Below are 66,079 nucleotides of genomic sequence, written 5' to 3' on the forward strand. Positions count from 1 at the left end.
AAAATCGATGTCAGTGTACACATATATATTTTATTGATCAAGTTAAAGTTTTGAGTTATGTACTTATCAAGGAAATAATGATTCCGAATGAACAAGTTGCACAAATCTAATGAAATTTCCTTATGTGAGCTTGTACAAGTTCAACGTGACTAAAAGTCATTTGACAGATTGAACATTCATGTTGTTTCTCTCTTGCGTGGGTCTTTTGGTGTCTCTTCAAAATACCTCCTGTATTAAAATATTTGTCACATATCGGACACTGATATGGCTTTTCCCCTGTATGTATCCTCATGTGGGTAGTAAGATAATATGACTGCACAAAGCCCTAGCCACATTCTTGGCATTTGAATGGCCTCTCCCCGGTATGATAGAGATTGTGTACCTTCTGTTCAGATACCGATCTGAAACTCTTGCCACACTCGTTGTACAAGTTCGATCATGGAGCCTCAGAGCAGATGCGTAACTGAAGGTTTTCGGACACTTGTGGCATTTGAAAGGGAGCTCGCCTATGTGGCCCCTCTCATGCCTAAATAGACCTCTGAGGTTCGTGTAAGTTCATTCACACAAAGTGCAGGAAAAAGGTCCCCTGAAATCATGCACTTCGACATAGGAAGAACCCACCCACCTTACCTCCCCTTACCATTCTCAACAGCACAGTGTCTACTGTGGACTCCTTTAAGTTCCTGGGAACTACAATCTCCCGGGATCTCAAGTGGAAGTCCCACATAGACCTCATCAGGAAAAAGGCCCAGCAGAGGTTGTTTTTTCTGCGACAGCTGAAGAAGTTCAACCTGCCTCAGGAGCTGCTGACCATCTTTTACACCTCCATCGTCCAGTCTGTTCTCTGCACTTCCATCACTGTCTGGTTTGGATCGGCCACCAAACAGGACAGAAACAGACTGCAACGGACAATCAGGTCTGCCGAAAAAATCATGGGGGCCGACCTGCCCTCCATCCAGGACTTATACCAGTCCAGGGTCAAAAAACGGGCAGGAAGCATCACTGCAGACCCCTCACACCCTGCACACAAACTGTTCGATCTGCTTCCCTCTGGTAGGCGTTACAGAGCTCTGTATGCCAAGACTACCAGACACAAAAACAGTTTCTTTCCCCAGGCTGTCTCCCTGATCTCCCCGTAAACCACCTGCCATTGTGTGAACCATCACACTGTTTGCACTACATGTATATATATATATATTTCCCTTTCTTGTAAATACTTTATTCTTCATTTTTATTATTATTATTGCTATTTTGTATTTGTATGGTGCACAGGACAGAGAAAAATTCGGAGTCAAATTCCTTGTATGGTCACACATACTTGGCGAATAAAGCTGATTCTGATTCTGATTCTGATTCTGATAGTGATGGCTGAGCTCTATGAAACCTTTGAAACTCTTGTCACACTTAATACACGGACGAAGCTTGTGTCTAAGATAATGCATTTCAAGTCTTGCTGTGTCTGGAAATGACCTGTTGCAAACCTCACAATTCAGTGAAGTATCAGTGCATTTGTTCTTATGTGTCTTTGTAGAATTAGAAACCGGTAAGTTGTTGACCCTCTGAGGTCCCTGGCTTTTGTCCTTCATGTGTCCTGATGGGGCTTGGTTGATGAATGGCTGGAGATATTGCACAGTCTAAAAAGATAAAGAAGACTCTATCCAAAATCCAGCAGTCCACAACTTTCTGTTGGACAGTTTCCCAGATTGCTGCAGAGATCAGGCGAAGTGGTGGGACCAGAAGGTGCAGACAGGACAAGGACAGACGAGGATATAGATGTGAAGAGATTAATTAAATAAAAAACAAACTCTGGTAATAGGCAAACAGGAAAATAAACTGGTATTATGAAAGAAAGCTGAAGCAGGAAGTAATCGATATTTATGAAAACAGTCTTTTAGATGGAAACAATGTTGCCAAATACCAATCAATATTGTTACATTTTGATAATTTGATAATTTTAAAGAGAGTTTGGCTATGTTTGGTTTGGCAGATATGTCACGAACATAATGGAAGAAAATTATTAATTAAGTGATTAAATTATTAAATTATAAATTAAGTGAACTTATCACAAAATAGGTCATATTCACTGCGTTGTGTATGTGCCGAATTCTGTCGTCATTGTAGAAAGTACTTGACTTTTATTTCAAGGAGAGTGTATTTCTAGTGAAACATTACTGCTGTGAAACATTACTGCTACCAGTCCTTTCAGAAAAGTGATGCATATTTAGGCTTGGAGACGTTCTCTTTTTAGCAATAGAAATGGTATTAAACCACGAAGTTGTAATTAAAGCCAATCAGCGGACAATCTAGATTTAGATTATCCCAGGGACACATTTAGCGGTAACTCAGGAAGTGCAAACTTTGCGGATCTGACGTCTTGTTGTCATAATGGGCAGAGACCACATAGGTGCAGGACTGTGAAGGCATTTGTACAATGGATTCACGAGATTAAGATGGCGAGTAAATAGCAGCTGGCTTTCTTTAATCCACCGCACCCCTCAGGTTTGTTTGTTTGTTGTTTTGGAACCGGAGACATGAGCTGGCGTGTTGGTTTACAATTGGCTATCATTACCTTCTTTATGATCATCTAATATTAACTACGTCTCATTGGCACCCACTGGCCAGTCTGTTCGCTTCTTCAAGACTTGAGCTACTCAGAGTTGTTTTGCATTATGTGTCATCTACAGCTGAGGACATTGATTTTTGTAGCCTGGGTGCTGGGCTACATCGCCTTTCTGCTTTCCATCAGGAGGATGTGGAGCGGGAAGTACGTCCGTAGTCCACTCGTTCGTTCGCTGTTTGCGAACATGCTGAGCGAGAGCGAATCGGCAGCGATGGAGACACAGGAGGTATGTTTTATTAATCCTGGGAACTTGAATGTGGTGCAGTTTTGGTAGACTAGCTACAGACACTGCATATGTGAAGACTAGGCACATGTGTGCACTTTTTTCCAACAAGGAAGCATCGACGTTAGATTTGTCACGTTTTAAAATGGAATTTGGCGGAAGTAAGGGGCAGATTAAAAAAGGGAGGAATTAACCGTGCTACCCTTAACTTATTTTTTAAAAAAACCTTCAAGTACTCGTCTGTATGAACTGTTCTGAGAGTTTGTCTCTAATTTTGAAGTATTCCAGTATCACCTTTTTGTTTTGTTGATTGGATTTTGGACTGTCTGGCAGACATCTCCTGGTGTCAGTTTTTGTGCTGAGTACCACTTACTGTGAAAATACAGTAGAGGAGTATCTGCAAACTGGAACTGGAGCTCTCTTAAGGTCTTATTAATTCTGTTAGTATTTATTAATATGAATAGACGAGTTAATTCCAAAGTCTTACAAAACCATTCAATCAAACAAAACCACATAAAAAATCCACTGAAATATGAACACATTTGTTCAAAGATGGGTAGATTTACTAGATACTAAGACCAAACAAGGTTGAAAAGATACAAAAAAATAGATAGATAGATACTTTATTGATCCCGGGGGAAATTCAAGCATCCAGTAGCCCATTACAGCAGTGTAGGTTAGTCAAAAGTAAGCAAACAAACGACCAAACAAGGCCTAACTCTTAGTGGAAGAAATAGACTAAGCACACTAAATAAACTAACATATGCTACATAAATTCAAGTCAAGTCAAGTGAAGTGAAACATCAGGTCAAGTGAAACACCATAGCTCGTATGTGTCAGACGCTCAAAGAAACATCCATACAGTTCTAAGATGAGCCTACAAGAAAGGCTGGATTCTCATTAAAGGCATGAAGGTAAATCGTGTTGAAGAAGTAAATCCAATCCAAGTCTCCAAGTTCCCCCACTGTAAAGGCTTTTTCAATTATCTCTGTCTCTTAAAACTGAATCGTTCTTCTGTTTTTCCTTTGTCCTGTGGCTCTAGTGGTACCGGTGCTCTCCTGATCTGCTCGGAGAATCGGTGCAGCCCCTGTTTGTCCAGAGCCACCTGGACTCAGGCACCAAGGCTTTTCTGAAACGTAGCGTGGAGAAGTCTGGTTGGCTGTTCACCCAGCTCTACCACTCTCTTGCATCAACAATCCTCAGCCCTCTGGTTTCCCGCACTTCTATCAATGGGTGAGTAATGCAGAAACACATCTGTCTTTGTTCCGCCTGTAGCGTAACTTCCTCTTACATGCTATACGCTGTCCCAGGTTTCTGGGTCGTGGCTCCATGTTTGTGTTTTCTGCGGAGCAGTTCCAGCGGCTGCTCCGGATCAGCCCAGAGTGGAAGGCAGAGAGGCTCCTGGACCTGGGAGCTGGGGATGGAGGCGTCACAGAGGTGATGGGAGGCCATTTCACAGAGGTCTATGCAACTGAAGTGTCATTACCCATGAAGTGGCATCTTCAGAGGAGGAATTACAAGTGAGTGGTCAGTGACAGGACTGTTTACATTTAACTGAAGACTCCATCTTTACCTATTGTTTTAATAATTTCAGTGTGATATCGGGCAGCCATTAAAGATTACTTTAGTTATCGACTATTCTGCAGGTTATTTTCATGGTTAATCGCTTAATCTATAAAATATAAGACTCTTCATTTACTATCATAAATGACAAAGAAAAGTAGAAAATTCTTACATTTAAGATGTTGGAACTAGCAAATGTTTGACACTTTTGAAAAATGATATGATGAAACAATCAACTATCAGAATTGTTGGCAACTGATTTATCGGTTAATGAACTAACCTGGCAGCTCCAGTAGTCTTGTGAACTTGCATCAGTACAAGAGATTATTCTCACACTCATCATTGTTTTGAGTTGAGCTTCTACAAAAGTATTGTTTTTTTCACTAATTCAGTTCACTAATTAATTTAAGTCACTTCCACTTATTCTCTCAGATTCTGATAAGCTACCATCAATGAAACTCAATTACTCCTTCGCTATACATTTCATATATAAAAAACTTCCAGTGCCTCCAGGGTTGTAATGTGATCAGTTCAATGATTTTAATTAGCTTAAACGTGCCGTTCACCCTAAAATCAAAATGACACATTTTTCCTTATATCTGTAGTGTCTTTATCTTGATTGTTTTGGTGTGACTTGCCCAGTTCTGGAGATATTGGATGTAGAGAAGTTTCCCTTCTCTAGAATATAATGGGATTACGTGGCATTTTACTTGTGGTGCTCAGAGCACCAAAAAAGGGAAACTCAACAGCAGTGTCTGTTTCCACTTTACAGAAATCATTTTCAAATCAAAGAAGCGTGCATCTACTCATGAACAAGACGCTAGCTAACTAAGCTAAATAAAATAGCTTAAATTACAGCTCAGCTTAGAGGACACTGTTAATGTTTAATGTGACCTGCACAGTGCAGGATGATCAGGCAGACGTCTCTGTGACTGATATCTCCAAAAGTGGGCAGCAAATCAATCAAGATAAAGTCACTAAAACAATTGAGATGGATTAATAGCACTACAGGTAATAGGAAAAAATATGTTCTGTTGATTTTAGGGGGAATTGTCCTTTATAACACTGATTTGAATTTTAAAAAAACTGTGTAGTAAAAGCAAATTAGCAAACGAAAACAGTTCAGAGAAACTTGTTGCAACAAACTATGTCATACTGATGGAAATACATTATGCTGAATTGACCATGGTATCATGTATTGCACAGATAAGGTAAGAATTTTTGTTATGCATCGTACAAAACTGCTAATTTTAATTGGTTACACCTTTCAAAGTAACACATCACCATCTGAAAGTCCTGTTTTCTTTCATGCTCAGAGTTCTGGGCATAGATGAGTGGCAGCAGACTGGTTTCCAGTATGATGTTGTCAGCTGTCTGAACCTGCTGGACCGCTGCGATGATCCTCTGCTTCTCCTGCGGGACATCAGGCGATCACTAGTTCCCAACACGGGGAGACTCATCCTGGCTGCAGTGCTTCCTTTCCAGCCTTATGTGGAAGTTGGTCAGTTGAGAATCAGTGCAGCCTGCCTCATATGTATATGATGTCATATACTTCCTCCAGTGTTCCAACTAAAAACATTTTGTCCATATGTGCTCTTAGGAGGAAGATGGCAGCGCCCTAAAGAACGCCTAAAAGTAAAGGGGAAAACATGGGAAGAGCAAGTAACCGAACTGACGAATGAGGTTTTCCGAACGGTGGGGTTCGAGGTGGAGGTTGTGACACGGTTGCCATATCTATGTGAAGGGGACATGTATAATGATTACTATGTTCTTGACGATGCAGTTTTTGTTCTCAAGGCCTCAGAGGATGGTTCAGAGTCTGCTCATTGAATACCAAATATACTGTGTGACTGTCAAAACTGTTGGGCTAACTTCATCCAGTTAGTTCACTCCTGGATGGATTTCAGTGCAATTCTTATAAGTTTCATTCATAAAACACACTATTTCCATCTTGGTTAGAAATGGTGAGTCAGGTGTGAAGCTCAGGTACTGTAGTTCCAGCATTTACCAGCCATCTTGTGTGACGGTGATACCTCTAATTTTGAAATGGAAAAGATAACTGAAGGGCAGTGCCCATATTAAAATGCCACTGCAGATCAAATCTAAGACATATCGCCATGGTGTAGGTGTTTGTCCTTTAAAGTCTGTTATACATGCGAAATGTTTACTGTTCGTGTTCCACGATTCTGTAATATCAGTAGTTATAATCATGGTTGAATCTTTGTTGAATTTGTGTTTTGATTTTTCTTTTCTGTGCCTAATGCAAAAGACCAGTGTGTGTTAACATGCTTGATTTAATAATTGGGCATCTTGTATTTTAATCCTACTTTTTTAAAAACTTTTTATGGGTGATAACAAAAGTGATACAAGTTCTTCTTGAAGCAAGTCTGTGTAACTTAGGTGAAACAGCAGCTGCAGTGGCCATAAGTGACTATTATTGAACTATGTTTAAAGCTGCCTTTATTGATTTTTTTTTCCTCCACTAGGGGGTGGCACAGCAAGCTGAAAACAAAACACTGACATATAGTTGCAATAAAGTTGTTATAGCACACTTGTTACAAATTTATACATATTTACACACACAGAAACAGGAGCAGCATTAGAATATATTTGGAATTGTGTTTCTGGCCACCAGCTCCTGAGAAAAATAGCTCTCCTTAGTTGCTAATATTCTGCACTGCATTCATTAGCTAGTTGCTAATATTACTCTCAGTGACTATTAAATGTAGTTGTTTTACCCATTGTTATATGAAAAATGCTGATTAGGGCAACATTAATGCTAAAACAATGCAATCAAATGCAAAAAGCCATAAATCTGCCGGAAGTGATCCAGTAATGTCAGTTATACAGCAGTGTCTACCATATGTTTGCTAACATTAGCTACCACATGATACAGATCATATCAGAGTACATTTGAAATAGCACCCTCCCCACAGCAAGTGTGTGTTTTATTGCTTTTGAATTCAACGTTTTACTTGTCAGAGAAAGACTGTGTTAGTTGTACTTTCAAAGTTACATGGTCTTGTTTTACATCAGTGTTGTGCAAGGATGTTATTGTACTCAAGACTATCTGTGTGCCACAATTAATGCAATATTTGTACTGAAAGAGTATAATCTGGATTCCAGAATAAAAATTACATTTTTTTTCAACCTTTTTTTTTTTTAAACATGTCACTAAATGAGTGTAATGTGTAATTGAGATGATATTGTATAACTGTCTGGATTACAATCATTTCATAGCACTGGTTCCAAGAGCTCAAAGGACCCTATGGGGAGGTACAGAGCCCGCAGCCAAATGTAATTTGGTTTATCCTGACTCATCTTCACTTTCATTCACTTCAGTTTTGCACGGGGATGGAACGTTTCACTTAGATTGTGAACTACACCCTACTTGCAACTGAAAAAATGATACGGATTGCGTTTTCTGCTGCTTCGTATTTATTACACATTTGCATTTTCAAGATCAGTCACAAACATCAGTTCTGTCTAAATTCACATGTTCACATGACTGAAGTATTTTCTTCACACGGCTGGGATGAATTTCCTCGTACATGTCAACTAGGAGCTGAAAGGAAGTCGGATTTACTATTTTTTTCATCATACCTGGACGCAGCATTTGCATAGCATAATTTATGAAAATTAAGCATGTTTTTGTTCTGATTGGTTGAGCGCACGAGCGTTTCCCGTCTTGCATTGGGTGCTGTTGTCTTGGCCACGTCCCCAAGCCACGTCGCGCTTTGCTCGCCATTTTCCTATCTTCTGAACCTAGATTCAGTCTTTCTAGTGTCACGGTGTCATTCAACTCTGTCAGGTTATAAATTAATCTTACCAGAGACGAACTGACCTCTTTATAGAGTCTTAAATCGTTTTACTCCTGCTGGTGCTCCCTTAAACATGAACATTTTCAGGCTAACCGGCGATCTCTCCCACCTAGCAGCCATCATCATCCTGCTGCTAAAAATATGGAAAACCAGATCTTGTGCCGGTGAGTAGTCCTGCATCTTTGATTACCCTTTACATGACCCTTAGTCTTGCACAGAATTGTCCTGTCATTAAGATTTAACGGTACAGTTTAACCTGACGGAAAGGGGTGTCTTCTGTCTAAGTTAACTTCTATACTTTCTAGCTCATTAGCTAGTTCTCAGCTAGCTGACGCTAGCTGGCTAGTAACATCAGTTAGTCATTTCTGAGACTCTCTCACTTACAGTTTAAAACATGGGTAGGTATGAATGAAACTTGATAGAAGCCAGATGAAGGACCTGTAACGTCCAGCTAGCAACAATTGTGTTTCCAGGTATCGAGACAAAGGGCCCCATAACAACATGAGGTAACAGTTGGCTGGGGACATGGGGACCAGAGGGCCACAGTATTTGTTAGTTTTACGTGTTGGGCCTTGTCTTGTCAATTGCTGGGGGAAACTGCTAGCTTCACGTCTCACACTACCGCCTGATATTCCCATATGTTGGGTTACTTATGCCAGCCGGTGTGACCTTTCTGACGTGGCACGAGTACTCACATGTTGTCAGCTGGAGATGCAAAGTCAATGACAAGATGTATGCATTTGCCTGAAGTAACAGTTGTTTTCTGCATGTTGCATTGTCATGATGAAATTTTGTTGTGCTTTCCTGCTATTGCAGTGGTCAAAGGTTGTAGCTATATCACTGCAAGACAGGCACTCATCAGTTGTGTCATTACTGTTGTTTGCTTGAGATCAAATCAGACTACTCTGCATGCAAGCTTCAGTCTTCTAAACAGTTGCACAAGTGTCAATAACAGAATTTGACAATCTATGGCTGTATATCTGATAAATTATACCTGACAGCGCTAGTTTATATGTGGCTAAAGTAACTGAGGGATCACCGATCGTAGCCCCCCGTCTGACAGTGGGTGTGACAGAGGGGGACTCGTTGTCTCTTGCCAGCACACCAGATAAACAGAGAGGAGTTCTGCTAATGCATGTGAAAATAAAAAAAGTGGAGTTGTAATAAGCAAACATTCTTAAACCTACACTGCCAAGTGCTTATTGGAGAGCTACATTGTATTTTAATATAAAATGTAAAAATAGTCACAATTAAGTTGCAATTTGAACTGTCTAATTTCTGTATTCCACACTTTGTTTTCTTGGCTCTGGTATCTTGCATGTATTGGCAGCACACAGGCTGGTAGCAGGAAATGAAAATTGCAGAATGAGTAAAAGTTGAGTTCCTCCTGCAGAGATAAAGTGAATGAACATATGTTGTGGAGAGCTGTGAAGCAGTGTGTGAGCATTGTGGTTTCCAGGCAGTAACGTCACTATTTGCTTTAAAATGATATTCCCTGAAGTTTGAGCGCAACAAAATAATGTAACCAGGGGAGATGAGCCATATGAGCCATAGCTGTTATCTTAAAACATAAGCGTGGATCGACTGTCCCTGAGAGAAGTGCACATTCTGTGAACTGTGCCTTTCAATGTCAAGAATTTTGATACAGACCTGCTGTGTTTCTGGGATGGAAAATATTTGAATGTCCTCTGCTGTCTCCTCACAGGTATTTCTGGGAAGAGTCAGGTCCTGTTTGCCTTAGTGTTCACCACTCGTTACCTGGACCTGCTCACCTCCTTCATTTCTCTCTACAACACCACCATGAAGGTAAAACACATTGCTCCTCATTCTGACATCCTGTAGCATATTTTTTGTCCCCCACAAGCACTATACACACAATGTTAAGGCTTAACTAGTGCACCACGTCGACACGCCTGTGTTTGCTAAAGGATGACGTTGCCCAGTGAGATCTAAGAGGCTTGTGTCACCGCTACTTAATTGTATTCGTGACAGATCGGTACACACAGTGCACGGTGAATATTCATCTCTCCTCCTTTGAACTTTGACGTCTGTGTGTTTCAGATCATCTACATTGGATGTTCGTATGCCACTGTGTACCTGATCTACCTGAAGTTCAAGGCGACTTACGATGGGAACCATGACACGTTCAGAGTGGAGTTCCTGGTCGTCCCCGTTGGTGGACTGGCTTTCCTGGTTAACCATGACTTCTCTCCCCTAGAGGTCAGAAGTAATGTCCTTCTATGCAGCAGAGAGTTTTATGTTGCTGAATGTGTATTTAACCTCAATTTAGCTCAGTGTTTGGTTGTCACTGTCTACAGAGACTATGCACATTTATATGATGTTATTAGCAAATGAGCTGGTTTAACTTCTCTCTTCTAATTATATGCACACGTCATTCTGTCTTTCTCTCCCCTGTGTGTCTGTTGTTTTTTTTTTTTTTTTAATGGTTATCACAAATGGTTCCAACAAATGTTCAAGCCCAGACAAATGCTTAACGTTATTAAGGCTAATGGTGCATTTCATTCGTTTGCTTGTCACTATAACTTCCAATAGAGTCAGAGAGTGAGGAAGGAAGTCAAGAAACATGACTAAACAACTTCAGTCACTTCACATAGATTTTAATCAGCTATGGTGGTTGTTTAACAATTAAGACAAGAAATCCTATGATCCCACATTAGTTATTTTAGTTCACGTCATTATTAAACAGCATTTTGATCAAGTGTCAGGACAAATATCATCATCACATTGCATTTCACCTCCACAAGCTCCAGTTGTTTTGTTAGTCGCTTCAGTCAGCTCTGCATCACTTACACATTGGCAATGAGTAGGTGTCAATATTTACTAACAAATCTCTGCACAAGTAGTAGTTTGGGTGTTTATGCAAAACCTTTGCATTTAAAACAAGACTAAGATTGGATTTGCTGACTTGCTGGTGCACACATATCTTTAAGATTTAACCTAACTGTATCGCCGCATTTGACACTCAAATCCGACCTGATGGCGTTTTTTTTTTTTTAAGATAAGAAGATGCGCTTGCTTTGAACATATAATAAGTCTTTCTCCCAAAGAAAGAATAACTCACCTGGGATTGACCTAATGAATATTGGTTTCCCTCAAGCTCTATACAAGCACCTTCTAATCACTAATAATCCATTTCTGTTAGTTTAAAGAGTTTAGTGGTAATAACCCGTGACAAATGGCAGCCAGCTATCTGCACACAACACAAGCATATCTTACTGATATGAACTGGAAAATGAAATGAAGTGCAGTTTAAACAGCTGTAATGCCGAGCGTTCTGTGGATCCATTATTCTTACAACACGCAGGCTACGCTCGGCACCTCTCTTTCTTTTTTAAAATGCGCTGGGCTGTGTATGTCCTACTTACAACACAAGACGCATTCAGATGTAAACCATTGGTGCACCCAAGACAGAGGGTTTAGGCAGTAAACCTTTGGTTGTGCTCCAGTAGGATACTTGACATAACCGCATTTTTCAGTTGGAGATGATAAAATGTATTTGAACTAAACCCTTTTCCTTCTCAAGACATTCTTATCCAATTATTTTTCCACCAATACTTTGTCTTCCCCTTTGTGTGGCCCAGATTCTGTGGACGTTCTCGATTTACTTGGAGTCTGTGGCCATCCTGCCACAGCTTTTCATGATCAGCAAGACCGGTGAGGCTGAGACCATCACCACCCACTACCTGTTCTTCCTGGGACTCTACAGAGCCCTGTATCTCATCAACTGGATATGGAGGTTCTACTTTGAGGGATTCTTCGACATGATCGCCATTGTTGCTGGGGTGGTGCAGACCATCCTCTACTGCGACTTCTTCTATTTGTATGTAACAAAAGGTGAGTGCTGCTGTATTTTCTTTTCCTTTTTATAAAACACAGTAAAAAGATGAGTGTGTGTTTGTCTTGGGTATCAGAAATGCTGCTACATTCAGTAGAATGGTTGGACATCAATCAACATGCCAGTTTTTACTGTGGAAAAATCTTTATCAGATTGGACAGAGAAAATGCAGGCAGTCACATCCATATGCAGGTTAATATTTGAATTCTTAGCACACTGCTGTGCATGTCAAGAAATCATACTTTTTGGAGGCTTCAAAACAAGTCACTATTATGCCCATAGTTGAATTGCAGACATCTAATCAGTATGGAAACAAGCAGCTCTTTGCTGGTAGACATCATAAATATAAAACAAAATTCAAAAGAGTTCTGTGAACGTTTGATTTACTATTACGTTTCTTATTCTGCTATTTAATTCAAACACTTAAACATTTTGTTGTTGTTGCTCAGGTGGTTTGTCCTTATCATTTTTGGACAGTATTTGAAAAATCCTGTGCTGGCTCCAGCATGAGTGAAACAAAATGTCTCTGTTTTCTCGGTGTTATGAATGCCGTCAGTCTCTGACATGGACTGTATTAAACATGAAGCCGTCCTGTCTTTTTTCAGTACTGAAAGGAAAGAAGCTGAGTCTGCCAGCTTAAGTGCCAAAGAGGAGCATTTTGGCAGACTTGTAGAGGGGGGATCGGAGGGAAGGAGGAGTGATAGTGGACACCTCTGAAACCCCCCCCACCCCACCCTCCACCATCGCCACTTCCTCCTCTTCCCCTCCTGCCAGTGTAAGATGCCTGAGACAGAGAGCAAGTGGGAGCTGCTGGCTTTCTTCTGACCCAGAATCAGTGGAATCAGAACCCCCGCAGAGGCTGGTCCATGGCCTTCGGATTTCTGTTTGATGCATCTTGCCTTAACTTTTTTTTTTAATACTCTGTATAAAGGAAGAAAAAAAAAAAGCGAGAAAAGTTTTCTACAGAAAAATGTGTACTCTGAAGATTTGACACATTGGTGAATAAGAGCTGAAGATGTAAAATTGCCTCTGATTTGGCATTGTATGATACTGAAGTGGACTTCTTGTGGTGGGATATTATTGACTCAAACATTTGTAATAGTATTTGCAATCAGAATAAATATGTATTGTTTTTCCTGAACCAATTGGGAGAGGAATTTGTTGAATCCTCAGAACTATGGTGGTCAGATTATTCATGTTTTGCTCTTCTATTTTTGACCACTATGCATTCCCACTGTCTGTTTTGGTTTCCCTTGGTAGAATATAAATTCAGTAGAGATGCCATAGTTTAACAGTCTCCTTCCAAAAAAGGAACTCTGTAACTCAAATTCAGTTTTTGTTAAAAAGGTGACGGGTATGAGTTGTTTCTTGTTGTTATTTAAGATTGAGCAGAATGCTCATCTGGGGGGAAAAAAAACACACAATGAAAGTAAAAGGTTGAAAGGATACCAAGGAACTCTCATCACTGTAAATGGCTTCTTCATTTGAATCCCTCATTTATTACCCTATAAGGATAGTATGTCACCTGTAAGTATACATCATTTCCCACCCAGTCATTTCAGGTGGCCCCTGTAAATGTTTGAGACGGGTGAATTTACTACAAATATGCTGTATATGAATTATCACAACAGAAGACTTTTGTTTTCTCTTTTAGGTGCCAATGTATTTATTTTTTAGCTTCCTGGTTTCCAGCAAACAGTGCGTAGAATTGTCCTCCTGTTGTGCACAATTTCAATAGCAGGTTTTACACGTCTCTGTCAAACACGAGCACAATCCTACGAACGCTGTTACGCTGAATCCTGAATTCCTCCTTGAAGTTTGGTTTTCATGCAGATCAGTCCAACACTCCTTTTAATTTCTTAGCAGAGCTTTTGCATGATGTTGCAACCACAAATAAAGACTAGATGGGAAACATTTGTCTCAAGCTGTGGTTACAACAAGTTTAAAAGCGTAATCTGCCAATTTAACCAATTTAGCATTACAATCCTATGGCACTGTTGGACTCAACAACAAAGAAAAGGAAAGAAATAATCAGGATATTGTCTTTATTCCACACATTCTACTTGCTAATCATAACTCGTAAATACATTACCTGATGTGCAACTCAAGTTATTTAATGCCACAACTCCGGTTTTGGGTTTTTGTTTTTTGTTTTTTTTTCAGACTTGTATTCAGCCTAGACTCAAGGCTGACTCAAGTGACATCACTTGAGGACATTTATCAGTCAGCTCCTTCTGGAGACACTAAAGGCTTTACAGAGTTCCAAGTTAAGGAGATTGTTCCAGTTGTAAAAATGCATTTTTGAACAATCCTTTAGTGTTTACATAGCAGCTTTAATGACAACTTAGTTTTACATTTTGTAAGAGAGAGATGCAGCTTGACATGCTCCGTTTTTAAAAGAGTTCAGAGTTGCACAACCGTTGAAGATGAGGTATGGTATAGAAGTATCAAAGGTGTAATCTCTGGAGTAACAAATAAGCAGGCTTGTTTTCTGCCTTTCGGGAGAGTTTCTTGGTTTTTGAGTTGGACCATGGGGTATTGGCTTGATATACATATGACTTTGCAGGGGAATCTGAAGAATGACATGCTGTGTTTGTATTTGTGGAATACACATTTGCAATTAAAACACATTAAAGATTTTAAAATGTAATTTTTGTTCCTTTATCTATTTGGAACTCTGTCTGGATTGTTTTAAGAACAGACTAACTTTGAAAAAGATACAACGACTTTGCACATTGCCAGCCCAAGTGTGGTGGAGAGAGAAACTATTCATGGAGGATGTTTCCACACAAGTGGACCCTGGTCCACACATTTAAATAGTAACAACATTACACAAATCACTTTAGTCATATGCACAGTAAACATTTCCTCAGTGACTGTTATATTAATGAGCTTGAAGCTGGAGATATACGAGTATAATATTGACATTCATTCTAGTTAGGTTGTATTTACTTGTGGATCGTGCATTATGCATTAGTTGCTTTTCAGACTAATTTCTTTTGACACAAGTGCCCATATATATATTTATTTAAAAACAAAATCATTATGAAATAACTAACCAAGCTGATGAGGTAATACCCAAGGAAACGAAAGACTAACCCGTTTTGTGATGAACACAGCGATACAGCAGCTAAGAAAGGTGAGGTTTTTACTTCCACATTTGACTTTTATTGTGAAAAACCCCGGGGCAGAATTGGTTTCGTTGTCTTTAGTCATTCTTGTGAGAGGGGCATAACTGCCTATGTTCTAGCGGACCACACTTCACCATCTGACTCACCTACCTAACTAACCGACACACCTCCTGAGAGCTTCGTCATACATTTCGCCGGCGTGTCATGATGTGGGAGTGTCCTGTAGCTACTGTGTGTCCACTGTTCGCTGATAGGCCGACTTGGTTCGTGTACCTCTCAGCCAATCACAAATGTAAGTGGAGGATTACGCCGCACCCACTGATCTACAGGCCACAGTCGGACCTTTTACGATAAGAACAGAATGTGAACATATACTGCCACCCTTTCAGAAAATGTAAAATAGTTACGTGCAGTGGATAAACATGATGGAACATTATACTTCAGAGGGGAACTGTGAGTGGCTTTTCACCAAATACTGCTGTAGAACTTATTGCTAGCTAGCTAGCTAGCTAGCTGTTTAACCATTTCACGTATTCTTACACAGGGGTGATTGTAGTTCGTTTCTGAGCATATTCATACAGAAGAAACATCTTTAGCCAGTGTTACAAAATTGATAAACCATTTCTTGACTTGTTTACTGTCACCACACTGGGGAAGCAGGCAATAAAGGGCTTTGATTGGAGCATCTTCACATATATACCTATGGAATTTACAATCTCCAGAAGCAGTGATGACTGTGAGACAGGAGGTTGTTGTCACCGTCACTCTCTATAAGGTTTTCTTACTAACACACCCTCTGACTTCTGGTGATCAGCTGATCATTTGTTTGGTAATGCTGCTGAGGATCTGGTATCTGTTAAAATTCTATAACTAGATATCTATAACTATAACTAGACTATAACTTGATGTTAAGATAATCAGAATCAGAATTCCTTTATTTATCCCAGAGGGGAAATTCTTTAAAACTAAAATAATGTGCTTGTGTTACCATTCAGGTACCCCTCTTCCTCCCTCTGCTCTGCGACTCCTGGTCCCCCCAGTTCAGTTGGTCTCAGCAGTGATCTGGCAGACCGTACAACAGAAAGCTGTGGCTGATTATGGGATGCTTGAGGAGTTTGTTTCCACTGTTACAGACATTGTTCCAGAGCTTCTCAGCACCCACCAGAGGGCCCAACTTCTCCTGGGGCTCAGAGCACGGGTGAGGAGCAGTAGTCCAGTATTAACCACTAGTGATTAATATATAATAAGTGCTATGGCTGAGTTTATTGATACAACCACTGGGGAATACGCAGTGATTATAATTATGATACCCCTGAGGCTGCTTTGGTGTCTGAATCAGAATTTTCTAATTTTCCAATTTTTTAATACATTTAAGAAAATTGAATTTCAAGAATAGAAGTGTCCATTTTACAGTCACCAAAAGTATGACACTGGTTTAGTAAAAGATATGAATATTTGTAAAGTTCAGCTTGGCCAAAGTTGTGCCAAGTTTAAAGGAAGTGTTTTGTGCAAGTATTGTTCTGAAGATTTGCTGCTTTGTTGTTTTAGCTGATTCTGGACTTGTGTAAGTTTGAAGCTACTGCTGACTGTGAGCTTGTTCGGCCGCACCTGGACAGAGTGCAAATGCTCATTGAGGCGTGGGTAATGGAGGTGAGTCGAAAGTGCTTTTACTTGAAATCAATGAAGAAAAAGCACTATGTGAGAAATAAAGATCTCTTTAAAGATTAACATACACTTGACAATAATGGTTGTACTCTGCTTATTTCTTTGTAATACTCGATGTTAAGCAGGCTGGGGCTGCAGATGTGGAGGTGCCAGCCTCAGAATTTGTGGATCTAGTTAAAAACTTGCTGGAATATCCTGATGAAAGGGAGCACTTCTTTCAGGTCAGTGTTATTGTTGCATCTTGAATTAGTTCTGTTTATAGCAGATCCGTACATGAACTTGATGGGACTACTGTTTACCAAATGTTAGTCTAACTGTATTTTGTGTCTCACTGTTCTAAGGTCAGACTACTTCCCTCACATCTGTGTCTTTATATGAAACTGAAACTTTCAGAACGTTTTCCCTGAAGAGTTTGGTCCCACATATGATGAAACACTTTGTACCTTGATGTGGATCTTTCTGTCCAGACTTGAAAAGTTATTTCCTCTTCAGACCTTCCAACAGGTACATAGAGTGAACATAAAATGTGACAAGAAGTTAAGGTCATTTTGATGTCCTATGAAGGTTGGTCTGAATTTTGCTGTATTTATCGACCTATATTTTTGTTTTTCTTCAGGTTGCGTCCATGTTTGGTGAGGTGTACCCAGTTCTCGAGGAGTGTATGGACTCTGTGTCTCGACGTGAGGAGTTCAAACGCCTGCTGAAACATCAGAAACACCATAGCCAGCTGAATCACAATGGCAAGCCTCCATAGTTACTACTTCCTATGAAAGTGTCATATTAATCTTGTCTTTTTATCACTATTATACTTTTGGTGACAAAATCGCCACTCTTGAATACATATGTGGGTGGCAAGATGGTGCAGTGGTTAGCACTGTCACTTCACAACAAGAGGGTTCCAAGTTTGAGTCCCGTTCTGGGCCCTTCTGTCTGGAGTTTGCATGTTCTCCCTGTGCCTGCAATACCAAAAAGGGAATACAATATGTGATAGACTGGAGTACTGCAGGCACATTACAGCTGAGTGTCTGTATGAATGTTATAATACTATGGATTATTATGGACAAAAGAAATGATCTTCATTGTATTAAACAGTAACATAGACTTGTTTCTGAGTTGAGTCTGTGGAAAATTTTAAACATGCCTTTCAAATCCGAGGGCATAGATTGGAGATTTGTGCACACATTAAAAGAAAAACTTGCTTGGCTTTGGCAAGTATGTTCGGTGTTCATGAGGAGTGTAACAACATCATGACACAACATGTTGAGCTATAAGAGTATATTCATGGAGTGAGTGAAACAATCTAACATTAGGTAAATCTGTACTTGGATCTGTCTGTTCACCTTCGCCTGGCTCTTCCATTGACATTGCATTAATGTAGACTTAGCTATTTTGTATATAATAATCACTTTATCATATTCAAATAAATAACAGTATTTAACACTGTTTGTAACATGTTATTTGAATAATGAATAACAATTTCAAACAACCATTTGATGATGACGTTTGTTCTCTTTTCAGATGTTTCTTTGGATGGTGCCTGCATTATTTCAGCCCTCAAACTTCCTTCTGTGGAAAAAACTGAGACAGATAAAACACAAGCCATCATCTTGAATAATGTGCCATCAAGTACATCAGATTTGGACAATGAATCTTTAACATTGCCAATACCTATTGTCTCAGAAGATCAGACAGGTGAAATAAAGGTTGGTGAAACTGACTGGAGTCATGAAGAAAGCGGAACAGCTGTGCTTTTGGGTGATGTAACAAAACAGAATGAAAATATGGGTCCTCATCCTGAAAGTCAAGTGCAGGATGTTTCTCACTGTCTAAAACAATGCCATGTTCAGCTAAAAAGACTGGACATGCCGTTGTCTTTTCAGCGTCGACCCGTGAGACCAAACAGAGGCCTGAGGATGAAAAAGATTCTGTTGGAAGAGAAAAGCCAACTTTGTTTAGAGGCCCTCCCTGCCTTCAGATCAGCTTCTATGAAAGCAAAACCCTCCAGCAGGACTGTTTCAGAGATCTCTGATAATAAGGATTCAAGCAGCTTCTTCAAAGACTCATATATGGCTCCTATCACTGAATGCAGTGACGATGACTCGTGGTCTTACTACTCAGATGATGACTCTCATAAGACTAATAGTAGTAGTCCTAGTACGCCTGGTTCCTGGTCTAACTACTCAGATGATGAGTGCTCCGTAGTGACTCGAGCCAGGAGTTGTACCGAAGACGATTTGTCGTCTAGCTGCTCGAATGAGGAGTTCGTTAGTCCTAAAAGTGTATCGGAAACCAGCAGAAAGCCGGGCATCTCCAACGTCAAAGCTAGTTCTCCAAAAAAGACTCGGAAATTCCTGTGCTTTATCTGCAAGGAGCACGGGAGTAGCAGCTTGAGAACTCACATGAAAACCCACTTCCCCACTGGTGATTACGCCTGCCCACGATGTGACAGCAGGTTTAAGCTCTATTCGTCGTTCAAGCAGCACATGACTCGGACCTGCTTTGAATCCATTCAGCAGCAGGTGGATCTGGAGAGGCTGGACGAAACTAAGAACCTTTACAAATGTGACAAATGCGAAGAGGCATTCAGGTACAAAGTTACTCTGGGAAGGCACAAACTGACCCATAATGAACTCTACTGTCAGGTGTGTAGGAAGGTGTTAAGAGACGCAGCAACTCTGGCAAGGCACAAGGCCTCTCACACCCTCTTTCAGTGTAACCGCTGTGAGGAGTCCTTCACTCTTTTCAAGCCTTTGCTCAGACATTACCAAAACATCCATAAAATCAGCAGGCCATTTCGGTGCAACCGTTGTCCGAAAATTTTAGCCAAGCTGCGCGTTTTAATTGCACACGAGTGGAAACATACGGGTCATCTGCCATTCCAGTGCACTCAGTGTGGCTTGAGGTTCAGATCTGATGCAGATCTCATTTCCCATGAAAGAGTCCACACGAGAGAGAAACCCTACCTGTGTGCAGAGTGTGGCAAAACTTTCTCCCACAGGTCCAACCTGTTGCGACACTTGAATTTCATCCACAGTGAGTCTAGAAGTGAGAAAAAGTATTCTTGCTCTCAGTGTGAGAAGTCCTTCAAAGAGAAAGGATCCCTGAAAAACCACCAGAGGAGCAAACATTTAAATGAATTTTTCCGTCACCCATGTCCATACTGTGGAAAGATGTTCTCTGCATCAAGCATAGCTAGACATAAATTAATCCATACAGGAGAGAGACCTTTCAAATGCACTGTACCTGAATGCGACAGGTACTTCAGGTCAACGTCTGAAGTGAAAAGGCATGTCCTTTTACACCATACTACAGAGAGGCCATATAAATGTGACATTTGTGGAAAGGGCTTTATAAAAATGTATTTTCTTAGTGTACATGCCAAAGTACACTCAGGAGAGAAGCCATTTGTCTGCCCTATCTGTGGTAAGGCTTTCCCCAAGATCTACAGCATGCAGAGGCACAAAAAACTCGTACATACATTTGTAACGCACTAACCTCACTTGCTAGGAATGTTAAGCCTAACAGCCAAAATGACAAACAGGACAAACACTCGTTTGAGGTGGCACCAATGACATTCCTGTTACATTTGTTATGCTCAAAGATTGACAGTTTTGGAAATAAATGGTCAGAATTGTTATCCTTAGCTCTGTCTTTTTCTTAAATTTCCTTCTTTCTTGTCAAAACTCATTGCCCATTTTACACTTCAAAGTGTCCAGGTGTTTGGAACTACAACAGCGATACTGTAAAAAGCTGAATACTGCAAATTTGAAATATATATACATTTATTTTTATATATTTTAACTTAACTCAAAATATGCATTTCTAAAGTATAAATTGTTTATGTTTTGTGTTATACATGTTTTATATTTGTATATTTATGTTTTACATGTTTTTGAGAAGGAAGTTTCAAAGTGAATATCTGAATGAATGTTTTTTTGCTTTATTTGTGATATTAGTAACTCGGTGACTAGGTGCTTTAGCGGAGCAGAACAAAATTAAGACTGTGTGTCTTGATAAATTACCAAATACACAAAGGGTGTGATAGAATTGTGCTAATAAGTAAAATAAATAAAACACTTAAATAAATAAATGTGAATGAAAGAAAAACTAGATTTTTTAAAAGAAATTTTATATTAAATTTATATGTATCTGATATGTGTTGTCTGGGGTAAAGAGAAAAGAGGAACATAAAGACCGAAGATGCGGAACTTGTAAAAGCTTGCTACCTTCCGTCGGATTGTTAATCCGGACGGAACGGAAAGGAACCGTTGACGCAGATGCACAAAGATCGTCTGAGTGATTTGGGTCTCTTGGAAACAACTATCGTGAAATATTTTATGTGACTTCGGTCGAGCGACGAACATAATTTCCTTTTACTGTAATGTGACTGCAGTAAATCCACAGGATGGACGGGGGTATTTCGGACTTACCTGGTGAGTATAAACGGTTAGAGACAGATTTGTTTGGCTAGGCCGCAACGCAGCCCGCGCGCGGGAATGCCATTGCTAACTTTGTCAGGAAATGGCAACATTTTTAAAGATTTACAATTCAAAACTTTTAAATTGAACTTAGACTTCCGTTGCTATCCCACTGTTTAGTTTACCATGGAAGTCATTGGGTGCATTAATGACATTACATTCAAGAAGTGTCAGTTTCGGGATACAGGCTAACGCTAGGCTATACGTTGTATGCGCTGTGCTATCCCAGCTAACGCTAACGTTAGCTAAACTGGCATCAGTAAACTCAGATTTATTCTTTGCTAATTTCTTTCTGTCACAGCCCAACAAATAACTTGTCTTAACAAATGTATTTGCATGCTGCTGGTTGTTTGTAAACACACCAATAAAGTATTTGCACCACTGTTTATGGTGTGTTCACATATCGACAAGTTAATCCTAACATCACGTCAATCTTATATCACGGAAATGAATGTATATACATCCGCCTCAAACAAGAGCTTGGTATATAAGACTTTCCCTGTATTTGTAAACGATATGTAATATTACGTTACATCAGATGTCTGTGATTACAATGGGTACAATATCTTTTGTTGGTATAAACTCTTGGTAAACTGTTTCTGCTTTTGATCATACAGTATAACTGCAGTTAATGTTTGAATTGTAGATTTGTATGTGCTTCCTTCTTTAAGAACACACAGTATATATCGGGCCAGCGGTGCATTTATATTGTCAGCTATTTAGCCGCTAAATGAAGCTAGTATTATGAAGGCAGATCGCTAAAATTTATTTTCTTGTTTGCAGGTTCCTCCGTTCCTCTCTCTGCTTTGCGCCTCTTGGTCCCACCGATTCGGTTGATCTCTGCGGCAATCTGGCAGACGGTGGAGCAGAAAATTGTGTCAGATTATGGGCTGCTTGAAGAATTTGTATTTATGGTTACGGAGATTGTGCCACAGCTTCTCTCTGCGAGGCAGCGGGCCGAACTCATTTTGGGTCTCAGAGCACGGGTGAGGAAGAGCTGATTTTCTTGTTTCTCCAACACCACACAAAAATAAACCAAATAAGATTAAGTAGAATTTTTGTGCTGACAGGATGTAAACATCACTGAACTAACAAAACAGCACGAAAATTGACCAGAAAGCATTTTAAGATCAAAGACACAGACATATTCGTATTTATGCACAATTTTCATTGCGCTAGTTAATCAGCTGCTGATCATCAGAGAAAGTCCCAGTTAGGGTTGGGTGCTAGGTAGCTTATAATATATGGAACGACCTAATTTTTAAGCCAGCGTGTTTCAACTTGTGGTCGTCTGACGTAACAGTGCAGCTGTTTCATATACTACTAATGAAGTTTTTTGCCTCAATAGACAAATCTCAGGCAGCATGACTTGCATTAAACTCATACAGACAATGTTGTCTTACAGTATAAAGGTGCCTTAAGGCTGATACTATAAAAAAAATGAAATAAAACAGGTTTATTCCTTCTTGCATAGTGAAAAAACATCTTGTCTTTTTTGTTGTTAAAATGGTGCAAATGTCTTTTCTAAATATTCTTCCCACTGTAATATGATCATTACACTCAATTTTCAATGTGTTTGTTTTTGCATTGCTTTGGTGGGACTGTATGGATTATCACTCCTTCACAGTGACTTAACAGCCTCCGCTGTCTTGTGTGGTACTGTACTGTAAAAGGAGTACACGTATGTCTTTAAATGTGTCGGGGATGTGACTGACGTATTTTTGGAAATCCTGTACACTGGGACTGTATATAACTGAAATATTCAGATGTTACATGCAAAACTCTTCTGGTCAATAACAGAGGTTCATTAATCAGAGAAATGTCACCAGATGTTTGGTACTCTGGACTGCAGTTTGCCCTCAGAATCACTTGTTCATTATTACTGCTGCTCTGATTATAGCTGATCCTGGAGATGTGTCGCTCTGAAGAGACTGCTGACCTCCACATTATTCAGCCACATCTTGACCGAATGCAGAGTCTTAGATCTCTGTGGAACATGGAGGTGAGTCTAAACCTGAAGTCAGTTTGAATTATTGGGAGTTTTTTCTTTTTATTTATTTATTTATTTTTTTAACATTTGTTCACATCACTGTTTGTCAACAGTGCCATCCTCAGTGTTAAATAGTGAGGTTTTTCTGAAGAGAAGCACTGTGAAGTGTACAAGGAGGGTGATAAACTCAGTCCTTTTTTTGTTCTTCATCAGCCAGTTTCTCCTCTGTGAGCTTTCTGTCAGCTGACGTTGAGCTTGGCACAAAGTGGGATGTTAACATTGGAATAGCCCCCCTGCAGTGACATACTCACACCCCATCCCCCTATGGGATACCCTCCCCCATACACACGTTCACTCACTTTTTCTCACACACACTCGCATCACACAGCATTCCATAGACTGGGATTGGCACTAAGCTGCACTTTATTTACTTTGTGTTTTATATTTTTCATAAGTGTTCTTTTCTTTAAGTTATTTAGATGTGTGCCTTTAAGCCGGGGGGCTATTATGTTCGCATAATGACAATTAAAAACCGTCATATTTCAGAAATACTTCGATGCATACAGTATCCAGCAATGAGGTTGGAACTTTAATGCTTAATTTTGCAAGATGTGTATGATGGGGCTGTCACAATATCAAATTTTCTCTACATTATAATTGTAGCCAAAAGAATTCACAATTAACAATATCTATAAAGTTGTTTAAAGTAATTTGAAAAAAAGCACTGTGATAACATTACTGTAGAGTTTGAGGGGAAGTAAACACAAACATTTCATAAAGACATACACCACACTGCATTGCACAAGTAGAGAATTATTATTCTGAAATAGTGAAACATCACAAATTTCAGGGCTAAGCTTTTTGCATAATAATATTCTAAAATGACTTCTGTAATTTTACACCATCTTTTGTTGCAGACTGATAATACAGAACAAGGAGCATCGGACTCACATTTCATGGGCCTTGTCCAAAATCTGCTGCGAGATCCTGAAGAGAGAAATAATTTTTTCCAGGTACAGTTTGGTAGTATATGAGATTGGTAGATGAGGTTGATTGTTCAAAACTCATTACCTAAGTTAATATTTACTGGGAATTCTTTGTTTTCTGATGCAGCCCTGTTTTTCCTGTACTTGAGAATTCATGTTTTGTATGGACAGCTCACATATTTGACATTTATCTGTGTTTTAGGATGTTTTCCCAGGAGACTTTGGCCCCACATATGACAAAGCAATCCAGACACTGATGTGGTTGTTTCTGTCCAGACTTGAGAAGCTTCTTCCTACCCAAACTCTCCAACAGGTAGACTTTGGTACCAGTTTAAAAATAGGTTACTCCTATACTAAAGACATTTTGCTGACAGTTTATCCAGGTAGTATTTAGAATGTCACTTCATAAGGTTTATTCCTTTGGTTTTTGTATCTTTTTGTCACAGGCACTCTCGGTCAAACTCCATGTCTGCATTACTTATAACACAGGGTTTCATTGCAGTGTTGTAAAACTCAGATGTTTTTCTTCTGTTTCATATGCATTTATAGTATATAAACACATATATATATAGTATAGTAAATTTCATTTTGTCTTTTACAGATTGCATCTCTGCTCGGCGACGCCTCGTCTGTTCTCAATGAATGCATGGAGACTTTCTCTCAACCTCAGGATCTCAAAACTGTGCTAGGAGCTCAGAAAGATCTCAGCCAGTTAGAGGACATAGGTGAGCTTCTCAGAATTTCAATAACCAATTCACAGAATGTCATGAATCAATGCTTTGTTTGATGTGGAACCAATACACTTTTGCACAGTAACATCCATCAGATCAGTCCTGAACATGATATATAGAACCTGTTTAATGCGAGTTTGTATTTCTCAAATTAACAGTTTATGTGATCACTCTTTTCAGAATCTTACATTGTTGACAGTGGCATCTTGTCAGCTCTGTGTCTCCCTCCTGTGGAAAGAGTTGTGATTGTCAATGAGCAAGCAGAAACGGATGCCGAGAGCGGACTCGTGTACACCGTCTGCACAGAGATGGAGGTGGAATCTGAGAACAAAGAGGCGTATGTGGAGGCAAGTGGGACCTCCGAAGCATGTGTGCAAAGCCAGTGGTTTGGTGTCGGCAGTGAGGTGAAAGCAGAAATGGACAATGTGATGGTTAGAGATCCTGTTGAAGGCACCGAGGCCTGTGAGAGTGAAATCGCAGACGACCACCATGACAGCCAGTCGGGAACACTGATCATCGGGGAGGACGGCCAGGTGTCGGTGCTTGGCGTGGAGAAGAAGCCAAACAGGCGTGGAAGGAAAAAGAAACGTCCTGCAGATGAAGACTTTGAATTGCAAAGCAGACCGAGGGGCAAACAAGAAGATCCAGATTATGTTGTGTGGGAAAGGCCAGTACGAAAGAACCGTGGGCTCAAGATGAAACGGTATCTGTCGCAGTGGAGGAAATCTGGAAAGACACAGAGCAGTAATACTGCTAACAGTGGCCCGAAAAAGTTTGCCGGATCCCAGGGTTCAAGCAAAAGCAATGACTTGGATGAGAGAACATGCAAAGTGTGTGGCAAGGTGGTGAGTCGTGCCAAGTTCTTAGAACGTCACATGAATCGACACTCAGAGGAGATGCCCTATTCTTGTCCTGCGTGTAAAAGGTTTTATAAGAGCTTGCGTTACTTGCAACAACACAGATGTCCAAATCTAACAAAAGCAAAACCTGGCAGGAAAGCAAAGGAACCAGAGACCGCCACTGATGAGGGCGAACAATCATCCAGCGGGGTTCCTTGCGAAGCTACCAGTGAAGAGCAGCCATCGGACAACACCGGCGAGGACCTCGATTACTTGCCCACTGCAGACCAATCTTCCAAAGAATCCGGACAGAAAAGCCCAGAAGGAAACAAAAGTGTGATAGAAGGCCCATTCTACTGTCCTCACTGCAGTGTTGAGTTTAAGTGCAAACAAACTTTTAGGTTCCATTTGAGAAACATTTGCTACAATGAGCAACAGGTGGATCCTGAGAAACCTGAAGATGTTAAACACTGTTTCAGGTGTGATGAATGTGACAAGGCATTCAGGTACAAATCAACATTGGATTCCCACAAACAAACTCACAACCCCCTCTACTGCGAGGTGTGTATGAAACTGGTGCGTGACTCAGAGGCACTAGCGATGCACAAAGAATCCCACACTCCATTTCAGTGCAACCAGTGTGAGGCAAATTTCCCCGTCTTTAAGGCCCTTCATAAGCACTACATCGACGTTCACAATCCCACCGAGCCTTTTACCTGCACCCACTGTCAGACAACCTTTGCCAGTTTGAAGCGTTTCATCAGACATGAGTGGAAACACACCGGTTACCAACCATTTCAGTGCACTAATTGCAGTAAAAGATTCCGATCGTACTCTGACCTGGTGGAGCACCAGAAGAAACACACTAAAGCATATCCATTCCTCTGCTGGGAATGTGGCAAGAAATTCAGGCATGGCGTTACATTGACAAGGCACGTGGAGCGTGTGCATCACGCTGGCGAACCTGTGACCGAGAAACCCTTGCCAACCTTCACCTGCGCTCAGTGCGGCAAGTCCTTCACTTCCAGAAGATGCCTTTTAAAACATGACAATTTCCATCACAAAGGACTGCGCTTTCCATGTGAGCACTGTGGAAAAGGATTCTTTGGAAAGGATGCTTTGGTGAGGCATACTTTGATTCACACGGGCGAAAGGCCTTTCAAGTGCGAAGACTGTGAAAAGTCTTTTAGATCCGCTGCAGAATTAAAGATACACAGGAGATACCATACTGGGGAAAGACCATTTAAGTGCAGCATCTGTCAGAAAGGTTTTGTCCAGTCCTGCTTCCTTACCCTACACATGCGCACCCATACAGGAGAGAGACCGTACGTTTGTGCAGTATGTAACAAGGGATTTTCAAGCTTGCATGGCCTGAAAAGACATAAGAGACTTGTTCATGCATAATTTTAACATTGCTAATTCCAATGGGGGATGTTCTGTTTCCCAGCTGAAGGTCAGAGGTCAGCTTCAGCTTTAGACCTGAACTTGAGGAATCTGATTTGACCTTACTCAAGGACACTTCAGTGCTGTCATCGTTGAAGGACATTTTTCTTAAATGTTAGCCACATTGTTATTTCTGTGGCTGTCACAGCTTGGATTGTTAAGATCTGTTTAAATGTATAGTGCATTATAAAATGTAATGTAATTTTTTACAGAAATGTTTGCTGTAGTTCTACATAAGATTTGTATGTATAAGTGATATAAACCTTGGTTCCTAGGGGAATTTATTTCTTTTTCTTGAATAAATTGAACATTTGATTCCAAGTGTTGTTTCTTGTTGACCTGATTTTGTGCTGGATTTAATACAGGGAGGAAGCAAAGATAACCACTTTCACAAATAGCATAATTGGATTTTGCTGCAAAAGCCATTTAATATCGATGTGTGAAAACGTTTGAAATTGTGGTTACTAAGCTAAACTGCATATCTGCTATGTTCAACCACCACCCGCATGGCTCATAATTTGTTTGGGGCGTTACTAGCTAAAACTGCACCTGCCTTATGACCAGCAGGCAACCAGGGAGGTTTAATGTCAGGTTTTATTTGTTACAGGTAACAGTCCTCCCTCCCACTCAGCATATTGACATGTCGCAGTAAGTAAAGTACAGTAAGTAAATGGAATGATAGCTGAACTGCATACAGCTGCTCCAGTGTCTCTATTGAGTAGAATGGAGCCATAGTTAGTAATATTACTGAGCTTTAGTAACAAATGCTTTGTATGAAACCCTATATGGTAGCATTTTAAGACCGGTACAGAGGTAGACTCAAAAGAACAATACACTTAACATCTCAGTCATAGTCATGTGTAATTATTTGCATTAATGGAAATGTTACATTAGGTTTGCCAGTTAGGTGTGTGCAGGATTCTGCTTTCTAGGGGTACTTTATGCTGAAAAGGGTCTATTCAACCATGCAAAAACACAATTTATCAAAACTAAACAGTATGACATGCGATACATACCATTCAAAACTTCCTTTGTTAACATCTGAGCAAAATCGATTTTGTCAGGTGATGATAGCCTTTGAAACACACACATGAATTCGGTTCAGTCGACCGTTTTGCTGAGAGCAATCATTCAGTTGGCTGGTATTCGATTTATTTCATATGCAGCTCAGAGCTTGAGAACTGGGACCATTAATAGTTGTGTACACTGCAGCACTAAATGGATAAACTAATAATAAATAATTGAACAACCTAGGTGACTGCATAATAATTGTGAAACCATGTTTACTTTGTAATTAGTGTATAAATTATACTATCATACTTGTTGTCGCTGGTATGTCATTACTAAACCCACTTCATTTCGACGTTTAGCTGCTTTACACCAACGTAACCCCGTCAAAAAAATTTTCACCCCAGATGGGACTCGAACCCACAATCCCTGGCTTAGGAGGCCAGTGCCTTATCCATTAGGCCACTGGGGCTAAACAAAGTAGGTTTCCGCATTGTCTCCATAAGTAGTCTAAATACTAATGTTGCATATTTCGTTTGGTATAATATTTATTGCATGTTGGTGTGAATGATGGTGATACGCCACCTCTGCCTCATCTAGAACCAGATAATGGACAACAACTTACTGAAGTCATAGTTTGGTGATTAAAATTCTTTGATCATTCTTGCCTCGTAATGTGTTTACTTTTAGTGAAACCATTAATAAAGATGATAATGACATTGTTTTAGCGTTAAGTATTTGATCAAATACACTGGCTTGCAAAGTTCAACGAAAACTTCCTTTGATCTTGACCGGTGACACTTCTCTCCAAGCAGGAACCAGCCTCAGTTGTTTTCCTTCTTTCTGCCCAGCAGACTCCGGAGGAATGGTAGCTGGTTAGCTTTTCAGGCAGGAGCATTTGGTTAACGTTATTTGGCATTCAGTTGTTCTTTTAAAATAATGAATTTACTACCGTCTAATCCTCACGGGAATGGGCTCCTTTATGCTGGATTTAACCAGGATCATGGTAAGAAGGGGTGCTCTCTCATGTATTTTTTACCATATGGAAATCGACAGTGTCGTCGATGCTAGGCTAACGTTGCTAAACCGAATTCTTCACTGAATTAACTATGACATAATCTAAACAACTACAGCTTTACATTTTCATGGTTTGAAAATTTCTTTCGCCGTTTTCAATCAGTAACTCGAACTGCCAAACGTTAAGTTTATGTTAGGTTTCCCTGGCTAGCTGATGTAGCTAGTCAGCTAAAGCTAATAGTAACTTCGCTTTTTGTTGTCAGCTAACCAGCTACTGCTAGATCAGTTTGACAAGGGATGTGAAATTAGATACAAACAGGCTCTTATTTGGAGAATTCAAATTAGAACCGTGTACAAACGGAAACTGATGTAGGTAAATTTAAACGATAATGTTAGCTGAGTTTGCATCCACCATCATATTAGCCGTTCCTTGGTTAACAGTTACTATAACGGCTAAATCGCTAGCGTTAGCTAGGTAACAGTTTGCTAAGTTGGACGGTTGTCGCATTATTTGGTATATGTTATATCAACTACGCACAAGATAAATCCAGTCCAATTTAAGACCCCCACGTTTTAGAGGTATTTTTTGTTACAATTTTAAAGACCTTTTTTTTTGTTAATCCGTACATTATAAAAATGTCTTCGTTCCCCTCCCACACATTCACACAGGCCGTAGAGTTTAAGTACTCTTCTTAGTCGGTCCTAACTTAGCATTAAATTAACACCATTGACTGAAATCACTGGTACCAGTTAGCTTTGCTTGAACTGAGAGTAGTGTAACGTAAGTGGTAAGCTATCAAAGACCTCATGTGACCACATGAAAAACTAACAGTGGCAATCATCATCATTATCGTCATCTTATGTCAACGTACGTTGTGTTAGTCTCACTTGCATTCCACCCTGGGTTAATCATTTGTTCCACGCTCTGTGCCAGTTATCTGTTATGACTGCTCTGTTATCACAGGACTGGGCCAGTTTGTTAAATTGACTTCTGAGTATTGCCATGTTGTGTGACATCAGTACTGCAAAGGGTGAGGGTCTAGGTGTGATTCCGTTCGAAAGATCCCCCGTTATGTCAACAACGGCTGATTAATATTCTCTGTAGTTAATGATCCATTCCCGTTTCTTTGTGTGTCTCTCCAGGATGCTTTGCCTGTGGTATGGAAAATGGATTTCGTGTCTACAACACAGATCCTCTTAAGGAGAAGGAGAAACAAGGTAACCTCCTCTGCAGACATTATTGCTTGTAACTGGTACAAAATATTTTTTTAACTTGGTCACTCACTCACATATATGGTTTATACCTCAGTGAACAGTCTTCCATTATGTGACATATTGATACTACTGGGGTAGAATTGTTAAAAAAAACAGTACAGTCCGTTGTTTAATTAAAAATATAAGGGTGGCATGTTGTGTAAGCTTTTCGTAACAGAATTAATCATTGATAATTGACATTGCAGACAATTCATGAAGGGAGCTGTCATAAATTGTCCATCCCAAACAATGATAATAGAGGGATGCTTTATGTTTGACAGCTAATTTGAAGTCCCTGTTCAAAGCTATTTGGTTTATGACTGCAGAAAAATGAGTCAAACCAGCCAGTTCTGCTGAACAAAGTATTTTGGCAGAATTGCAACTCTTTAAGTATGGAGGGACGGAGGAGGAAGTTTGGCTCGGCACATGACCTGCTCCAGAGTTACTTCTCTAACTTGTAGGCCACAAGCAATCTGCTTTCCTTTTCTGTTCTGATCCTTGCTGATGACGAGCTTGGCAGCACATTGCACTTCTCTGTCCTGCTGGCTTCATCTGTGCTGTAGATGAAGTGGTGGGGCGGTGGCGGCGGCGGTGGTGTCTTGATTGTGCGGAATGCAGAAGCTTTCTCATCATTGTGGTTTGTTGTGGGAAGCTGAGCCAGTAGGGATGAGTAAGCAGTAGTGATTAGAAACAGTGCGAAAGTTTACAGCCACTTGTAATGTTAATGGAAGGATTCTTTTGCAAACAAGTTACACTTGTTGTTACTGATGTTCACTACCAATGATGTTGACTTTCAGAGTTCCTGGAGGGCGGGGTCGGCCATGTGGAGATGCTGTTTAGGTGTAACTATTTAGCACTAGTGGGTGGAGGAAAGAAACCCAAGTATCCGACCAACAAAGGTATGTTTCCTTAGTTATTATTAAGTAAGTTAGTAATGTTGACAGATTGCTTTTTTTTCTTTTCCACATCAATGATGTCTTGTAGTTCGATTTTCAGTTCTTCACATCTTGAAAAGTGTTTGGAGAAAAAAAACCCTTTGAAGGTTTTAAAAAGCCTTAAATTCCATTTACAAAACTCTGTGTGATTACGGGCTTTTGGGAGACGTTACGCACTTAATAAACTAACAGTGGGATTTTCAGTCAGCAGCATCAGACCTGCAGCAGATGCTGTCACTACAGCAGAAGCCTCATTTCATTCATTTTCATTTTAGTAGAAACATCAATGAATTCATCTTTTTTTTTTTTGTTAGTTCATTGGTTTGATCCATTTTATGCTGCATCTCTGAGTCCAGGTTTTCTTCATTAATTTTCTCATTTGGAATTACTTGGGAGGTACTTTGATATGATTATAAGTATAAGTACTTCTGGGTCATATCATCCTCCTTGGTTTTCTGTCATACCTTCATACCTTGGCTGGCATGAACATGAAGCTGGTATTAAATTTCTTTCCATGTCCATTAAAAATTTATAATGAACTGGCAGAAAGCTTCATTGAAGATTAAGAACGTATAAGAATTTTTTTGATTTTTGAGGTGAACTGGCCCTTTAACATGGCCCATTTTATTCATGACTGTTGAATAATGTGTTTTGTTTTGTTTATACTCTAGTGATGATCTGGGATGACCTGAAGAAGAAGACAGTTATTGAGATCGAATTCTCGACAGAAGTCAAAGCGGTGAAGCTTCGGCGCGACAGGTAAAAATAAATAAATAAATAAAGTGGAACTTTTTAAAGCTGCTTCGTCTGTTCGGGGGTTGCCTCCGGTCAGTTTGTTGGTGTACTTCATTCATGGTTGCAAAATAAGTGTTGTGTAATGCATTAGTGAGTAGATGGGAGTTTCCTCTTCAGGCGCAGCCATGTTGTTTAGGTATTTCTTGTATCAGCCACACATCACATGGTCACATTAGTATTACATGTGTGAATGCTGTTTGAGTAGATTATTGGACATTTAGTTTAAAGTTTAGCCTGCGTGTTGGTTTGCCTTTGTTCTCAGGATTGTTGTGGTCCTGGACTCGATGATCAAAGTCTTCACTTTTACCCACAACCCCCATCAGCTGCACGTGTTTGAGACCTGCTACAACCCCAAAGGTCAGACATTCCGCTCTGTTGTAAACTCTTCAAATCAGACTTTAAATCAGCCTGCTCCGTCCTACAGACTCGACATCTAGAACATGCATGTTCTTTGGCGGGTGCAGAAAACGTTTCTACATCATGACGGAGCGTCTTTTAAACCCACATTAAACATTGTTTTAATCTGGACTCAAATTCAGCACCAAAATGTTCGAAAGAGTCGGCACAAATGTCACACAACTTCACGTTCTAACCGTCTTTTATTCCCCCCCCTTTGTTCTCTTCAGGTCTTTGTGTGCTGTGTCCCAACAGCAACAACTCTCTACTGGCGTTTCCCGGCACTCACTCAGGACACGTGCAGATAGTGGACCTGGCGAATACCGAGAAGCCCCCAGTTGATATCCCCGCCCATGAGGGGGCGCTGTGCTGCATTGCTCTAAATCTGCAGGGCACCAGGATAGCTACAGCATCAGAGAAAGTAAGCCATACCGGGGCTGAAGTGAAGTCAGAATAATCGTCCTTCACTTGTTTTGTCGTTTGTTTCTGTTGTTGCTTTTTTTTTGTGACTAATCCGTGTTTCGCGTCTGCGCAGGGGACTCTTATTAGAATTTTCGACACATCTGCGGGTCAGCTCATACAGGAGCTAAGACGAGGCTCTCAGACAGCTAACATATACTGGTGAGTGCTGAATAATAATGCTGTTCACATCTTTGCCTCATCGTATTGCAACGGTTTTGCCCTCGTGTTCGTGTTGGTGACGAAAGAAAAACGTTACAAGGCAGAGTTACAGCTGATGCTGATGGGGAAGATTCCTGAAAACATCTGCAGAATGGTCAAAAAAAAAATATGATAATGTTCTTCTGTTTGACTAGCAAAAGACAAAGCAGGCGTGTGAAGACAGTTACTGTCTCATTTCAAAGCCTTTTGCAACCTTTGACAGACTATTTGCTCTGCCTGCTAGAATGCGACGTTAGAAAAGACGCTTTTCTCTTATCTTCACTCCTCTTCCTTCCTCTTTAATGTGTGTGTTAAACTGCCTTCTTGCAGAGTCATTGCCAGAGTGTGTGTGAGGTATCCCACAACAGGAAGTCTTGAATGTGCAACACTGCATGCTTTCCAGTCATATTAAAGTGTCTATGAGATTGACATTGCAGGATTTATGGATTATGGGACTAGCATTTGCTCGGTGCTTCAATCCCCGACTCTGGGCTGCATATCTTGTGCCCCTGTGTTGACCTGAATGGGTTTTAGTTTTGTAAGTACATGAATGAGCTCACGAAAGCTTGTAGTTTTCTCATTTCTCATCATTCCCATCTGTTCTGTATTTTTCAGCATCAATTTCAACCAGGATGCATCCCTCATCTGTGTGTCCAGTGACCATGGCACTGTGCACATCTTTGCTGCAGAGGACCCCAAGAGGAACAAGCAGTCAAGGTTAGTCTCTGTTGAAGGCATGTTTTCCAAACAAGTGATGTTGCAGAGCTCTGTCTGATTGAGCGATCCGTTGATCGGGTCCTTCTCTCTGCAGTTTGGCATCGGCCAGCTTTCTTCCTAAATACTTCAGCTCCAAGTGGAGCTTCTCCAAGTTCCAGGTCCCTTCAGGATCTCCCTGTGTGTGTGCCTTTGGAACGGAGCCCAACGCTGTCATTGGTGAGTTCAGCTTCTCAGGATCCATGACTCTCATTATGTCACACTTACCGATCAGACTCAGAGGGGATCACATGCGAACCCGGTCACTCTGTATGGTGGTCAACATTATCGGGGTTACTGGGGTTTCATGGACTGTCTGTCATTTAGAGGATCATTCTGGTTCTTATTTTGGTGGTTTTGGTGCTTTTTATCAGTAATGATAACGTGGTACACATCAGATGAACTGTTGAGAATTGGGATAGGTCCATAAGCACAATCCTACACAAGTGAGTTAAACTTACTCAGATTAGAAAACACATTAACCCAGATTGTTAAAAAAATTTTTCTAGTTCTTTGGCTCTCCATAAGCAATCCAGATCAAGTGATGAATCCTTCCCATCATCTACGTAACTTGTTCAGTCAGTAAGCAGCTGTTAGAAGGCATTGTAATGTGTTGTCTAAGTCCAGCCATGTCAGTGTCTTTTATGATCATCACCATTTTTATGTCGCCGTTAGCCTAAATGCCGAAGGTCATTACTGTTCATATTCCCTGCCCTCATAGCAATCCACTTTATCGGTGTTGCCTGAGGAGTTTTGTCAAAGGGAAGTGGGTTCAGGCCTCAGTTAAAGGCCTTTGAGTCTAAAAGTGTCCTTTGAGTGCTGGGATCCAACAGTGCTGAGTTTTGTCACAGTGTGAGCAGAGCAGAGTGACAGTCATGTTCAGGCCACCCAAAAAGCACGTCTTTATTTGATGGTTACTTATCTATGCAACATGCACAGATAGGTTATGAAAGAACAGAGGAATTGTCCGATTTTCTGTGTGGCCTGAGTTTGCTGATCGAGTGTGTTCCGCTCTGGTTTCTCTCCCTCCACCATGCAGCCATTTGTGCTGACGGCAGCTACTACAAGTTCCTGTTCAACCAGAAAGGGGAGTGTTCCAGAGACGTATATGCCCAGTTTCTGGAGATGACCGATGAGAAAATATGACCCTTGACCCCTCTGGAGACAGCCTGTTTTTCTTTGTCTTTTTTTTTTTTTTTTTTTTTTTTAAATTTCAGAGGAGGCAGGAGAGGTCCTTTGTTACACTTCTCCATATCTTGTGAGACTCTGTAAATGAGCAACAGATGAAGGGAGGACAAAGAAAGAGAAGCACGGACTTGGGGTTGGGAGGTGGGGGGGAGGGGGGGTAAACTCTTACAGTACAGATGAAGACATGAAAGAACCAACAGGGATGCAGACTTTTGTCTCTCACAGACTCCCGAGGACAGTCTGTGGACGGAGGGACACATATGTTGACTGAACTCCCAAACCAAACACTAGAGAGAAAACAAAAAGAGGGAAAAGTTATTTTTCTGAATGGAGAACAAGCCGCTTTTTAAGACGTCTTCCGAGGAATTTACAAAGGATGGCTATTTTTAATCACATAGATGATTGTGATAGTTAGATGGTTTGCAGATATTGAGATTTTTGTCAACTAACACCACCTAACCTAACTATAGGGAGTGCCTCGAGACTGGAGCGAATCTGTATGTGCTGCACATATTACTGTTTCATATATACATATGTGTGTTTGTGTATATACAAATGTATCATATTAGGTGTTTGCAATGCAGGATCAGAATGAGGTAACTGTTGTGTCCCCACTGCTGTGATGATGGTTCAGACTCTGAATCAGACTCTGATCCTGCATTGTGAAGCGTCACCATAGTATTACCTACTAGATTTTCTTAATATTCACTGTATAAACACAAAGCGCCAGACTGAACTTCTAACTGCATAGAAATGTACAGAATAGTATCAGAAAAAAAATTCACTCTTCCTTTGTTCATACATTGTGCAATATATGTTTTTCCATAATTTTTTTCTTTTGTTGTGAAAGTTGTTTTTTGTTTCTGTATGCCCACAAAAGCTTAAAGGAATAGTTCATCATTCCTTGGATGTTATTCCAAGTTATTCACTTTCTTGTCAGCAGTTACATAAGAAGACCAATGCCACTCTTCTGTTTTTATTCTAACTATGAAGCTGCAGCCAGTTAGCTTAGCTTAGCATTAACACGAGTAACAGCTTACACGTTATAGCTTGTTTGGTTTGATCTGTACAGACTAAAAGTGTAAAAACAACAAGGTGTGGTTTTGCTGGGATAATGTGGATTTTATTTATTATTTCTTTAGCTGGCAGCAGCGACTTGTGAGTTTTTACAGTTGGGCTTTTGTATGGGAATCAAACAAATGAGATATAATGTGTTAAATGGACAGAGTCAGGCTAAATCTCTCCCTATGTTTTCAGTTTTTATGTTAAGCCAACTAGCTGCTAGCTTTAGCTGGTTTGTGGACTACAAAGCCCCGCCCACACTGTGGAATTGATCAATAGCCACATCCTAAAACATAGTCTTCTTTGTGGTCTATTTTACTCTGCATGTGACCATAATTTACAAATGTATTGAAGAAGACTTGGGACTACTGACTGAGACCATAAACTCATTAGTCACCGGTTAACTGAGCTAATCATTTTCAGACTTCTTTTTGAAACCAGTAGAGGCGCCCCCTGCTGGTTTAAGGCACTTCCGTAATTGTATCATTGTTCAGACCCAAAAGCTCCATCCAGTTATAATACAGCCTTTGCTTTGGTTTCATGCTTACCTCACAGACATCTGAGTGGTACGTTTTACTTATTAAACTCACAGCAAGAAAGTTTCTTTTCCAAAATTATTGCTTTACAAGTTTGTGAAGGTTGACTGTTGGTTGCTCCTACCTGAACAGGAAAGCTGAAGAGCCAAACAAACACATGCATATTCTAAAAATCTAATTGATTTTGGATGCTTTTTTTTTCTTTTCAGCAGCCCAGACCTACAAAAACATGAAGAATAATCTGAACACAGTTCAGATTGCTCTTCACATTTAATGTCAGTACATTATTACCCCAGTACAATTAAATCAGAACTCTTCTGAAGGCTGATTGGTTGCTGCATATACATGTGGTTGGCCAGTTTGGCACCTTTTAATTTAAATTAAATGGCAACACTCTTGACTTTGAGTGTAGTTCATGTCCCGTGCCAGTGATTGAAGTTAACTGCTTCACTCTGGCCCCTAACAGCATTGATCAGTTCAGCCAATGCAAAGCCTGTGGCCATAACCAGGAGACTGTTTTTGTTTTTTTTCCTTCCATATGTCATGTTAATCGACTGCATTATTGTTACTTCAGTGCAAAAACACATTTCATTTGCGTTGCTTTGTGCATCAGATTGTACCATTGCAGGTTTGACACAGCACCTGGCGGTCACTGACCACAATAGAGGACGCTGCACAAAATGAAAAGCCAACTTGTTTCTGACGCACTCAGAATGATTGTAAAACGCGTTTAAATTTGTGAATAAAATGTAACATCTGCTTTTACAGTTAAAGAACTATGGGCTGTTTCAGGTTATTTATTTATTTATTTTTCTACTTGAAACAGAGTGTAGTCTCTCCATTGTATTGAATATCAACAATTTTGATTGTTGATTGCCTGTCCTACATCTTGAATTAAAGAGCCCCCCCCCCCACACACCGTAAACCCCTCCTCCCCTGGATATCGTAGGTGTTTCTAACCAGCAGCTTGATAGTATTTGACGTTTCCACCTTTTCCCACCGTGAGGTCATGACTTACCTGGATTCTCCAGTGAGAAGGAACTTTAAAAATGCCTTGTCCAGCCACGTGTGCAGGTAGAAATGCTGAAACCTGTTGTGAATGGCTACACCTCAGGGCTGCATCCCACTGGTTATTGATATATTGTACATTGTAATAATGTTAAAGTCTGCTACAGCATCCTCACCACTCTGTTGTTTTAATATTCGGCCCACAACGCTATCCAATAGGCTATTGCTGGTGATTGTAACCAATCAACACTGAATAATCTCAATGTGCAAAATTACTTAAGTTATCAAATAAATGTAGTGGAGTTAAAGTACTATCTTTGCCTCCTAAATGTAGTAGGGTGAGAAAAAAAATAAATTGAAATGCCCAAGTAATAGTACAAGTACATTACTGCAAATGTACTGTATATCTGTTCCAAATGTCAGTTATTGGTTTCTTTGATTACTAATAATCAATATCGTATTGGCCTTGAACAAACTATATTGGTCAATCCAATATAGCGGAGGTATTGGAATAGAACTTTTTTAAGACATTTTGACTTGTCACAGAAGGAAAAGCACAGGTGAAACAAATTTAATCCACAATAATCAGGTGTTCTGCCAAACCACGACAGTGAGACAACCTATCACGATAGAATCCTCACAGCAGGTCACCTAAGTGGAAGCCAATTGTTGCTTTTACTGTTACGACGAGCCAAGAGGTTTGCTGTGCAGAGAAGTTGCACTGGTCCATCGCTTGTGTGAACCAGTTCATGTTAAGCTTACTGAACCCCTTTAGTCCTTCCATCCAAATCCTCCTCTGGCCAGCTCCATCACTGGAAAAAAAAATTGAGTCAACTTGTTTTTGTCCCTAAAGGAAGCTGATAGTATTCGAAGGAAGTTTTTCCACCCCTGTGGTACGCACACTTCCTTTCAACAGTGTGACCAAACTGTGTGGAATGCATGCGAAACTAAACAGCATGCATACCCCCCCCAATTCCAGATGGCAACGCTTGGTAAGTCATTCCATCTTTCCTCACTCTAACAAAAAGAAAAGGATTCTTCAAGCAGACAGACTTTTGAATTTGCATTTGCTCAGCAGAGAAGACTTTTACTCAAAGAAATACAAACTAAGAGGTTATGTGTTTTAAATAAATTTATATATATAAAAAAAAAAAAAGCATTTACCCACTGAAGCAGAACGAACATCTATCACTTGTTTTTCCTCGTGTAACATAGAATAGACTGTTTAGTAGCCCGAACAGAATAAAATAATCAAGCAAAGAGACTGCCAACTTCAACACAAAGGTAACAAACACAGCCCATGATGACACGGGGGGAAATAAACGAAAATACAAAAAAGGAAAACAAAAAAAAAAAAAAACAACTAAGAGGGTTAAGTGCAGCACTGGTCAGAATCATATAGCGTAGATTCAGTCTAAATTTTCTTCAGTTCCATATTCAGATAATCTGCTCAAGTACATTGTCTCTAGATCCGTAACATGCAAGCTCGATGAAGCATATGGTCAAATACGCATGGGAATATACTTTTCATCTTGTAGAATATTTGTAAAATATGAAAAAAATCTGTAGATGTACAGTGATAAAGAAATTTCATTTGCATGGATGAGCAGAAAAAGAAAAAGAACATCCACTCCATAGATAGTGTTTTCTTTAAAAGGGAAAAAAAAGGAGACTACATTCATTTCACTGAACAAAGAGTCCACATACAAAAACAACAACAAAAAAAAAAATAAAAAATAAAGGATTCCCAGAATATCATGTTGTGATGTTTAAATGTTCTTAAAGACCCCACTTATAGCTTTTAGTTATCTTAATTATTACTAGATAGTATCTGTGCCTTGGGAAACGGAGAAACACTCAAAAAAGATCCAAAGATACACTTGTACAACAGAATACTGCATATCTACTCACAACTGGGTTAGGTAGGTCGACATGGAGGCTAGCTGCCGAAGATGGGAACGTCCACACGTACACAGACACACTTCCCTTTGCGGAATACACTACTGGTGATTTCACTTGGTTGCTTTTTCTATCCGACACAGTTAAGCGCTTGTCCATAATGCTACCAGGATGAGGCTCCTTTCCGTCTTTGGAGAGTTTCAGGATGTCTTCTCATGTCCAATAAATCATTTCTGATCTTGAAATATTTTTTTTTCTTTCGTTAAACCTGCTGTTTTTTTTTCTTTCTTTCTTTCTTCTTCCTGTGCTTCTTCTTGCCATCTGGGTCTCAAACTTCAGGGATTCACAGTCATCAGCAACTCCATTTTCGATTTGGTCTTTAGTTTTTGCATCGTATTCCGTGGTCTTAAATAGATGGAAGAGGACTGAGGGAGGGCCGAGGAGGTTTTGAACATTCTGTAGTCCTGCAGGTGTTTCTGCATCTCTTCTCTTTTTTTTTTTTTTGGCACCTTGGAGTAGATGATACCCGGATGGGATGGAGGGGTGAGAGTGAGGAAGGTGTGAGGCTCAATGCGTACAGGAGAGCAGGGGTCAGGACGCAGATCGGGGAGGGGAGGCTACTTGTCACCGACCTGTTCACTGACCCCTCCTTCTCCGGCTCTGTCCGTGGTGCCGTTGTTGTTGTTGGCAGCGGCTGCTGCTGCTGCTCCACCCTCCTCTTCCTCCTCCGTTTTCACCCTCTTTGATTCGGGTTGGTCTTGCAGTTCTCCATTCTGCCTCTTGGTAGGGAGGGACGCCGAGGCCGAGGCGTGGGCCGCCAGGAGGTGAAGAGGGTTCGCAACGGCTGGTTAGAGACAAGAGAGGATGTATTAAAAAGGCAGTGCCAGGAGGCTGAAGCGGGCCACAGAGATCAGGTCTGATGAGATGTTCGTTTCCATCACGTTTCATCAAATGTGTTCTCTGACGCCGCTTCTTAGGAAGTAAGTGATGATTTTCTTTTACATGATAGTATAGTCATTAATGTTGGTCAAAACAAGACATTCAGTAAGGCTCTTCAGGCTGGAAATAATGAGAAATAATGGGACTTTTTCATAATTTTGTGACAATTTATAGACAATACTTTGGCTAATATACAGAATAGTCGCAGAATGTGCATGTATTTGCTATGCGTTGCCATACACCTGCTGACCATACTCACTGCAGTTAAACTGAACCGAATAGATCATCTGTATTGGATTGGTGCATTTTAGGCTCCACCTTTGGCTTACACTACCTATATTTATGTGTGTGTGGCTATAATAACATGAATGAAGCTCAGGTTTTCACAAACTGACTGCAGTATTTTATTTTCTACGTTATGTGCTTGAGCAAAGTTAACTTAGGAACATGACATCTATAATGATTTATGTTCTCAGTGAGCCAGTACAGATAGCCGTAATTAACATACTTGCCTTCATCTCAACCAGTAATCATACTGATTTACTGCAACATTAAATTCTTACCATTACCTTGTGTTGGTACATCCCCCTGCTACAGCAGTACACCAAGTCGATATTACAAACAACACACTCTACAGAGTTCCTGTTTTGTTTCAGCTTAAGACATCCCAAACTTGAGACACTTTCTGTCATTTTATCTGGCGTATCTTATTCTCTTCCATCATTCTATAATCCGCGGCATCACTTTTTTACATCACGTGTCCACAGTGCTGTGCCTCACTGATAACAATCCGTGCAAAACATAGTGTGCTGCATGAATGTCGTTACATGCATCAATGATTTTTAGTAATCAAGTTAAGAGAAGAATCGTTTCAGCCCAAACATGGATGCAAACAGCTTTAAAGCTTTACAAATCTCTTACGGGGGATGAAAGGCACTCAAGACCTCAAGGACACACACATTGTGCTTTGTTCAAGAAACACTGAATGTAACCCCACTGGTCTAACACTTATGCAAATGTCTGTGTACAGTGCTGATGCAAATTTGTAGTTTGTTTGTGTGTTTGTTTGTGTATGTGTGTCACCTGTGCTCGCAGCAGTACCGATGGGGACCAGATGGGTCCCATTTTGTGTGATGGCCTTTATGGGGAGCTGGTGCTGACCGAGAGGGCCTTGTTGCACGATGGTAACTGTTGTCAGAGGAGCAGCCTGAGAGCTCTGGATGATGCGACTGACTCCACCTATAGACGAGGCCGTGATGGACGGGACTGGCTCCACTTTGACTGCACACGGGGAGAAAACGAATATCAAATTCACTTCACACATACAGTCATCACATAATACTGCTGCACAGTCGCACCAGTTCTGACATTAAAGCCTACAGGTGAATCAGGTCTCACCTTTGATCTCTTTGTGTTCTCCACCTCCGTTCTCCTGAGGTTCTGTGCTCACTGTAGCAGTGGGCTGTCCGGCAACAGTCGCCATAGTGACGGCTGGGATCTGGTGGACGACGTGCACTGTCTGCATGACTGGGGCGGAGCTAACTGTCGTCGTTACTATGGCTGGTGTAGCCATGGCGTAGGTCACAGGCTTCATGGTCGTTTGAGGCATCTGGCGCTGCACAGCGATCAATACTGGCTGGTTGTTGAGGGGGGAGCCTATCAGAGAGCAGGGCTACAGGTCACTGACAAACTCTTAACTGTCTGTCGCTACTGTGGAAATGGACAGATGTAGACCGAAATACTGTACCACATCACACACAATGTGCAGAAATGAGGGGACAGTAACTGCATCACCACGTCGGTTTTGTATTTTTTCACCATATTAACTTTTGACAGTTGAACACAAACTATCTAATCCATGTCACTGAACAAGACAGATTTTTTTGTTTTACCAGGGGAGTTCTGTGCAAAGCGGGCCTCTTGGATGACAGCGAGTTTGGGCTGGACTGTAGCGGTTTGGGTGGGGGCTGGTGGTGGGGTTGGCTCTGGCTCCATGGGGACCGGGGAACCCTCTCTGGACAGGCTGTCTGGGGTCTGGACCCCACTGGAGTGGGCAGACAGTGCCCCCGTGTGGTTAGGAGAAGCTGGAGCACTCCTAAGACAGCAGAAGAAACAAGGTCGATATATTCCTTCACTGACCTATATTATAGCCCTACAAACTCAGTGTAGCAGTGCTGACATTGAAAACTCTTTGAAGAACACACTGGCTGTAAATTAAAGTGTTCTTTACCTGGAGGAGAGCGGTCCCACAGGGGTCCTAAAGCAGGGCACTCCCCTGGGCCTGCGCTTCCTAAAGGCTTGTTCTATCAGCTTGCCCTCGGAGGCGGGGTCGATCCTCCAGAAGGAGCCTTTGCCCGGCTCCTCCTGAGAACGGGCCACTTTGATGAAGTACCGATTCAGGGACAGGTTGTGACGGATCGAATTCTAAAACAAAAAAAAAAAAAAAAGACATGCACAGAGGCTTACTAAAAGCTGTACAACAGCATACCAGTTACATAATATTACAATATTCCCATGTTGCTGATGTTTTGGCTTTGGTGGAAGGGAGCAGTGGGACTCATGGGGACTGCAAACGGGTGCTTGTCCGTCCCACACAATACCGACATTTGATTTTTTTTTTTTTTTTTGACTCAGATCTTTGTATTACATTGCTCACAGCCAATCACTACAAGCATTCTGCTATTTAATGCACCATGTGATTGGCCCAGCTCCAAGCCACAGTCTGCGGTGTGGTGTATGTGGTGTAAGTAGAGCCTGGCGTATTTGATTGAATTCGCAGTTCAAGCTGAGATGCAACCAAAATGTTTAAAAGGATCTCTTTACTACACACTAATGACATCCCTTCACTGTTTATCTAAGAGTAACGATTTTGTCACCAGAGCCACACAGTCAATTTTATTTACCGTTTTGGTTGTGTAGTTTTATTTGTTTTGTTTATTTAGAATTTTTAATATTATTTCACATTCTGATTCCAATATATTCTTAAGAATGAAAGGTTCATTGCTCTTTGAAAGGGAGTGCTTTCATTACTAGAGCAGAATATTATTATTGTATTAATGACATAAAATGGACTTAAAATTACTATAATAATGGGTAATTGCAACCACAACCGTGACAATATGTCATCCAGCAAATGTAGTTACTGTGACAAGCCTTAATGTACCTAATAAAGAGGACTCTCCCTGTATATACAAGAGCAAAGAGCACTCAAGGCAAGAATATTTGTCCAGTGTGTAAACTGAGTCCAAAAATGGAGCAAGCTTCTTCACCGTGTAATCCACATTCACATAATTAACTTTTTATACCTACATGAAATTATATAATATAATTATATTACAGCTTTTATCAAAATGTTAATAATTATTTGTTTTCTGAGGCATTCGCGAAGCTTTCACCACCATTTACAATTAGCTTTTATTTTTTTATCCAGCTGTGAACAGTTTCTCAAATTCCTTTGTGCACTGCATTACAGTGTACATCAACAGCACGCTCACCAATCCACTGCTTTTAGTATAACCGACTGTCTTGAGTATACTTAATTTCTGACATTGTTCCAGTGTGAACAGAATTACTGTGCAATATGGATTTCAGACACGATTGAACTTCAGCTTTGGTTCAAATTGAGAATTTATTGTGAGCAGCCGCTGGGTCGCATTTGGTGACTGACATTCTGTTATCAGAAACTCCACTTGTCAGTGCAGTTCTATATATTTCACTGCTAAACCATTATTGATTATCAACGTATGATGAATATGGCCATCTCAATTTCATTATACAGTTGAGTGTTGTATGGCGATAACCAAAGTGGAAGCAGACAATTTTTTTTCTTCAGTTTATCACCAACTGTTGACTGCACAGTGTGACGTCATCGAAAAATGACAAAATCCGTTGGTTCCCTGTAAGCCTTCCTTTCACTATGCTATTCTGTCTGCCACCAAACAGGTTTTTCCTAGAAAAAAATGAATGCATGATTTTAAAGCAGAAAGGAAACCAGCCTACCATTGTGCAACCAAAACAGGAAGAGGATTTTTTTTCCCTGTCATTCTATCTACCTCCATGTAACAACTGAACAACTTATTTACTTGCCTGGGTGCCTTTATCATAGCACTGAAATCAGAGTTGCTTTTTCAGATTTTGATTCTTACAGCTGTTCTTTGCTTTGGACAGTAGCCACACTGCTACCAGCAACCGTGTTGCTAACGCTAACTAACGCCAGCCAGAAAACAAACCAGGAGTTGCAAGGAAGCCAGAAACAAAAGAAAACATGCCACAGTGGTAATGCTAACTATCAGTTCGAATTGACTAATCAGTTCAGCCCTATCGCCATTAACATTTATACTGACAGGTGCTGCTGTCCTGATTGAGAGAGTAACTGAACTACCGGTATGTTGCTATTCAATCACAGACACACTTATAAGCATAAACAACGGTACCAAATAGTGAAGACTCTGACCTGCCAGCCTTTATCAGCTGTTCTGTAGTAGGGGTAGTTCTTGGTGATGTGGGTGTATATTCCATTCAGGGTAAGCTGTTTATCCGGGGCCATGGTGATAGCTTGGACTATTAGTTGTGCATATGAATATGGAGGTTTGGAGTCATCCTGTGGAGAAAAAAAAGACTATTTTATTCATATGCTATTGGGAAGAAAATTGCTCAATTAATGAATTACAAGCAAAGCTCAAATCACATGTTCTCTTCCTCTAGTTTGTTCACGTACATGGCATGAATACACACAGACTTGGCAATGTTCAACCAGGTTCTGTACTCCAAAGTCTATGTTGCTGTAAGTGTTGTGTAATTTTTAGACTTCAATGAGTAACCAGGGATGTTCACAGTGCTCATACACCAACAGGAATCCACTGAGATTCTCTGAAGTCTGCTGCCTTCATCATGCATCATCTAGCTTGAAATATCTTCTTTAAAACTTGAAATGAAGCAGACGGTACTCATCTACATTTTCATTACCGGGTTCCCTGCTATGAATGGACTCCACTCTTACCTTTGGGCTATCTTCACCTGAGGCTTCTTTGTCATTTTCTGATTGGGAGTTGTCTCCTATTAGGTCAGAAGCCAGAACACGGCCTGTCCTGTAGCTGGAGAGTCCTGCCCCCCGCGGACTTGATGGACAGGAGTTTGCCGCACTGTGAAAACGATTTTAAAAGAAAATTCTTAGCTCATGTTTAAAACATCGACAAGACTGAGCAATTACTACAATTAGACAATATCATCATTTTACACTTAAATATGCTTACCTGATGGTTCCAGTAGGTGAAGGCAGTGGGCTCATGAGGTGGGCAATGTTGTCAGGAATGTTGATGGTCAGAGGGGAAATCTGGGGTTGGACGGGTTTGACCGGTGATTCCGGCACGTTCCTTGGCTCCTTCTTGTCATTGGACAAGGCTGTGAACGTGATCTTTATACTGGTGCTGGGGAACCGGAAACAACACCTGAGAAGGAAAGACGAGCACAAACAAAACCCATAAAGTGTGTGTTTAATGTAATTTCATTTACATTTGAACTGGTATGGAAATTTTGTCTACATTTGCAAATTAATGAAATAAGTGGGGAAAAAAAATTGCTATTACAATGTCACCATACAGACGGAGACGCAAGTCTCCTGCCTGGCAACAAGCAGGTCAAGGAGGTTTAACTGAGGAGAGCAGTACTGAGATTCAGCCTTGCACAGTTTAAATATGGACATCCACCATTATGTAACACTTCATGTCTAATTTATTATTAATAGGGTATATTTGGACCAGTTGTCGACACCTGAAACTGAATTACTACTATGGCATGGTACCAATATTGACATTTTTCTTACCTAAACATTTATGAAGGTTGAACTGAAAATGTCACATACGAGACCACAAGAACATTGCAAAGTGACTTTTTGGAAGTATCACAAGTGACAGAGAAAAAAAAAAGGCTGACAGGACAAGGAGTGCAGCGTAAACATACCGACGAGACACACGAGGCCAAGTTGACATTGAGCCAGATCAAATGAACTAATGGCACAACCGTACTTGTCGTAGTTGGCGTTGGAACGCTGTCATACGTAAAGGTGTTGTTGTACCAAGTACTTACGGTAATAAAAATAATTCATCACCACTCCCTATTTGTAAGTAAAAAATATACCGCAGCATGTGTTACAGCATGTCAAAAACACTGAATATGAAAGCAAAAGCACACCTATTAGCCTATGTCGCTAGCACGTTGGGTTGGACAGCAGCAGGTGAGTGTTGGCCCAAAATACAAGTTTTCTGGCTTTAAGAACGCCTAAAACCAATATTTATTATAATTCAGTTATTTTTATGTTTCTTGCATTGCCACAAGTAAATACAAGGACTGGAGAACATGTATTAAAACAGTTTTGAATTAGGGGTCACTGTGCAATTCGGCGTGCACGGAAAAGACCAGGTGGCGAAAAATACATACGACTAACTGCTCATTTTAACGTGAAAACCTGATTTCTACGTAACGCTGATTCCCTCGGGTACATAGAAAACAATGTCCCAATTCTTAGCTGAAATGTGATTGTCTGACGCCTCACTTACGTCTGAGGTGAGTTACACGTATGCCGAATAAACCAGACACACAGACAATTCACAATGAGGTCATGAGTCCGGTTAAAGGTGTTTTTATGTTAGGCCACGAGCGATGAAATGATCGCACTAGCATATTAAGCATGGAGATTTGGTGTGACGTTATCGCCATACAAACGAGTCATGCACTTATCATCAGACTCGGTGTTGCTTGACACAACACGTGCAACATCGCTCCTGGACAACAAAACAACAACAACACATGCACGGATAAATACGCATTTCTTTTAGTCAAAGCAAACTGCAAATATTAATCTTACATTCGTGGAAGCTGTAGAGGTGGAGCCCCTCTTCTCTGGAACACCCCATCAACAAACACGCCGTTTTTTCCGAGGCATCGGAGATAGAATTCCCCTGTGCCAGTGCCATCTTCTCCCGCGGTAAATATTTCGAGGTGCCGCCGGGAGATAAAGCTGGAGTGTCCCATGCTAACGTCCACCGAACCCTGCGAGGAGTTCCGGCCGATGGTGACCGACCTTTTCTTCATCAGATACTCGAATTCTCGGCCCTCCAGCCGGGCTACAGCCGACCCCGACATCCCGCTTACCACCGCCATCTTCGGAGGTATCTTGTAGTGATATGGAGACGTGTATAAGGCGGAAACGTATAAGCGGTTGCAGGGAATTAAAGAGGGGTTATTTTTTGGTTTTGTTAAAATGGGGGGGATCCGATTTTACACCGTGGAGAATTTGGCTAGGAACGTGCCAGACCGGGGACACAGCGGCTCCGACCCACCGCCGCGAAGAAGAGGAAAAAAGAGGGACATCGGCCAATCAAAAGCGGCCAAACGGACGGAAGTACTGCGATAGACAATCCTTTAAACCAATGGGAAACCAGCATGGGTAGGCAGATGTGTGGTGTTTACCAATGACAACAATAATAAAAATAGCCGTAGAAAATAGAGATAGGTTGCAGTGCAGGCTGACACGCAGATGGCTGGAGAGCTGTAAAAAGCGGTGCAGTGATTTCAGGGATAGGATTTTAAGAGAAGAGAAGAGAAGATGAACTTTATTGATCCCGCAGTGGGGAAATTCACTTGTCGTGGCAGCTCACACGAACAGAAGAAGAGTGCAAAAAGCAAAAAATGTGCAAAAACAGTTACAAAAAAAATATAGAGGTAAAAAAAATTAACAATTTACAAGGTACAGTAAAAACAGCACAATATACAACTGTATACAAGTAGGACTAGACCATAGAGTTAAATAGTCAATCTACACAAGACAAGACTAAGAACACTTAGTCTATTCATTCTGTAAATGGCTCTACTTTCTCCACTTTTCAAAATAATTAAATTCTCTGCTCCATTTTCCCTGTTTTCTCTAAACTAACCCAACTTGTACCAGCTGTGTTGTTTTTGGATTATTAAAATACCTCAATAATATTGTAAAAGCTCTGCCTTCGAAAGTCAAGAATCATTTCAAGCCAAATTGCACAATGTTTTTGGGAGGCCTTTAAAAAAGTAAACTTAACTTATTTTCAGGCAACTTGGGGGTCAGCAAACTTGGCAGACTTTGTGGTAAGCACTTGCCTATTTACACAGACAAGTGCTTGGAGTTGTGTTCTAAATTCTAAAACTATTTTGATACTATATAATCTGAATATATATTAGTTTATTCACCTCTTTATTTCCTTTATTTGATTTGTAATTATCAATTAGATTAGATACAATTGGATTTTAATTTAATATTAATTTGATATTTTAGTTGTCCCTGCGTTGTGCTTTTTTGTTACAGATGCAATGAAAGACATTCATATGAATAGCTTCCATTTGATTGGATTCATTTATTTATTTATTTTATTCTTTCTTAGAATTTTTTTCCACTGGCTTTTCGTTTTTTGTTTTTTTGCGCTTTGGTGTTATTTACTACTTGGAATGATTACTCATAATACATACTAAAAAGGAAGATCCAGATTAAATCAGTGAAGAAACATAACAGACTTACTTGCCATACAGGTCACATGGTTTTATAAGTATGAAAATGATGTGAATTATATGCCATATCCTTCACAGTCACAATCACAGTCACTATCTTTCAGAAGAATCCTGTTCATTCTTTGAGTTCCACACACAGAAATCTCTGACATGGAGTATTGGAGCTGTCCTAGAGGCTTGTAGTGTATCAATATATTACACTACACTTTATGTTTCCCTTGGTTTGCCATCCATCTGTGTTCCACAGTGAAGCTGTGGATTAATCAAAGTACAGTCCACAAAAAAAAGTATACACCGCTGATTAGCAGCTTCTGTAATGAAATGCCAGGGTCAGTATAAACAGTCCACCCTCATATTATGGGGCAGCAGTTGTGCAAGTGATGACAGCTGCATATAACAATGTCTTCCAAACTAAGATCATTTAGGTGGCTAACCCACAAATCAACATGTACAGCGACTGTACCTTCGGTACAGGCTTAAGGGATGTCCTTTTAGTACCAAAAAAGAAAAAGAAATCGTGTCAAATATATCACATGACATATGTGATATGACTAACATATCACTTTGAGGTGTTATATGGACCCAAAGGGAACTTTACAGCACTCCCGTTGTATCTGTATGTGAATTTCTCACATGGGAAATGCAGTTCTACCAGTGCCTGCATCATTTAAAATGTCCAAAGACCATATGTGAAATGCACAAAATGCTTTTCGACGTGTGTTAAATTCACATATGAGTTTAGAGTACATGAAAGCTTTCAGAGGTTTCAACCATATTTGACAGTCTTCATCAGCAGATGGACTTTTCTAAGTTCTCAAGGTATCACCTGACCAAAGATAACTAAATAAACCACCGTGTTGTCTTATCTCCCGTCTACTGTGCGAATCCGCTTGATTGCAGTGATCCACCCAGCCGTGGTTTCCGTGCAGCCTGTAAGTTTACTAACTGTAGTACAGCAGGCAGCACGCCGTGAGCTCAGTGAATGTGTACGGACGTCGTGTTAAATATTGGATTTAAAGTCACTCCGGCACCGAGGCACGCTCTCATTGTCACAGAGCCGCGGTGCCACAAGCTGTTAGCGTCCTGACACCAGTGCGTGTTGTTCATTACGACTGCATCAAATATTAAAGAAAACGTGCTGCACTGAGGAAAGCCATGCGCCATGCCGCACGTGTACGGTGACAATGACGTAATCATATCGAACTGAGCTGCGTTCAGGACGAATACGCTGTGCATGAAGGTTGTGAAGCATGTGCGGTTTCGTCCATTTTTGTTGCCGTAATACAATTAGCTGCTTATTGTTTTTTTGTTTGGATTATAATAGTGAGATTTGTTATTCATAGTAATCAAATGTTACAAATGTTACAGAGCGATGTTGTAACTTTAGTGCGATTCAGTAAAATCCTGGCAAAATAAACCCAAGGTTCCTTACTAGCTTTTGTTGAGAAATATTGCGGCCTTCACCAGTGAGTTTGTTCAGTTAACGTTTAGACAGATCATATACATTATTATCTAATATATCTAAGAAGTTTTATAATAACAGACTTAATTTCATTTGCTGATGAAGGCTTTGAGATACTGTTAGAAGCTCCAAGGAAAACGATAAATGTCAAACTGTTGTCAAACTGTTGTTCAAGAATGATTTACTTCCATCTTACTTCAGAAAAAAAGCACAATTCATTTTTACTGTACTTGAAGACAGTAAAAACATTTTACTTGCAGAAGAAATACATCAGCGTTTTAGTTTAAAACATCAGTCATACCCACAGTATGACCTGAGTCCTGATTGGAGCTGTTTTACCTCTGTACTGACTTATGAGACTTACATTCTTGAGTGTAGGCTAACCTGCACAACTTTCCAACTTTCCAACTTTCCAATTCAATTCCAATCTCTGTCTGAATAACAGAAGGTTTTCAAAAAAGATGGGCAGCGCTGTGTTTGCCTGTGTCAGCAGCATATCAGTCATAATACATGATGCTTGGAGCCATCAGCCTTTATACATGAATGTACATTGAAATCTTCACCTGTGTTCCCATCGTCATAATTATTATTTTATTTACTATTTATTATTTTTAGTAGTAGTAGTGGTAGAAGCAACAGCAGCAGCAACAGTAGCAGTAGTGATGCTAGATGAGTAGACTTTATCTGCAGTGAAACAGCAGTCCAGTGCTGCCCCCTGCTGTTTTTTTTATTGTCACGCAGGGATCATCTGAGAGTCTCATTTGGCTGTGGTAACTGCTTGTGTACAGTCACCAGTACTGTATGGTTACAGACATATTAAGACAGATTCAAAAGCTGACGAACAGCAAGTGAATTAAATTTGTTTAATACATAAATAAATGAAAAATTCTGGGGCTGTATTGTTATGTTAGACACCAATGCAGCAGATCTGCACACTATCTAAAAATCATTCAACAATTTCCAAACCCGCCCCTGAAAAGTGGAAGGAGTATTTTGAAAAATGTCATTGCTCTGGGAAAATATTCCATTACATTTCAGAAAACATTACATCTGACAACCATTAACAGAAATAATACATATTTAAAACCACAAGGAATACACAGCACATGAGGATAAGCAGAAAAATCAGAGGTCTTTTTGGATCCACGTAGACCTCCAATCTCCTGCTGAAGCTTGTATAACTACACCATGAGACTGATTTTATTCACAGGTTAAAATATTACCCCCAGACAGAATGATCTCAAAACAACCACCCCGAATGAACAAAGATTAATTCATGCCTGATATAACTGAGGTGCCTTAATACTTAATATTTATCCACTTATTGATGTACCTTGTAAGTTTAAATAATTGATACATTCTCACCCATTAAAGTTAGCCTTGTGCTGTTGCTCAGTGCTTGTTGCCCTGGTGAGAAGTCTCTAAAACAGCTCTCTAATCTCTTGGTACACAGTAAGTCCCCACTGAAACCAGACTGATGAGACATTCTTTTAGGCAAGTTAGCACCTCATTAGGGCACATGCATTCAGTGCAAGTGAAAGTGGGATAATTACGTTCGTAAACAAAGCCTGTAATGATCTTGAACTTGGACGGTCAGTGGGACAGACTAGATTTATGTGGCTGTGATATGGGCGGAACATAAAGGGTGACATGACTGGAAGATACTTGATATTTGATAAAAGTGGAAAAAATCTGTGAATTTGTATTATTGATCACAATGTGCCTGGCAACATCCTTTTGAATGTGTGATACCTGCCCCATGTGGGCGAGAAGAACCAAGGAGACTTTACCAGTGGTAGAAAGTAATTTAGTGTTTTGAGCTTTGAGGTACTTGTATATTTCTATTGTGTTTTATACCTCTACTCCACAACTCAGTCAAATTACTGCATTATAAATTTGTATTTCTTTTTTGGACTTACTAATGTTTGCTTGGTTATTTGTGCAACTGCAACTCATTAACATGAGAACCATGGCAAGGGCCCCGACAAGACAGTACTCTGGTATCCCAAGCCAGACAGCTGCTTTAATGTATGACAATGCATTATATTGTCTAAGGCTAATATTTTTTTTCATTGTAAACTCTTGATCTGAAAAGTAAATAGTTAACTAAAGCTGTCAGGTAAATGTAGTGAATTACATTATTTCCATTTGAGAAGAAGTCTAAATAATTGGAGTCAATTACAGGTACCTCAAAATCGTACTTAAGTACAAGTACAAGTACTTCACAACACTTAAACGTTGCTTACAGAGTATAAAAGTCTTTCTGTATAATGAGTGCTTTTACTTTTGTTACTTTATGTAAATTTTCTTATGATAATATATTATATAATTACATTTATAATAATTATAATTCGATTAATAATTGATCCTATATTATTATTATTATTATTATTGAAAATAGGTTATATCTTATGTAAAATCTTTTTCTGAAGTAGGCCAGCAAATTTAAATAAAATAAATACATACATTTTATTTATTTACATTTTTTATTTATTTATTTTTGCTGTGATGTAGCAGGTTTTACTCCTCTACCGCTACACTTTACTCTGAAGCTCCATCACATCAAATGCCGACACAGTCCTGCTGTGTGTGTGAAGTGCTGGCAGGAGCCACAGGAACCAAACACTACACTGACAGGCCCTGCAGAACTTGATCCATGTCCCCTTTGTCACCACGGCGTTGAGTCAAACAGTGTCATGTTCAGGTGACCCAGGGCAGGAGTGGGAGTGTGTTTGTGTGCGCACGCTGGCAAAAGCTAATGGAAAGACACGTTAGGTGTGAGGTGGAACCTGAAGCCCCAGAGACGGAGGGACTGTGACACATCGGAATCAGCTCCAAGTAATTCTCACAGAGCTGTTTGAGCAGTTTGGGTGCAGTTATGAATTAGTAATGCATGCCTGACACATTTCCAAACACTCGCCTTGTGCAAGGCTAAATGGCTGTGTGGACCAACTCCTTGAAAACATTGCAGCTTTTGAAAAAAGTGAATAGCAGAGTAAATATAGACGTAGAAAGACATTTGACACATCAAACATATCATCTAAATCACTTGTATCTGAAAATCTGTTTTCTTAAAAAATGCTTTGTTGCTTTTGTGTTCTCTTTTGTCTCCTTGCTTGTCTTGTTGTTGAAACTCTGTTCTTGTGGCTAGTGTTATTAAGCTTGAGGAATATTCTGGTGTTAAGCTTAAGTAACAGCCACACTGTAAACAGGGTGTGTCTAACCATAACTCTTTAGTAACAGGGAAACAAGCTGCGCCACATACTTGATGAAGTGATTACAGGGGCACATATTCTTACTTAAACACAAAAAGTTCCAAAAGTTACATATTTATATATTGTTGTCATATTTCATTGATGGGGGGAAAATGTCTCTCTTCCTCCTCACACAATCTCATTATTGTAATATGAGAGCTCTCTGTGCTCCAGTAGCTAATGGACCCAGTTTGACTGGTTCCCACTGAATGGGTTGACCGACCAATACTCAGATTTCACAACAGAAAAATCACTTCAGAGAATGATCGGGAACAATGGCCTTAGAAGGACGTTGATAAACACTATAAATAAATAAAAGCTTGCTCAACTGTGTCACTGAGATGTAAATGTAGTGGAAATGTACGTATATTCATGTATGTATAAGATCCTGGTCCTGATTTTGAAGTTAGCATGAGATGTGAGTTAAAAAGTCTGCATAATCTGATGAAATCAACAAAATGTATCTCATTAGAGAAACAGCTTACAGAATGCTATCGTCATGGCCAGGCAGGCCTGAGATGTCATGTCAGGGTTCATTATCACTGTGTACCTTTACTAGTACTGTTTAAACAGGTATTTAGATATCTACTCTAAAACTGATGAACAGCAATTAATTTATCAAGTTCCACGTTATTAACAGCTGAATGCTAATCGTTATATTTGGTATCTGTACAGATCTGCACATTGCATAAAAATGAATCATGCAGATGCACTAATCTTGTTTTAAGACTGAAACTTTCAAGAGTACCGAATGCTGGCGCCATGTTGATAATTGCACTGGTGTTAGTGAGGTAACTTCATGGCACAATTCAAAAAGGATAAAAAAAAATGTCCTTTCAGATTAAATCTCTTGTATTTGTCTCTTCAGAGTAAAGTCCAAAGTCTTCCCTATAGAGAAAGGAACAAAGCTTTGTTAAAAGAAAATCACTCACTTCACAACATGTGCTGAGTGTGTAATACTTTAAATGTGAAGATATGCACCTGTAGCTGTAACTCTGGTTTCATTTTCAAGCTCCAGTAGCCAGAAAACTCCTTTGTGCTGCAAATGAAGAAGCCATGAATCTCATTTGGGGAGCAACTCCTCCGTCGGCACCTCCAGGTTTCCTAGGTACCAGAAGATCCAGAAAACCAGGCTAAGGAAGATAATGAGGGGTCCTGAGAACACAAAGAAATCCCAGTAGCTCAGAGGAGCCGCGACCCCAATGAAGAAGAGGATGAGGCCTGCTGCATCCAGGAAGACGGCGATGAAGAAAAACAGCAGGCAGTGGCCGAGATAGGCGGTATAATCCATGATAGAAGTAGCTGACTGCGCTTGTGGTTTCGGCAATTATTCACAGCTTTTTCAGTTTGTCTGCGTGATGTAAAAAAATGTTAGGAGTGAAAGAAATTCAGAAGAAATTCATCCTTCTCAGTGCCGCCTGTGAGTCTGAAGTGAGACTGATGAGAAGGAAGAGTTTAAACACTCAGGTCACATTCCTTTCTGTATCTACATCTCACTTTTTTTCATGGCACCGCCTGACAGAGGAGAAATATGTTTCCTTCATGGTGACAAGAGATTTTCCGGCTCTGTCGTCGGATGTGGCTTCATTTCATAAACATGTTATATTTCAGCATGCACGGATCCAGGCCTTATCTCAGGCCCACAGGTGGATTTGGAGAAGCCAGGAATATAGGACTCATATTTTTGGCCTTTGGAAGATTTGGAATAACATAGCGAGAGAACACCTACGGTGCTGTTTACATCCTTCAAAAAGTAACATTAAAAAATGACTATGAGAGAAAAATCAGCTTCCTGTGTGGCTTATAAAAGTTATTAAACAACAAAAGCTAGAAACCAGACAAGGAAGAGCAGATAAGAAAAGCTGTCCCTTGCGTAACTCAGGGGTGGAACTGTGTTATTATCTGACAAACAGCATCAGTCATCTATATGAAGAAACAACCTCAAACAGTATCCAATTACATGTAAACTTTATTCCCAACAACAATAATTTACATCTGGCACAAAATCAGCAGATAAAAATAGAAATTTGCTATGTACATGTTCAAGACCTTTTCTTTCTCTGTGCACAGCCCTTCTGCCTACTGTGGATGCAGGGCTTCTCCCTGATTGAGAAATTGTCTTCCCCATTAAAAAACCAAAAAAAAACAACCAAAAAGGTGACTTCAGTTCATAAGCTCAGTGTTTTCAGACCCACAGCACCGGGAAAGCTGGACGTCGCCTGAAAAGAAGAGGAAAGAGAGGCTTTTATGTATTTGTACAGGTTGAAATTACAGTACAAAAATAATTAGAATTTACAGCGAAGATAACGTTTTCTGGTGAATCTGTCAATTTCTTTTTAGAATAAGAAATGTAAGGTGTGGAGGATTGTTAAATTTGGATAATATTAAAACATACTTTCAAAGCAATTGACTTTCCTGAGATAAAGGAGACAATAGGGTGCAATAATTTGCAAGAATGTTTTTGGAGGAAGAAATTTTTGGTTTGTTAAAAATCTACTCATCTATACTATGTAGTGTAAGACCACATTCATATCAACAGATGGTGTAAAAACATTGTTGGCCTACAAAGTAACTTTCCATTTTTTAAATGGAATATAGGGAATAAATACTGACATTATCAATGTGTTCTCAGTCAGCTTCTGATCATGAAAAAAGTCTGTGTGAATTTTACTGACAATATGTTAAATCAAGCAGAAAAAACAGAACTAGCTATGAATTACAAATGGAGGGTAAAAGTGTCCAATTAAATGTCCATCATAATTAGGGCTGGGTATCATTTAAAAAAATCAGGATACAAATACCAATAGCAGTACTCTTAAAGTGATACAGATACCAGTAGATTACTTCATTTGCAAATTTGCTGCAGTCTACTTTAAAAGTACCCCAGACAAATAGTATCATTTGACTGGAGAAGTTTCAGTACTACTTATTTCAGTCAACACCTCAATCACACTTTCCTAAAGGCCAAAAATGTTTAGCTCATACAGGAAAAAAGAAAAGTAGCAAATCAAATCTTCACCACTAAAAAGCTACAGCTAGGAAATATTTGGCATTTTCTCTTTGAGAAAATAAATAAATAAATAATAAAGTGATTAATTGTTTCATCCTTGGTTATCTGTAAACATTATGGAAGAAATTATATTTGCCAAAGAGTAATTTATAATTTATAAAATATATTTTATATACATAAGAAATGCTATGCCAGTTTGGATGATGCCTGAATATTATCTTGTTGTTTTTTTTCCACGTGGGTGGAATGGTCTTCATAGAAACTATACTTGTAACTGAAAAGAAAAAAAAATGGTAACCTTTAGTATTAAATACAGCACCACAGAGCATAAAAAGTGATCATATTCAAACACAGTGCTGCTTTGTATGCCTATCACAGTTGGTTACAAATAAATAAACATAAACATAAATACAGCTCTGCCACTTACACTTAAAACTTTAGGCTAAGTTACTTAAAATAAGGCTTGTCACCCTCCGTCTCCAGCTCCATATTTAATCACATGATACCCTATAATTTTCCATTATGAAACACTGGTAATTCCCTTCACCATTAACAGTTCACAGCACTATGTACACAACAGCATGAATACAGATAAGGCAGTCATCACAATCTGAGCCAAAGCTCTCCACATGCTACCCAACCGTTAATGGCATCAGTTAATGGACGTTGGGAAATTCTTGTTACTCCCGAGCAGCACTGTACAAACACTAATCCACACAAGCCACTGTCAGAGCTGATTGATAAACATCTCACTTTATGACTCATAATGTAGAAAGGTTGGTGGTTGCTACAATGGCAATGTTGTTCTTAGGTGGAGGCCTGTGTTCATTGGAACAGTGTCCAGTGATAAAACCCTCTAACATTACATGCACTCAGTCAGGGTTAAAGCCAGGATTTTAGAAAACAATGAGGCTCAACTTATTCAATGCAAACCCACCCGCCGACAATTTGTGTTGTTGTTTTTTTTGTTTTTTTTTTGACCATCCACCCAATAAAAGCCTGTCAAACTTTATTCTAAGCGAGTTCTGAAGGTGTAATGTGTTCACATTAGAAAATAACAATACAAAAAAAAAAATATGTTTTTTTTAATTTTGTGTTAATGTATGCTATTCTACCACTAAAATATACATTGTAGTAAACTGCAAGTAGTGGTGAGGCAAACTCTATATCTCTGATGGATAAATACTAATACTTTCTTATACCTGATTTCAATTGATACTTTTAGCCTGAAAGTACAGTCAACTGTAAAGCCACGTCATTTCACGTCAGCACAATTTAAACTCCAATTCTTAAAAACAAGTCATGGATTTTAGTGGGTTCTGTTGCAGCTACAGCTTTGCTCTCAGTGCTTGTCTGTCCTGTATTCAACACAACAAAATTATGTTTGTTCTTGACCACACCAATTCCATATCTCAACACCCATTAGCCAACTTAGATAATATGGGAATCAGACTAGGGCCCATTAAAGTTAACTACCTGGAACTCGTGGGTGGAAGCAGTGTACTTGAAGCAGGCTTATATCTGATCTCATCCTCTGTGAGAAGGCCCAGCTATGCCCATACCTCCTGCACTCTGTTCCGCTGGATCAATAAGCACTGCTGAGTTCCATTAAAATGCAATTGCGCCTTTTAGCCCAAAGGGTGTCTGGCTTGCCACCCAGTTACAAGCAAAGTGATGGCTAAAATAATGCAAAACTGTGAAGGTGAGCAGAAACGGTCAGGCTCATTAATTAAAAGCTGCCACGGGCCACTGAGGATCTTTTCACAGCAGCCAAGGAAAGAAAGAAAAAAAAAATTATTAATACAGATATTCATGAACAGGGTGTGCTTGGAAGAGTCCTGGGGGGGAGACATGTTTGTGGGGGTGCCCATTCCTCAGCAACAGCTTCACTGTGGGTGTCATCTTATCACTGACAATAATTCGAGACATTTCATAATTATGAGTGGGGTGAGAGCAGAGGGAAGGCTGCCATGCCAACGTGCAATACAGTTAGGATGCTAAAAGTCATGATGAAAGAGTTACAGCTGTAGCAGCGAGCAGCTGATGCCAAGTAAAACAACAGCAGACTGGCAGAGAAGGTGAAAGCAGGGCAATGTGTTGAATATTTATGATTTTCAATTATGATTGCTTGTTAGATCCACACTTTAAGAGGTTCATACATTTTTTAGAGGCTCGCTTTAACTTTTAGAGACTGCTGCAACAGGTTTTACTGTCAGGAGATAGAGTAGGTCAGAGGAAATGGGTTTTCAAAGTCCCCTCGCCACGTTACAGTAACAGACTCTAGACACGGGGGTGTTGAGGTGGCCTCGGCTGTAGCTGATGAAGAGGAGGAAGAGGAGGTAAAATACGCACCAGGTCCTGTCAGAGAAGCCTCTCTGCTTTGTCTTCCGCCGCCTGCAGCGCCACGTCCGAGCTTCTCAACACCCCCAACTCCACGTTTTTGTCTGCTGGAGATGCGCACTCTGACCCTCCATCAAACCCTCTGTTGTCGTGACCTGACACGGATCCAGTTCGGCTGCTGTCTTCCCAAGTAATCCGAGAGGGCGCAGCAGCACGCACAGTCCCGTTCATCTCCTTCCCGTTCCCCACGCTCTTCTTCTTTCCCTCCCCGGCTTCCAGCGGCTTCGTGGCGCCTTTGGAGAACCTCTCAGACAGCTTCCTGGCCCAGTGCGTAAAGTTGATGTCCAAGGAGCCTCTCCTGTCCTCCGCGTACGGCTGGACGTTCGACGTGTACCACAAAACCCACCACACCAAACTGAGGAAAATAATGACAGAGCCCGTGTAGATGAGGAAATCCCCGTAGAAGCGGCCGTCCAAGTTAAGATTTCCAAAAATCCCGACCAGAAGTACAACCAGACCAGCCACATCAAAAACAACACCGAGGAAGAACAACGGCGCGCAGTTCCCCACGCAGCTGCGGGCCATGCCGGAGGAGAGAGCAGAGCCCGAGTAACGGCGCTCAGCACTTTAACTTGTTTTTCAGGACGCACATTTCCCAACCTTACACCTGTGCGGTGTTCACCTGTGCGCAGGCCCCGCCCTCAGTCCACGTCACTATATCCAGTGGCTCAGATGAACACGCTTGCTTGTGATTTCTCTGGCTTTCTGAATTCAGAAATCGTTATTTCACTTACACGACACAAATCAAGACGAACTCATTAAAAGTTATGTTAAGGGGTCACTTTGTCTAAACTGTTTTTCTGGAAGTCTTTCTGAAACACATTTTTGAACAGACACCCTGGTTCAGCTGATTGGTTTGCTGTTTAATAATCTGTATCTGTACATGTGATTCAGTATTTTAGATTGTTTTGTTGTATTACTATGTTCTGTATATTCTATGTGCAGGAAACATTTTGTGTTTTCTTCTTGTACTTGTGTTTTTATTTATTTGATTTTTTTTTGTCATCTTTTGTCCCTGACTGAAAGCCAAGTGTCCTGCCTCGGATAACACAATGACTAAACCGAGCTAAATACTGAATCTATTTTATTTACAATTTTAATATGTTTAATATAAGTTTTCTAACCATACCTGTACAGTTTACAATCCCACCAAAATGATAAATATGCCAAGAAAACTATAGTCAACCTGAGCTAAGTGTCCTCAGTTATGGTCACAGCTCAGTGTGCAGTTCCACTAAAATAAATGAGAAAATGTGAATTGACCCTTTACTTTTAGGGCTGCAAAATGTCTCAGCAGTTGCTCTTTCTATTTTGGAAAACATGACAAGGACACTTCACCTTCAAAGCGCAGATATTAGGTTTAAAAAAGGCAGAAAGCTGCCCCAAACTTTACTTGTTTATTCAGGCAGGTTTCAGTGAGGAACAGGCTTTCTTTTGCAGGAATGCCCCGTTCACACACATAGAGTTCCACACATTCACACCTGGAATCTGCCCCAGTACAACACACAACACACAGTTTGACTTCCTCGTCACTGAGCAGCTTCACTAGAGCGGTAAGGTGTTAAAGGGATACTTCACTCCAAAATCTAAACAACAAATTTTACTTTTACCTTCTGTTTATCCATCTAGACTGTGTTAGTGTGTGTTGCTGAGTTCTGGAGATATCAGCTGCAGGGATATCTGCCTTCTTTTCAGTATAATGGAGCTAGCTAATGGAGCAAGCCATAAATGTTTACATGTCATGCTGTCACGAGCCAGAGCTTCTCCTCCATGGACAGATGCATGTGTCTTCCTGTGCTGTGATACTTTCCCAGGATTTATTGTGCAAGTCTGGGGAATGAACAAGTGATGGGCAACATGCTTTTGTATCAAGGCTTTGGTCCCACTTAGCATCATGACTACAAATTGAAACAGTTAGTCACTTTCATAGCTTTCTTTGTCTTTCTGCAGGAGCGAGTAACGTCTGTTACAGTTCATGTTTAGATTTGGAAGTTTAAGTGGAGTTCTAACAATCTACATGTGAACACATCCGCGTTGTAACGCTTGTAACATGTATATGAAATCTGACATGAATGCACTTTTCTATCCAGATTGTAATTAGCTTAGGTGTATTAGTTGTGAATTAAAAAAAAAAAACAGATCCATTAGCAAAAGAAGTGGCTGTGTGGTTGGTTTGAATTTCTGAAAGCTGAGGATGACTTCATGAGGAGAAGATCGAGTTTAACTGAACCAATTCATTAAACCTAACAAATAATTGGCAACTTAATGTCAAACAAGGAGCTCAAAGAGAAACACACGGTAGAAATCATTCAAGGAGAATTTTCAATTTGCTCAGCTATAGAGGCAGTGTAAGTATCTAAAGCTACAGGGATAATTAAGTGTAATGATGGAAAAAGATGAAGTGTCAAGACATGCAAATATTCGTCTAAGCTATTCACACTGTGATTGGAGTCTGAAATGTCACACCAGCCAGAGGCAGTAGAAAGTACCCACCTTCCTCTCAGTTTGCCTTTCACCTCTTTTCTCGATCGACACCTTATTGAAACTGCAACCTAGCCATGCTATGAATGATTTCATGACTTATTAAGCCCCGTGATTAACTGGAAGACGCAGCAGATTACATGGATTTCCTTCAGTGAAGTCCTTCATGGCTCAAAGTGATTTCTCTGCCATATGCAAGGCATCTGCTGCAGAAAATTACAAGAAAATGGGAATGAGATGAGGGATGATCTTCAGCCAGCAGATACAGACAGAGGATTTCAAGGACCACCACAGTCATAAACTAAATCCACACCTTATCTGCTAAATAGACCTTATCTGCGTTTAACTGTGTATAGTGAAAGTGACCAATACTGACAACACTTAAAGGGTAAATCTTTTCATTTTGATGAGCCCACACAGTATCTGTGCACATCAGTTTAGCTGCTAGAGGGCGCCAGTCATCTTTAGAACAAATATGAACCTGCCTGGAGCACCACTGTAGAAATACAATACATGCTTAAGCAGCAGTGCTGAAGAACATTTTTTTTAATTGAACCATGTCAAACAGAGTGCATTTTTTAAATAGTTTCACTGTGAGAAAAAAAAGTACATATAAAATCCATCATCGTCCCACATTCAAGGATTGTACATGCACATATGTCTTGGACACACACATAGACAGAAATCGGACAGCAAAAGACAAGTCAACAAATACAACCTCCAGTTTGGTCTCTAGTTTGAAATGGCCTCAAAAGCTGAATACGATTCCCTGTAATTTTCTAGACAGATGGTTCATGGGCACACTAAACCCCTCTTGACACACCTCAGCACACACACATACACAATAAAAAAGTGTTTATCTGACACACTCAAAATTTTGAGAAAGCCATGTCGAATGACCGATGACCTGTGATGTCATTTTTAATGGACCTTTGTTTTATCCCAATCTGTTTTCCCCCTTTGCGTTGTGCTGTCGTTTTTCGTGAGTCTCAATGTTACTGACGGCATTGTGCTTTATGCCTTGTGTGTTCCTGTGCGTAAATGCCAAAGGAACACACTCAAACACACACTCACACATGTAAGCATATACACATTTTACACACATCCATCCATTTTCTATACCGCTTATCCATCAGGGTCGGGGGGGGGGGGGGCTGGTGCCTATCCCCGCTGACTACGGGCGAGAGGCGGGGTTCACTCTGGTGATTGCCACCACTGATCGCCAGTCAATCGCAGGGCCAACACACAAAGACAGACAACCACACACTCTCACACTCACACCTAGGGGCAATTTAGAGTAGCCAGATAACCTAATGTGCATGTTTTTGGTATTGTGGGAGGAAGCCGGAGTACCCGGAGAAATCCATCGCAGACACAGGGAGAACATGCAAACTCCAAGAAGACGACAATAAAGGAGAGCAACTGATTTATCTGCTTCCGTGCCTTCTCTGACCGGAAGCACAGTCCAGTATCTCCCAACTCAGTCAGAACCCAATTAACCGGAGTCCCATACTCATTCACAAAAATAATCCATTAAAGCTGAATCACAGCCTGTTATTTCAAGTCAGTGGTGTGCGTACCTGAGGTTAAAGCTCTGACTCAGTATTAATTAGTGGTGGAAAGTAATTTAATACACTTACTACTAAGGTAGAGTTGGGAGATAGCTGTGCTGTACTTGAGTATTTCATGCCATCCATCCATCCATCCATCCATCCATTGTCTATACCGCTTATCCGTCAGGGTCACGGGAGAGCTGGAGCCTATCCCAACTGACGTGGGTACACATGGGCGAGAGACGGGGTTCACCCTGGACTGGACGCCAGTCAATCGCAGGGCCTTGAGTATTTCCATTTTATGCTAATTTATACTTCGTTTTCACTACATTTTGGATGCAAATATTGTCCTTTGCACTTCACTACATTTATTTGATAACTTCAGTAACTCGTTACTTTTCACATTCATTATGAATGCAATATAAGCTGTGATGTATTTTTATAGATGCACTACCCCACAGTGCATGCACAGTAGAATTAGCTCCACCTTGACCAGCTGCAACATTAAAGTGAACACATTAATTCAGCACAAATTATAATCCAGTGATGTCATAGGATAACATAACAGAGTATTTTTACTAGTATATACGCTGGCATTATGCACAATGGTTTCATGCAGCTGGCTCCAGTCTGAGGGAACCAGTCGACATTTCATCATTAGTAGTCAATAAGTAATTTTATCAATTGATCATAGAAAAAATTGTGTAAGGTGAAAAGGTGTTGCTCACAGCGACAAACCAGAAAATGATTACCCTCCTTTTAGCCTCTTTTAGCTAATTATTTTGGGTGACCAATGGCCTCCTATCTAATTAATCTCATTTCCTTCTGTAGCTAGCTGATTAGCTTTATCACTAAAAAAAAGTATCTTGATGATAGCTTGATGAGAGCAGCAAGACTGAACCTAAATCGTAATGTTGTGGTCTGTAAAGCCAAAACAATGAGGCAAAATCAGCTAAAATTTCTGATTTGAAATAACTATTCAGCCCTGCCAAATCAGCCAGTGGCTCCATTTTCTTCTCTGTGTGCAGTTTTTTGTGAAGATGCAAATGAGGAAACAGGAAACATCAGTAAGTTTTTAAACTACATGCGAGTCAGATCAATACACATTCAGATTTTTGATATTAAAGGGCGAACTCAAACCCCCCTACTTTGAGTTGTTATATGAAACCCCAGGGTAGTTGAAAGGGATGAAAACGAGCCAAATAAAATTCAAAAAATGATGCCTAAGAGACATTTGCACTTAAAACATCCCAAACTTGTTTTTCTCTACTCTTCCTGTAAAAGCTCGGTGAAGAGGAGCTCACTCACCCTCCAATTTGGAGTGTAACATTTTGATTGACTGCTCAGGAAGAGATGCTGGTGCTGCAGGGTCGTTACTCAGCCTACAAAGTTCACTTAGTTTGTCTTTAGCATGCAAGGGGTCTCAATAAAGTCAAGTATGCTGATAAACTCTGGTTGATTACGGTACTCTTTCATTACTGCTCCCTTTTTCTGCTCTCAGGCGTTTGGCGAGTACTCAACTCACATCAGTCCTGCTGCCCGTATTTTCTTTTTATTATAACAACACATCACGAGCTGAGCCCTGCTTTCCGTCGCATATAGCCTTGGTTATATTGGATAATAATACAAATTGTTCCACATGCGACACAGTAAATTTACTTTTAAAGATACAGTGGAGCTGCAGAGACATTATGAACTGTGGAGACCCGGTCACCTTGGCAGTGTGGGATACCTGGAGAAATGCTTGTTTTACAAAGCAAAACCCTGGAGATTACATTATAGAGTAGAATCAATCAGAAAAGACATGCAGCACAGAAACACTTTATCTGTGCCAGGAAGAGGCATGATTGGAGAGTTAAACCTTCTTCTCTTCCCTTTGAACAACTTCTGGAAGTAAAGGAGCTGGAACTGTATTAAATAATTGAGAGTTGGAAGGTAATTGAGGACATAGATCAATAATATCTAGGGGGTTGTTCTCATTACAGAGATACCCAGACACTTCCAAAAGTTGTGGCTCAATGATGATGAATCTGGAGAGAAAGGCAGAGAGAAAGAGAGGAAGAAGGAGGAGAAACAGAGCAATGAGATCTAAAAATTTAACAAATGAGACCCATTTCCCCTCCCTGTCTGTCTCATCAGAGCCTCATATGAAACCTTTGGATGTGGCAGGTGGTTTGGCCGCCTCACATTTCAATATGTCAGATCTCTGTGCTTCGAAATGGGGATCTTTCCAGGGAGCCTGACGGCTTCCCGGGCCCTGATTTCCCAGAGGATTGGCTGTCTCGACACGCATGGGCGTCTGTGAGCGTTTAAACAGTCAACTCTCCCCCTCCACCTCCCACCCACGCATGCAGCCTCCCCAAACGGCACCCACCTCCCTATTACAACCTTTTCTATCCTCTCATCTGCTCTCTCTTTTCCGTATCTCGTCCTCCATCAAGCACGCTCCGTTTCTGCTTCTATCACCTGTTGGCGATGTAAAAAAGGATGCGCTCAACTTTTAAGGAACCTGCAGGATTAAGCAGAGTCATTTCATTAAGCGTTTACACTGCCTTAGCCACAAGTGAGGGATGCCGAGTCAATGAAGC

General features: G+C 40.4%; 7 protein-coding genes, 1 long non-coding RNA gene and 1 other non-coding gene across 14 annotated transcripts; 5 read left to right on the top strand and 4 right to left on the bottom strand.

Moving 5' to 3' along the window:
* Nucleotides 1–2,340: 2,340 nt before the first annotated feature.
* mettl9 (methyltransferase like 9) lies at nt 2,341–7,556 on the top strand. Of its 3 annotated transcripts, none has more exons than XM_046377224.1 (6): nt 2,341–2,499; nt 2,685–2,846; nt 3,886–4,076; nt 4,154–4,363; nt 5,723–5,907; nt 6,007–7,556. In XM_046377224.1, the coding sequence occupies exons 2-6, from the start codon at nt 2,751–2,753 to the stop codon at nt 6,234–6,236; spliced, it is 912 nt and encodes a 303-aa protein (XP_046233180.1). In that variant the 5' UTR covers nt 2,341–2,499; nt 2,685–2,750; the 3' UTR covers nt 6,237–7,556. The 3 variants fall into 3 exon arrangements, with proteins under 3 accessions (XP_046233180.1, XP_046233179.1, XP_046233182.1); XM_046377226.1 differs by having other exon boundaries at nt 2,347–2,499; nt 2,747–2,846; XM_046377223.1 differs by having other exon boundaries at nt 2,345–2,846.
* A 539-nt stretch (nt 7,557–8,095) lies between these two features.
* kdelr2b (KDEL endoplasmic reticulum protein retention receptor 2b) lies at nt 8,096–14,733 on the top strand. Its single transcript, XM_046377693.1, has 5 exons — nt 8,096–8,391; nt 9,933–10,033; nt 10,289–10,447; nt 11,830–12,082; nt 12,689–14,733. The coding sequence occupies exons 1-5, from the start codon at nt 8,301–8,303 to the stop codon at nt 12,721–12,723; spliced, it is 639 nt and encodes a 212-aa protein (XP_046233649.1). The 5' UTR covers nt 8,096–8,300; the 3' UTR covers nt 12,724–14,733.
* Nucleotides 14,734–15,304: 571 nt separating this feature from the next.
* Nucleotides 15,305–20,999, top strand: LOC124052652 (zinc finger protein 271-like). Of its 3 annotated transcripts, none has more exons than XM_046377145.1 (7): nt 15,305–15,667; nt 16,348–16,412; nt 16,763–16,864; nt 17,002–17,100; nt 17,273–17,383; nt 17,496–17,619; nt 18,398–20,999. In XM_046377145.1, the coding sequence occupies exons 1-7, from the start codon at nt 15,637–15,639 to the stop codon at nt 20,371–20,373; spliced, it is 2,508 nt and encodes an 835-aa protein (XP_046233101.1). In that variant the 5' UTR covers nt 15,305–15,636; the 3' UTR covers nt 20,374–20,999. The 3 variants fall into 3 exon arrangements, with proteins under 3 accessions (XP_046233101.1, XP_046233099.1, XP_046233100.1); XM_046377143.1 differs by having other exon boundaries at nt 15,309–15,667; nt 16,210–16,412; nt 18,398–20,996; XM_046377144.1 differs by having other exon boundaries at nt 15,310–15,667; nt 16,210–16,412; nt 17,005–17,100; nt 18,398–20,996.
* Nucleotides 21,000–21,103: 104 nt separating this feature from the next.
* Nucleotides 21,104–27,661, top strand: LOC124052651 (zinc finger protein 91-like). The gene is made up of 7 exons (XM_046377142.1): nt 21,104–21,312; nt 22,141–22,343; nt 23,258–23,359; nt 24,265–24,360; nt 24,536–24,646; nt 24,935–25,058; nt 25,245–27,661. Exons 1-7 carry the CDS (start codon nt 21,285–21,287, stop codon nt 27,305–27,307), a joined length of 2,727 nt encoding a protein of 908 aa, XP_046233098.1. The 5' UTR covers nt 21,104–21,284; the 3' UTR covers nt 27,308–27,661.
* Nucleotides 27,662–28,753: 1,092 nt separating this feature from the next.
* Nucleotides 28,754–28,826, bottom strand: trnar-ccu. Its single transcript has one exon. It is a non-coding gene; the product is annotated as a tRNA-Arg (tRNA).
* A 332-nt stretch (nt 28,827–29,158) lies between these two features.
* wdr45b (WD repeat domain 45B) lies at nt 29,159–37,727 on the top strand. 2 transcript variants are annotated; one of them, XM_046376663.1, is made up of 10 exons: nt 29,159–29,360; nt 30,515–30,589; nt 31,423–31,524; nt 32,232–32,319; nt 32,618–32,712; nt 32,982–33,172; nt 33,287–33,372; nt 34,027–34,128; nt 34,223–34,344; nt 35,204–37,727. In XM_046376663.1, the coding sequence occupies exons 1-10, from the start codon at nt 29,294–29,296 to the stop codon at nt 35,308–35,310; spliced, it is 1,035 nt and encodes a 344-aa protein (XP_046232619.1). In that variant the 5' UTR covers nt 29,159–29,293; the 3' UTR covers nt 35,311–37,727. The 2 variants fall into 2 exon arrangements, with proteins under 2 accessions (XP_046232619.1, XP_046232620.1); XM_046376664.1 differs by lacking the exon at nt 29,159–29,360 and adding an exon at nt 30,066–30,402.
* A 2,414-nt stretch (nt 37,728–40,141) lies between these two features.
* On the bottom strand, nt 40,142–48,149 carry foxk2a (forkhead box K2a). Its single transcript, XM_046376662.1, has 9 exons — nt 47,659–48,149; nt 46,049–46,243; nt 45,796–45,937; nt 45,250–45,396; nt 43,027–43,220; nt 42,689–42,891; nt 42,195–42,452; nt 41,880–42,077; nt 40,142–40,701 (listed from the first exon to the last, which is right to left on the bottom strand). The coding sequence occupies exons 1-9, from the start codon at nt 47,952–47,954 to the stop codon at nt 40,475–40,477; spliced, it is 1,860 nt and encodes a 619-aa protein (XP_046232618.1). The 5' UTR covers nt 47,955–48,149; the 3' UTR covers nt 40,142–40,474.
* A 3,493-nt stretch (nt 48,150–51,642) lies between these two features.
* LOC124052987 lies at nt 51,643–55,524 on the bottom strand. The gene is made up of 2 exons (XR_006842096.1): nt 55,029–55,524; nt 51,643–54,935 (listed from the first exon to the last, which is right to left on the bottom strand). It is a non-coding gene; the product is annotated as an uncharacterized LOC124052987 (long non-coding RNA).
* A 474-nt stretch (nt 55,525–55,998) lies between these two features.
* LOC124052986 (transmembrane protein 238-like) lies at nt 55,999–60,100 on the bottom strand. Its single transcript, XM_046377877.1, has 2 exons — nt 59,410–60,100; nt 55,999–56,266 (listed from the first exon to the last, which is right to left on the bottom strand). The coding sequence occupies exon 1, from the start codon at nt 59,980–59,982 to the stop codon at nt 59,419–59,421; it is 564 nt and encodes a 187-aa protein (XP_046233833.1). The 5' UTR covers nt 59,983–60,100; the 3' UTR covers nt 55,999–56,266; nt 59,410–59,418.
* Nucleotides 60,101–66,079: the final 5,979 nt, after the last annotated feature.

This window comes from Scatophagus argus, chromosome 21 (genome assembly GCF_020382885.2).
Source record: "Scatophagus argus isolate fScaArg1 chromosome 21, fScaArg1.pri, whole genome shotgun sequence".
Lineage (NCBI taxonomy): Eukaryota > Metazoa > Chordata > Actinopteri > Scatophagidae > Scatophagus > Scatophagus argus.

Bases quoted from the DNA above. Each gene is read 5' to 3' on its own strand.
- kdelr2b (XM_046377693.1), top strand. From the start codon at position 8,301: ATGAACATTTTCAGGCTAACCGGCGATCTCTCCCACCTAGCAGCCATC. The intron at 10,448-11,829 runs GTCAGAAGTAAT...TGTGTGGCCCAG, and splicing joins ATGACTTCTCTCCCCTAGAG to ATTCTGTGGACGTTCTCGAT. The intron at 12,083-12,688 runs GTGAGTGCTGCT...GTCTTTTTTCAG, and splicing joins CTATTTGTATGTAACAAAAG to TACTGAAAGGAAAGAAGCTG.
- LOC124052986 (XM_046377877.1), bottom strand. From the start codon at position 59,982: ATGGCCCGCAGCTGCGTGGGGAACTGCGCGCCGTTGTTCTTCCTCGGT.
- mettl9 (XM_046377223.1), top strand. From the start codon at position 2,670: ATGTGTCATCTACAGCTGAGGACATTGATTTTTGTAGCCTGGGTGCTG. The intron at 2,847-3,885 runs GTATGTTTTATT...CTGTGGCTCTAG, and splicing joins CAGCGATGGAGACACAGGAG to TGGTACCGGTGCTCTCCTGA. The intron at 5,908-6,006 runs GTCAGTTGAGAA...ATGTGCTCTTAG, and splicing joins CCAGCCTTATGTGGAAGTTG to GAGGAAGATGGCAGCGCCCT.
- foxk2a (XM_046376662.1), bottom strand. From the start codon at position 47,954: ATGGCGGTGGTAAGCGGGATGTCGGGGTCGGCTGTAGCCCGGCTGGAG. The intron at 45,397-45,795 runs GTAAGAGTGGAG...TTTTCTCCACAG, and splicing joins CAGGTGAAGATAGCCCAAAG to GATGACTCCAAACCTCCATA. The intron at 42,892-43,026 runs GTAAAGAACACT...CTGCTGTCTTAG, and splicing joins GTGGGACCGCTCTCCTCCAG to GAGTGCTCCAGCTTCTCCTA.
- LOC124052651 (XM_046377142.1), top strand. From the start codon at position 21,285: ATGGACGGGGGTATTTCGGACTTACCTG. The intron at 21,313-22,140 runs GTGAGTATAAAC...TCTTGTTTGCAG, and splicing joins GGGTATTTCGGACTTACCTG to GTTCCTCCGTTCCTCTCTCT. The intron at 22,344-23,257 runs GTGAGGAAGAGC...CTCTGATTATAG, and splicing joins TTTTGGGTCTCAGAGCACGG to CTGATCCTGGAGATGTGTCG.
- wdr45b (XM_046376663.1), top strand. From the start codon at position 29,294: ATGAATTTACTACCGTCTAATCCTCACGGGAATGGGCTCCTTTATGCT. The intron at 33,173-33,286 runs GTAAGCCATACC...GCGTCTGCGCAG, and splicing joins TAGCTACAGCATCAGAGAAA to GGGACTCTTATTAGAATTTT. The intron at 34,345-35,203 runs GTGAGTTCAGCT...TCCACCATGCAG, and splicing joins GGAGCCCAACGCTGTCATTG to CCATTTGTGCTGACGGCAGC.
- LOC124052652 (XM_046377143.1), top strand. From the start codon at position 15,637: ATGATGGAACATTATACTTCAGAGGGGAACT. The intron at 15,668-16,209 runs GTGAGTGGCTTT...GTTACCATTCAG, and splicing joins TTATACTTCAGAGGGGAACT to GTACCCCTCTTCCTCCCTCT. The intron at 17,384-17,495 runs GTACATAGAGTG...GTTTTTCTTCAG, and splicing joins CTCTTCAGACCTTCCAACAG to GTTGCGTCCATGTTTGGTGA.